Consider the following 72089-nt stretch of genomic DNA (forward strand, 5'->3'; position numbering starts at 1 on the left):
TAGGGAAATGAGGGAGGTTATTGCATATAAATAGTTTTTTGAAGCTCTCTATTAAGAAAAGCATTGTTGCAGTCAAACTGCTGGATTTTCCATGATTGAGAAATAGCAAGAGTGAGGATGATTTGAATTGTAGCTGGCTTGATCACAAGTCTAATAACCTAAGCATAGTCAATGCCTTCTCTTTGATGAAATTCTTTTGCCACAAGACTGGCTTTATACTTGTACAGTTTGATGGTGGCTCAACCATTGTCCATGTATGAGATGAAAAGCAGCTGGCTCCTTCTTCATTGCCTTTTCCAATGTGTTGTTGTGAGAGAACTTTTGGCATTGGAGGAAACTTCATTGATGAGAGCAAGAGGGTCTTTCACAGAGGTTCAAAATCCTTTAGGCTTAAGAGATCCAATTTTAGAGTGTTCAGTCATAGGGTGAACATTATTGGTCGTGGTGGTAGTGTCAATAGAAGGTAATTGAATTTTAATGCCATCATAATAGGAATAGGAGATGATGATGCACTTGAATTTGGGCTTGAGATTGCTTGAAAATTCTGATCAAATCTGTGAAAGCAAGAAACTGCAATATGTCAAAATCTTTCACACACTTGGTGTTGAGGACAACTTGTAGAATTTCAATTAGATCTGCCACCTCTAAAAGCTCTTTCTCAACCACTTCTTGCTACAAATCCTCTACCATTTCCTCTATTATTATATTGATAACTGATTTGAGTGAAATTGGATTGAATAACTCCAAGATCTGGTTTCTTGAAATTTTTTAGCATACTTCCATGAGAAATTAGTAATGCTTCTACATCTATCAGGCTCACAGAGTCTGACTTTGACATCATGGAAATATAGATTGCTTATTCTTCATTTAAACCCTCAATAATTGCTTCAAAGTGTTCATCAAGAGTCAAGGGATGTCCTACATTAGCCAAGGAATAAAAATTTTTCTAATTTTCTTAAGATACGCATTAGATGATGAACCTACTTTTTAATGCCTTTTCATTCTGTCATCAATTGCTTGATTTTGATCTTTAAGAATTAGGCAAAATATTCTTGGATTCTATCCCATATCTGGTAGGCAAACTTGTAGTGAATCATCTTTGTTTTAAAAGATTGATCCACAGATTGAAGAAGCCATGTAGTAAGAAGATTGTCATGTTATTTTCATTGCTTGTTGTTCCTGTGTGGATAGCCAATTCCAAGGTATAGCTAGTTGAGTTGCAAGTTCAAGCTCGCCTCTCCTCAAATCAAGTGGATTATACGTCGGCTTCCTCCAAGAACGGTGGCAGTGGGCACCTGCAAAGGCACTCAACGCTCAAGTCAGTAAGAGTGTGAGTAATAGGGATGATATTCAGAGTGAATAACGTACCCGTGACTTAGTGAGTCACTTATATTTATAAAGTTTTTGTATTTGAAACGGTTATCAGCATTTTCGTAATTGTTTTAAAGTGTTATCGCTGATCATGCGGTAATTGTGTTTTAGTGATTCGTTTGGGGTTTGTGTAGAGAGATTTGCAGAGAGATTTCTGTGCTGATTTGGGTTGGCACGTGGTTATTTGATTTTATCGGATAAGTCGGTTAGGAGAGCAAAATACGTACTCCACGTACTCCTGATGTAGGATGTGTTTATTTAGTTTTAAGCAGATTCTGATTTATAGGTTTACTTGAGCCGAGTTATAGCCAACGGATCATAGCCCCCAGACTTGACCTGTGATATTTTTGTGGTGATACGACAGGTTGAGCTTCTGAGTTTTTGTGGTGTTATAAATCGGAATAATAAATATAGCTTGAAATAGTGATTGTAATCATAGTTTGGAATGGTGATAGCAAATAATAGTAGCCCCCAAGCTCAACTTGTTGTATGTTGAAAAGTGATAGTCATGCTTGGAATTTTGGTGCAGGTGAATAGTAAGGTAAAAGAAATTTAAGAATGATTAAGAATAATGGTTAAATAATGAGGATAAGCCCCCAAGTTTAATCTGATGGCATGGAGAATAAAATATTTTTTTGAAAAAAGGTTCTCGGTATACATCGGCTTAATTTTGACTAATTTCAACTTATAAATGCAAATTTGTGGAGTTATTCCGACATATAAGTGTGTTGTTTGGATTGAATCGGACTTATAGATGAAAATATGATTGGATTTATTACGACATATAACTGTTACGGCATGTTTGAGTATAGTGAGGTTGACAGAGGTAGCATGATTTGCATGATAATTATTCTTATACCATTTGATGCTTTGGAATAGTTTGATCAAAAAAGTATTTTTGATTTATAGAAATATTGATGACAAAAGAGGTAAACATAGACCTGGTTTGACAAGTGTCAATAAATAATTATATAAGATAGGCTAAGTGACCGTTGTTGATAGGTCAAATGAATATCGTTGGTTGTTGCTGAGTTGTTTGAAAAATTGGTGAACCGATGTAATAGGTCGGTTTGGAATGGGGTGTCTTATAGATGTCGGTTTGTTTGAAAGATAAGCTTAGTAGCTTGTGCATTTGAAAATTGAAGTATAGTTCAATTTTGATTAGTTGATTAAGACGCATGTTGCAGTTTGAATATTGTTACTAATTGATCATTGGATCAATACTTGTTTTAATTCAGTAAGGAGATATGAATTTGAATAATGGATTTGGATACCTAAAGGTTGACTCAATGTCAATGGATTTGTTATTCGCTTTTGGAATTTGACCATCGGAGTTGTAAATTTGTTTTGGTATGAAAAAAATTGGTGATGTATAACTTGGTAACGTGAAGGCAATGCTTTATGGGGAATATATCATGGTCGAAAATTTGTATATGATTCTGAAGATTCGTGGCAGAGCGGTTTATGTTTATCGTGTATGAGATGACTTATAGATCAATTTAGGAATGATGAAAATGATAGAAAAAATTGAAAGTAAAAGAGTAAAGATATTTCATTAATGAAGAAATAACACATTACCATATTGTCGTCTTATAAGCTAGGCTGTGATACACCTGTTAGGCTAGTCTTTGTATATTGATTTTGTTGTCGAGTGGTCATTAGAAAGTGTAAATTGTCCGAATTATAACCCGCATGACAGTACTGTTGCTGCAGTTGTTTTGGTGAGATAATTAGTGTGGTTGTATTATCCTGTATATAAGACTTCGACGCAAAAATGTATAATAGAAAAAAAAATAGTACCAGATATACTTAAAGAAGGTCAATCAATATCGGTTGGGGAGGGGAACGAAGCATGCCTTATAAGGGTGTGGATACCTCTCCCTAGCATGACATGTTTTGACGAGTGAGTGTGGGGGGTTTTGACTATCATCCTTATCGTCAAAGGCAAAACCGTGAGGCCTTGTGTGCCAAAGCAGACAATATCATGCTAGCAGGTTGTTTGGACTATTATAGATGGTATTAAAGACGGAGCCCGGATCGATGTGCCAGCGAGGGCGCTGGGCTCCCTTAGGGGGGTGGATTGTAAGGTCCCACATCGGTTGGGGAAGGGAACGAAGCATGCCTTATAAGGGTGTGGATACCTCTCGTTAGCATGACGCGTTTTGACGAGTGAGTGTGGGGGCTTCGGCTATCGTCCCTATCGTCAAAGACAAAATCGTGAGACCTTATGTGCCAAAGCGGACAATATCGTGCTAGCGGGTGGTCTGGGCTGTTACAATATATAACTAAATATAGTTGTATATTTAGGTAAAATGGTTCAAGTATATAAGTTAGTGTATACCTTATAAGAGACTATGTCGTATTGAAGATTAAAATAAAAGAATATATAAGCGGTTATTCACCTCTCAATTGTCATTCAATTTAATTTTTGGATTTTTTTGTATTGTAAATTCATGTTTTGAATTTGTCAGTTAAGACTGTAACTTATTACGGGAGCAAAATAATTGAAGAAAATGAAAAAAAAATACTTAAATAAAATAACATGGATTAAATACGTTAGATAATGTTACCAGAGCATTTGTTTCCTCTATTGATGGGTTTAGAGTGACTATTACCACAGTCATTATTCCCAAAGTGTGGTACCAGGACTTCTTTGGTTTTTCTTATTACCTTGTTTTTGAGTTGACTTCAAATTTGTCTTTTTATGGTGGCCTCAACGTCTCATGATAGAGTAATATATAAGACCATTTCAATTTAGAAAAGAAGTTAAATGTGACAATGCAAATGCATATTTTGAGTTTATTGACTAAAGTTGAAGTTAAACTTCGTCAGTCTAAGAAACAAATAATTGAAGTTAATGAAGGAAAAATACAAATAGGACTATATGAGCATCGAGCAATCAAAATGTAACTGAAAAACAAAATAGTACTTACTAGCAATATCAACGTAAAAACAACTAGAGAAATTTGTGATAGATAAAAATAATTAAGAATAAATATATCTCATTGTGTCAATAAAAATAAGTAATTTTGCATTTATGCTGGTTTATCGAAAATTAATTAGAAAATGTTATAAGAAAGAAAAGAACAATTAGTATAAGAATAAATGTTGTGAATAGAGTAAAACAATGTGAGATAAAAAATAAGACAGAACTCGTATTCACAAATAATATATGAATTTCAAATGGGTTCGAAAGATTCGCTATTTAGGAGTAGAATAGATGGTAAGTCTTTTTGAACTAATTAATATCTTGAAAGTATGAAATTATTCATGTTCAAATTGTTTAGATCCTATAGAATTTTATTCTTGATCAAAGATAATGGAATTTTGTTTAAATAATGATTCGTTTGGGGTTTGTGTAGAGAGATTTGCGGAGAGGTTTCTGTGCTGATTTGAGTTGGCACGTGGTTATTTGATTTTATCGGATAAGTCGGTTAAGAGAACAAAACACGTATTCTACGTACTCCTGATGTAGAACGTGTTTATTTAGTTTTAAGCAGATTCTAATTTATAGGTTTACTTGAACCGAGTTATAGCCAACAAATCACTTGTAATTCTTTGAAATTGTGTTGGACAAATGATCTGCTTTAGAATTATACATGGATGGGACCAATTCTTTCTTGAGATGATTCTCAAGATCATTGGCTCCAATAGTGAATAAAGCAAGTTGTTTTCGGATAAAAAAATTTGCATCATCAAGCTTATTACCAATGGACATGAATTTCTAAGAATTGTTTGAGTAAAGAAGGGAGATTATTTGACATGGTAGGAATTTGAGAAGATGTAGTTTTTGATAAATTGATTTTTAGATTAGAGCCTTACTCTGATACCATATTAAGTACCAAAGATTAAAGATAAAAGAGATAAAAACTAGAGATTGATTATGCAGAGAAGAATTTGCTGTAGAGAGAATAAAAATGATATTACAAATTAGACAAACAATGAGTAAGAGAATTGATTATAGATACTTGAAATGTAATACATGATAATATATATAGTGACCAATTCTAACTGGACTTAATAACATAATTGATTAGCTAAATAAAATTATAATTACATCAATCTTAATTTTCTTTGCAGTATAAGTTAACTCTTGACTATTGGTGATCCAATATTGACCACCAAATAAAATAGCGTTTCAAGTAGTGACATATTCATAGTTTGAATTGTTTGAATTGTGACACGTGCCACTACTTAATTTGTTGGTCGATATTTAACTACTAGTAGCTATTCATATCACAGGTATCAGTAATTTTTAAAATAAATAGTTTTATGATATTATATCAAAATTTTTATAACTAAAATATTTAAAGTTAATCTAATATATTAGAAAAATAAAAAATATATTTGAAAATTTACACAAATCTACAAAAATAAGGCGATTGTGGAAGGAATATGTATAAGATATGAAGTATGCGTTGTATATATAATATTATTAGCAATATATCACATATACTCCATATATATACTTCATACATTATTTACCATTGGTATTGTAAGTAAGCCAATTAAAACGGCGTATGTAAATTGGACATTACGGTCATATTAAAAATCGGTAGCTACACCTACTGATCAAGCATGCGCCAAAACAATAATACATAGAATTAGTATTGACTACATCTAGCTTAAAAGAAATTAGTTAGTTGTTCCAGAAAGGCACAAGTGATACATATATATTACCTAACTATATATATTTGCATCATTGCATGAAAAGAAAAGAAAACAAAGAAAAAAGAATTGAACAAAACAAAACAAAAAGAACTCAACGCCTATCAATTATAGATATCTTGCCGAATTCTCGTGTTTACATATTAGATACATTTTAAATACGATACTTATTCGATACGCATGTCTTTTAAGTTTAATCATATTTTAATAAAAAATAAAAAATATTTGTTTGTTAAATATATTTGGATACACATAAATATCATTATATATCGGTATATATATTTAATCTTATTCTTAACATATATTCTTGAAATGAGTTTTGAAATAATATATATTATTATTGATTAAAATAAAAAATATTTTAAATATTTCATATAATTAGAAAAAACATTAATAATAATTAAAAAAAATAATTTATATTTTAATATTAATATTACTATAATTTATCTAAAAAATATTTTATATTATATATTTATATCGTGTCTGTCTCTTATAAAAATTTAAAGTATACAAATTTAAAGTTTATGTGTCAATATTCCTGTATCTCATATTATATCATGTTCTGTGTCTATATTTCATTTTCGTGCATCATAAAATTCAACACATTTCTAAACCTAATCAATTTCATTCCATTAGGTTCCTGAAATATCAAGATAACTAATACAAATCTTTGTCCACAAAATGCTTAATTTCACTTAAGAGAAAGCATAAAAATAATGTGACGTTATATATTGTGATGACTACTTAATTAGTAATTTGGAAATACTGATCTGACTAGTAGTTAGCACAGTACTGTATCCGTGCATGCAAAAAGTTCTCACCATGATACATTGAGACATAAGGCTACTCTAGTACAATTTTACGTCTATTATATATCTCTAATTTTAAAATTAAAATGTATTACATGTCATTTTTACATTGCAATCGAAATCAAATTTTTCTCTCCAAAATTAAGAATTTTTTTTCTCCTTACTAATTTTACAACCAAAATGTGTCACATGTCACTCTCTCATTGTAATTGAAATTAAATCATTCCCTCCAAAATTAAAGAATTCTTCCCTCCTCCTTACTAATTTTACAACCAAAATGTACCACATGTCACTCTCTCATTGTAATTAAAATCAAATCTTTTCCTCTAAAATTAAAGAGTTCTTCCCTCCTCCATCTTCCCTCTTCCTTTTTCTATTTCTCTCATTCCTTCAACCACTCTATCTATTTTATATATCTTTATCAATATCAATGATTAATTACTAATTTGACAATCAAAATATGCAATGTAAACTCCGTTAAATTAGTAAATAATTAGTCAATAAATTATTTTTTAATAAAAAAAATTAGAAATATGAATATTATATTAAATTAGGATAGAGCTCATCAAAACAAGAATTTTGACACTAATTTCAAAGAATTTGGCCCAAGATTAGACCGAACGGCTCGAACTGGTTGAACCGGACCCAAACTGGGCCCGTGGGCCCAACCGGCCCAGCACTTAAGTAAACCGAAGCCACTTCTCTTCCCCAATTAAGCAGAAGTGGCGCAGGGGAGGGGAAAAAAGAAAACGTTCCAAACCCTTATGGTAAACTCAAATCACCGTAATTCCTCCGTCCGAGCTCCGATCTCCATACTGTTTGTGGCCATACGACCACCGCGTCGAGCTCTACGTTTCTATCAGAACAATTTATTAGGTAACTTGCTTATTCACTCTCAGCCTCTTCTTCCCCAATTTTTGAAAATTAAGTGGAGGTATTGAATTTCTTTACTCTTTGATGTTTTAGGATCCAATTAGCTTGAGAAAAACGTTCACTCTTGCTTATACGAAGCTTGGGTAAGGTGAGGATACCATAAATCCTATTTAATTTACTAAATTTATGCCTTGGGTATTAAATTGGGTGTATATGTGTTATGAATGTGTATTAGGTTGTGAATAAATAATTGGAGCTTGAAATCGTGGATATTGAAACTTAGAGGAAGCTAAACACTAGTGTTTTGTTGAAGTTCTTGGGGCTGTGTTTGTTTTAATAAGTTGCCTTGATCACTACGAGGAAACCGGCCAAGGTATGGTTTAGGTTTCTTGCATTTAATATATAATGTTCTCTGAAAACTTAGGTTAGATGACCATAGGATAGGTTAGAATGTATGTGTATATAATTATTGCTTAACTAGTTGGTTTTGGTTTGGTGCTTGTTATCTAGTTGGTGAATTGATAAGTTTGTTGATTAATGATTTGAGGATGTAAATGTATGGTTGATGATGCTCGATGGTTAGTGGTGATTTGATGAATTTGTTGGTGATTTGAGGTATAATTATCATGGTGATTGTTGTGATGATGAGGAAGGGCATGTTGTGTTGAAACTGGCAGGTTTGGTAGTGAATAGAATGGAACTTTTGAATGAAAATGAGGTTGGGGGAGTTTTGCAAAAATTGGTTTTGGGCCGAACTTCGGCAGTTGATAACTTGGCTTCTGGACCCTCAATTTGTTTCCAACTTGTTTTAAATGAAAATTGGGTTCGTGAAGTTTATGCCGTTCAAAGAATGGATGAAAAATGATTTAAAATGATTAAGTTATGCTCGACAGAAGTTTTGGTTTGAAATAGGCAATTCTGCAGTTTTCAACTAAATCAGGTTTTCAGAAAACGTACGCCCACGCGTACACGTGACCCACGCGTACGCGTGGCATGAAATTTTTAACTGACGCGAGTAGCCTTATGCGTACGGGTAATGGACTAACATGCATGTCCACGTGTACGATGGCCCACGCGTACGCGTGACATGAAGTATTCACCTATACGTATGCATGATAAGGAAATGCGCACGCGAGATGCTCTTTTCATACTCCCACGCGTACGCGTGGCCCCTATTCCAGCAAACATGATTTTCTGAGTTTCAAACCCTATTTCAAACTTCTAAACCTCTATTTTCATTTCTTTGGTAAAAAATAATAGTATTAAACCTGATAGTCAGATGAAGTTAGGAAAAGAAGATAACTTGGAGGTGAAGTAAAGCTGAAAAAGTGATGAATTGAACATAAAAATTCTATGAATGATTATGTTTTATATTTGGCTTGAATAATCAAATGATCTGAGATACGTGATTCCCTGAGTAAATTACCATGGCTTACCACCACGTGTACCAGGTCAAAAACTCGATACTCTGTTGACCCTACGACGTAAAGGTGACCGGGCACTTATAAATTTCCCGGGAATGGTACCCCTATTAAATGATTATATATATATATATATATATATATATATATATGAGAAAAAGCTATGCGTAGACTCATGGGGATACTTGTCGGGTTGGCTTGATAACTAACAGATGAGACTCATCAGTCATAGGACAGGCATGAATCATGTGCAAATTACTTGAATTACTTGCTTGTGCATTAACTGGGTGTGCCTAAGTGTTTTTGCTATGTTAAATGTATATGTGTTACCTGCAGTATTTGTAACCTCCTTGTGCTTGCCTTATCTGCTTATTTGTCTATGATATGTTGTTGGAGATCGAGGTATGGAGGAAAGGTAGTAAGACTTAGATTTAGGATTAAGTTAAGATAGACTTAGTTACTCTTAGAAAACCACCTTTTATGGCTTCTGTTTAATACTTTAAGCTTTATAATCTGAGTGTCGGTGTTCTAGGATTGCCTCTGGCATTCCCAGGACCTTATATCTTATATGTGTGGTACCTTTACCATGCTGAGAATCTCTAGTTCTCACCCCATACTATGTTGTTATTTTTCAGATGTAGGTCGAGAGGCATCTCCTTAGGCATCTGAGCTCCTGAAGCAAAGTGGTTGTTGGGTAACTTTTTGGATTGTATAGTCATATATATATATATATATATATATATATATATATATATATATGTGTGTGTGTGTGTGTGCCTAGTATTCTCTCCACATGACTTGTTCCTTTTGATCCTCTTAGAGGCTTATATATGGAGAGACAGGATTTTGTTTATGTAAATTTGGGTTTTGGTTATGTATATATTCTCCGGCCAGCCTTGACTTCATGGGCTGAGTTAGGAGCTTGTTATTTTGTATCTTTGGCCCTCTACTCTTACTTTGGTTATCTTATGCTTGATAGTTAAAGTTTTCTTAGTATGCAAGTTAACTCATTTTCTGAACACTGCGCTTTAATTCACGATTTTTATTTTATATGTCCTTCAAGGCTCCTAGTTTATTATATTCTTCTGCTATTATATGTACACTTTTTATTTTAGAGGTCGTAGTACCCCTATCATCTCTGTTTTATGTCTTAAGCGTAAAGTTGAGTGTGGTAGGGTGTTACATTATGGTATCAGAGCAGTTTGTTCCTATAGAGCCTGAAAGACGGATTGACTATGCTTCTATGCATTCTCTGTATATGTGTCTATGTGCTATTAGGATGTCTGATTGATATATATGGCATAAACATTTGTGAGTATGCATTTGGAACTTAAAGCATTAGACCTGCGATATTGAGACTGATCAACTTAATATCACTTGTTTGGTGTGTATAGGGACCAGATGTCGACTCATGGACGCGGTCGCGGGCAAGGTAGAGGTAGGATAGGCACCGTTACTTCTGGCCTGGCAGGGAATGATCCAATAGACTTCATGGCTGCCCTTGGGAATATAGCTACAGCTCTGTAGGCGACAGCCAAGGCACAGGGTAATCAGATAAACCAGGGTAATCACGGAAATAATAATGACGAAGAAGGCCCTATGACACTTGCAACATTTCTGAAAGTTCACCCTCCAACCTTCAGGGGAACCTCGAATCCCACTGATACAGACAATTGAATTCAGGCTATGAAATGGGCACTGCAGGCTCAACAGGTTCCTGAAGAGCAATGGGTTGAGTTTGGAACTTATCAGTTGTAAGGCGAGGCTCAGTATTGGTGGCAGGGAACACGACGTATACTACAGCCAGATGGTGCTGTGGTTTCTTGGGAGGTCTTCCAAACAGAGTTCTATAAGAAATATTTTCCTAATTCGGTCAGAAACACCAAAGAACTTGAATTAATGCAATTAAAGCAAGGCTAAATGACTGTTACTGAATATTATAGTAGGTTTGAGGAGTTATGTCACTTTTCTCGTATCTGTCAAGGTGTGCCTGAAGATTTTGCTGAGTGGAAATGTATTAAATATGAGGGAGGTCTTCGGAGTGATATTCTGAGCTTCGTTTCCCAATGGAGATCAGAGTGTTTTCTGAATTGGTGAATAAGAGTAGGGTGGCTGAGGAATGTATAAGGAAGGCGACAGCAGAGAAAGGAAGTTTGAGGGTGCCTTTTCAAAGGACTTTAGGAAGAAATTTTGCTCTGAGAGATAGGAATTTCAAGCGTGGAGGCTTTGTTCCACAGCAGAATCAAGGCCAGGGCAATTACAGAAGGCCAAATACTAATGTTAATCAAGGAAGAAGGTTTGAGAAGTAGCCACAACAGGATTTGAGCTGTCAGAGGTGCGGGAAGTATCACCCTGGAGTTCCGTGCAGATCAGGTCTTGGAGTATGCTATTTTTGTGGATAGCCCGGGCACTTGGCCAGTAATTATTCAGAGAAGAAGAAGTATGAGACTGGTAGTGTACAGCAACCAGGGAGAGTGTACATCACTTCTACAGCAGGTACTGAGGGATCTAAGACACTGATTGGAGGTAACTGTGAAATGGCTGGTAAAATCTTAAATGCTTTATTTGATTAAGAAGAAACACATTCATTCATTGCATTTGAAAAGGCTAATGAATTAGGATTGAGAATGGTGGTTTTAGGTTATGATTTGAAAGTGCATAATGTTACTCATGAAGATATGGTGACTAGGTTAGGATGCCCACAAGTTCCATTTCGAGTACAACAACGTGAATTTGTGCATGATTTGATTTGTTTGCCGATGACTGGTTTTGATCTCATCTTGGGATTGGATTGGTTATCCAAGAATCATGTTTTGCTTGATTGTTCTGAGAAGTCAGTACATTTTATGCCGGAAGGTCAGAAGCGCCGGTTGTGGTGAATAATTACTATTTGAACTCTATGATAATAAATTGTTCTAGAACTGAATGTCAGGGTATTATGTTATTAACTGTGGAAGTATCAGGTGATGATCAGAGTTTAGAGTAGATTCCGGTTGTATGTGAATTTTCAGACGTGTTTCTGGATGATATTGATGAACTTTCACCTAACCGGGAGGTTGAATTCGCAATTGACATGGCCCCTCGAGCCGGTCCAATTTCAATTACTCCTTATAGGATGTCACCTTTAGAAATGGTTGAACTGAAAGCTTAGCTGGAAGATCTATTGGGTAAGCACCTTATTCGACCAAGTGTTTCGCCGTGGGGAGCGCCAGTGTTATTGGTAAAAAAGAAGGATGGATGTATGCGCTTGTGTGTTGATTACCGGCAACTGAATAAGGTTACTGTGAAGAATAAATATCCATTACCTAGAATCAATGACCTAATGGATCAGTTACAGGGTGCCGGTGTATTCTCTAAGATTGATTTGCGATCCGGGTACCATCAGATAAGGGTTAGAGGCGAAGATATTCCGAAAACTGCTTTTAGAACACGATATGGTCATTATGAATATACGGTGACGTCTTTTGGGTTAACCAATGCTCTGGCAGTATTCATGGATTACATGAACATGATTTTCCGGCCGTACCAGGACAAGTTTGTTATTGTCTTCATTGATGATATTCTTATTTACTCTAAGATTGAGGAGGAGCATGCTAATCACTTGCGAACTGTGCTGCAAATTTTGAAAGACAGGAAATTATATGCTAAGTTATCTAAATGTGAGTTCTGAAAGAGTGAGGTGAAATTTCTCGGTCATGTAGTGAGCAAGCAGGGAATAGCTGTGGATCCTGCTAAGGTAGAAGCAGTAATGAATTGGGAGCAACCAACTTCAGTGACAGAGATCGGGAGTTTCCTAGGTTTGGCGGGGTATTATCGGAGATTCATTAAGGGATTTTCACAGCTCGCCTTACCTTTAACTAAGTTGACTAGGAAGGATATGCCTTTTGTCTGGACTTCGGAGTGCGAGGAGAGTTTGCAAGCATTGAAGCAAAGGTTGACTACTGCTCCTATGTTGGTATTGCCTAAGCCAAGTGAACCATTTGAAGTATACTGTGATGCATCATTAAAGGGTTTGGGGTGCATTCTGATACAGCACCAAAATGTTGTAGCATACGCCTCACGGCAATTGAGGCCACATGAGATGAACTATCCGACTCATGACTTAGAACTTGCTACTGTTGTGTTTGCTCTGAAGATCTAGAGGCATTATCTCTATGGCATTAAGTTTCACGTTTTCTCAGACCATAAGAGTTTGAAGTATCTTTTTTAGCAGAAGGAGTTGAATATGCATCAGAGGAGGAGGATGGAGCTTCTGAAAGATTATGATTTCGAATTGAATTACCATCCAGGAAAAGCGAACGTTGTGGCGGACGCCTTGAGTAGGAAATCTTTATATGCAGCTTGGATGATGCTACAAGAAGAAGAGTTACTAAAGGCATTCCAAGGCTTGAAACTAGGAGTTAGGGAAGAATCTGGAATTCTGTGTTTGAGTTGCAAATTTCAAGTGATTTTAAATCAGAACTTCTAAAGGCTCATCAAGATGTTGAAGCGTTATGTAAAGTATTGCCGGCAATTGAACAGGGAAGACAATGGAGAGTGTCAGAAGGTAAGGATGGTTTATGGAGGTTCAAGAACCAAATTATTGTGCCAGATGTCAGAGATCTGCAGTAAGGTATCTTGAAGGAAGCTCATAAAAGTGGGTTTTCAATCCATCCAGGAAGCACCAAAATGTATCAAGATCTGAATCGATGTTCTGGTGGCCAGGAATGAAGAATGATGTGGCATTGCATCTATCTAAATGTTTAACATGTCAGAAAGTTAAAATTGAGCATCAAAGACCATCAAGAACCCTTCAACCTTTAGATATTCCACAATGGAAACAGGAAGGTATCGCAATGGATTTTGTGATAGGTTTGCCTAGGACTCGGACTTGTTATGACGCTATTTGGGTGGTTGTAGACCGACTAACAAAATCAGCTCACTTTCTCCCCATTCGGATAAGTTGTACAATGGAAGAATTGTCTCGAATGTACATCAAAGAGATTGTCAGATTGCACGGCGTGCCTTCTACCATTATATCCGACAGAGATCCTCATTTCATATCAAGATTCTGGGGAGCCTTTCAGTGTGCATTTGGGACTCAGTTAAGTTTGAGTACTGTATATCACCCTTAGACAGATGGTCAATCAGAGAGAACTATCCAGACCTTGGAGGATATGCTAAGAGCTTGTGTCTTAGACCAGCCGGCGAGCTGGGATCGGTATATACCACTAGTGGAGTTTGCTTATAATAATAGCTACCATGCGAGAATCGAAATGGCTCCGTATGAGGCTCTATATAGTAGAAAATGTCAATCCCCACTATGTTGGTATGAAACTGGAGAAAGAAGCTTATTAGGGCCTGAGGTGATAGCTGAAACTACTGATTAGATAAAAAAGATTTGTAGCCAAATGCTTATAGCCCAAAGCCATCAGAAGAGCTATGTTGACCAAAGGCGAAAGCCTTTGGAGTTTGAAGAAGGGGAGCATATTTTTCTGAAGGTTACACCAACCACTGGAGTGGGAAGAGCCATTAAGACTAAGAAACTGAATCCCGTTATATTGGACCGTTTGAGATCCTGAAAAGAATTGGGCTGGTGGCTTATAAAATCGCCTTACCACCATATCTTTCAAACTTGCACGACGTGTTTCATGTGTCACAGCTTCGGAAGTATACTCCTGACGCAAGTCATGTTCTGGAACCAGAACCGATTCAAGTGAGAGAAGATCTAACATACCTGGTGGAAAAGATTGCGTTAAAAGATTGTGTGGAAAAGAAGTATCACTGGTAAAAGTAGATTGGAGTTGAGCTGGTATTGAGGAACATACCTGGGAACTCGAATCAAATATGCGGAAGGACTACCCACATCTCTTTTCAGGTAACTAAATTTGAATTTTGAGGGCAAAATTCTTTGTTAGGTGGGTAGGATGTAAACCCCGTTAAATTAGTAAATAATTAGTCAATAAATTAGTTTTTATTACAAAAATTAGAAATGTGAATATTATATTAAATTAGGATAGAGCTTATCAAAACAAAATTTTGACACTAATTTCAAAGAATTGGCCCAAGATTGGACCGAACGGGCCAAACAGGTTGAACTGGGCCCAAACAGGGCCCGTGGGCCCAAGCAGCCCAACACTTAAGTAAACCGAAGCCACTTCTCTTCCCTAATTCAGCAGAAGTGGCTCTGAAAGCTATCAGGGGAGGGGAGAAAAGAAAACATTTCCAAACCCTTACGGTAAACTCAAATCACCGTAACTCCTCCGCCCGAGCTTCTATTGTCGCACCGTTTGCGGCCACGTGACCACCGATTCGAGCTCTACGTTTCTACCAGAATAATTTCATAGGTAACTCTCTTATTCACTCTCAGCCTCTTCTTCCCCAATTTTTGAAAATTAAGTGGAGGTATTGAATTTCTTTGCTCTTTGATGTTTTAGGATCCAATTAGCTTGAGAGAAATGTTCACTCTTGCTTATACGAAGCTTGGGTAAGGTGAGAAAATCATAAATCTTATTTAATTTATTGAATTTATGCCTTGGGTATTAAACTGGGTGTATATGTGTTATGAATGTGTATTAGGTTGTGAATAAATAATTGGAACTTGAAACTATGGATATTGGAACTTGGAGGAAGCTAAACACTAGTGTTTTGTTGAAGTTCTTGGGGATGTGTTTGTTTTAATAAGTTGCCTTGATCACTATGAGGAAACCGACCAAGGTATGGTTTAGGTTTCTTGCATTTAATAGATAATGTTCTATGAAAACTTAGGCTAGATGATCATAGGATAGGTTGAAATGTATGTGTATAAGATTATTTCTTAGTATCTTGTTAACTAGTTGGTTTTGTTTTGGGGTTTGTTATCTAGTTGGTGAATTGAAAAGTTTGTTGATTAATGATTTGAGGATGTAAATGTATGGTTGATGATGCTTGATGGTTAGTGGTGATTTGATGAATTTGTTGGTGATTTGAAGTATGATTATTGTGGTGATTATTGTGATGATGAGGAAGGGCATATTGTGTTGAAAATAGCAGGTTTGGTAGTGAATAGAATGGAACTTTTGAATGAAAATGAGGTTTGGGGAGTTTTGCAACACTTGGTTTTGGGCCGAACTTCGGCGGGTGATAATTTGGCTTCTAGACCCTCAATTTGTTTCTAACTTGTTTTAAATGAAAATTGGGTTCGTGAAATTTATGCCGTTCAAAGAACAGATGAAAAACGATTTAAAATGATTAAGTTATGCTCGACGGAAGTTTTGGTTTGAAATAGGCAATTTTGCAGTTTTCAACTGAATCAGGTTTTTGGAAAACGTACGCCCACGCGTACGCGTGACCCACGCGTACGCGTGGCATAAAATTTTTAACTGTGCGTACGCGAGTAGCCTTATCGTACACATAATGGACTAACATGCATGTCCACGCATACGCATGGCCCACGCGTACGCGTGACATGAAGTATTCACCTATGCGTAGGCATGACAAGGGGATGCGTGCGTGAGCTGCTCTTTTCACAGTCCCACACGTACACGTGGTCCCTATTCTACCAAACATGATTTTTTGAGTTTTAAACCCTATTTCAAACTTCTAAACCTCTATTTTCATTCCTTTGGTTATAAATAATAGTATTAAACGTGAGAGTCAGATGAAGTTAGGAAAAGAGGATAACTTGGAGGTGAAGTAAAGCTGAAAAAGTGATGAATTGAACATAAAAATGCTATGAATGATTATGTATGATATTTGGCTTGAGTAATCAAATGATCTGAGATACGAGATTCCCTGGGTAAAGTACCGTGGATTACCACCACGTGTACCAGGTCGAAAACTCAATACTCTGTTGACCCTACGACGTAAGGGTGACTGGACACTTATAAATTCTCGGGAATGGTACCCCCATTGAGCGATTTGATATATATATATATATATATATATATATATATATATATATATATATATATATATATATGGGAAAAAGCTATGCATAGACTCATGGGGATGCGCATTGAGGGACAGTCCAAAGGTTTAGCAAACCGGACTTGTTGGGTTAGCTTGATAACCGACAGATGAGACTCTTCAGCCATAGGACAGGCATGCATCATGTGTATATTACTTGAATTACTTGTTTGTTCATTAACTGGGTATGCCTAAATGTATTTGTTATGTTAAATGTATATTTGTTACCTGCAGTATTTGTAACCTCCTTGTGCTTGCCTTATCTACTTATTTGTCTGTGGTATGTTGTTGGAGATAGAGGTATGGAGGAAAGGCAGTAAGACTTAGATTCAAGATTAAGTTAAGATAGGGTTAGTTAATCTTAGAAAACCACCTTTTATGACTTCTGTTTAATACTTTAAACTTTATAATATGAGTGTCGGTGTTCTAGGATTGCCTCTGGCATTCCCAGGACCTTATATTTTATATGTGTGGCATTCCCAAAGGTTCTCACTCCATACTATGTTGTTGTTTTTCAAATGCAGGTCGAGAGGCACCTCCTTAGGCGTCTGAACTCCTGAAGTGAAGTAGTTGTTGGGTTACTTTTTGGATTGTATAGTCATATATAAATGTGTGCTTAGTATTCTCTCCGCATGACTTGCTCCTTTTGATCCTCTTAGAGGCTTATGGAGAGACATGATTTTGTTTATGTAAATTTGGATTTTTGATATATATATATATATATATCGCGAGCTGAGTTAGGAGCTTGTTATTTTGTATCTTTGGCCCTCTACTCCTACTTTTGTTATCTTATGCTTGATAGTTAAAGTTTTCTTAGTACGCAAGTTAACTCGTTTTCTGAACATTGCGCTTTAATTCGCGATTTTTATTTTATCTATTCTTCAAGGCTCCTAGATTATTATATTCTTCTGCTATTATATATACACTTTTTATTTTAGAGGTCGTAGTACCACATCATCTCTGTTTTACGGCTTAAGCGTAAAGCTGAGTGTGGTAGGGTGTTACATGCAACATGACATTCTATAATTGCATTAAATTGAAATTGAAATATTAAAATTGAAATTGAAATATACCTATATTATGTATCATATATTACTATATAATTTAATAATCATATGTGTCACATGATACTCTCTTATTAAAATTGAGAGAAAATATTTTTTTTTCAAAATTAATAAACTTCCTTCCTAAATTCTCTCATCTACCTCTCTCAATTTTTTCTATTTCTCTCTACTATTTTTACTCTATATATAATTTATATTTATATTAGTAATTTGACAAATCAAAATATGTCATCCGATATTTTTTTACAATTAAAATAAAAATTTTTCTTCAAAAATTAACAAACTCTTACTCTCACTCTCATTCTTTATCTTTATCTTTCTCTCTTTTTTCTCTCATTTTTCTATTTTTCTATATTTTTCTTCTACAGAAAACAAAATTAATAAAATAATATAATTTAAATAAAAATATTATTATTATTATTGTTATTATATACATAATTTTTTAGTTTTTTATTTAGTTTTAAATTTTCACCGCTTATCTTTTTAATCTATATTTTCATTTCTCTTCTTTCAAATATTCTTTACATATAATTTTGAGAGAATACTAATGTTATAATTAAAAGTTAGAATCAAGATTCAATTATTTAAAAAAAATTAATTTTGAGTTAATTTTATAACTATCAGTATAATTTTTTTATGCTAATATCTAATTATATTTTTTTATACATAGAGAAAAAATATTACTTTTAAATAGCAAGTATAAAAATTAATTATTTCTATTTTTCAACAGACTTAACAGTTAACACCTAATTAAATATAAAAGTATACACGTTAAATTATTTTAAATTTTAGATAACGAATGTTAAAATTAATTATTAAAAAAAATTACTTTTTCATATAAAAATAATAACTAAAATCTTATTATTTAATTTTTTATCTACAGATACTTTGGTCTTCTTAGCCAAAAACTTTTATTAACCTACGACTTTTTTTTTTATAAAAGTAATTTGATTTTATAAATCTTCTGTGCTATGCATAATCTATACTGTCAAAACAAAGTAGACTATAATTTTAAAAAATGTATATTCCCGTAATATTATTACAGATAAAAATACTAATAGAATTTCTAATTCTGAGATAGATAAATCCATGTACTACTGAGAATGAATTATGTAAAGAAATGTTATAACTATTGTAAATAAAAAATATTAAAATTGACTAATATTAACTAACTAAAAATTAGTTCCTATGCTTTCTCTTATTTATACACTATAAAATTTTGCTTGTTTTCCTTCTTCAAATGTGATTAACTTTTGAAATTATTAGCAACAATATATCTTCCATCAATAAATGTTATGTATATAACTTGAAAAGATTTTAACACTCTTAATTAATAGCTCTAATAATATTATAAAATTTTGAAAACTAAAAATTCTTAATTATTATCTATAATATCATAAACTTTTGAAATTAAATGGTTAGTTCACTTGTTCACTCAAATAAGTATTAGCGAGTCAAATTCTGTCTTATATGTATGTGTAGCAACTTATTAACCAAGTGCGCAAATTAGTCATAATCTTGACCTGTCGAATAGAGAGATATCGTGAAAAATCAAAATATATATTGTAAATTTAAAAAAAAATTATATGCATAACTAAATGTGTTTTAAGGATACATTTTAAGAACACTATAAAAAAGAATATTTTAAAAATTATTGAAAAATAACTTTTTCAACTTTCAATGTATTAAATACATAAAAAAATATATTTTTTTTATTATAGTTAAAATATGTGCTTAGGATATAGGATAATTAAATTCTTAATTTATTTATCATTTTGTAGAAGTTGAAGGTTAGAAAGAAATACAGATGATCCTATCTATCTTGTGTTTTGATGCTATTAAGTGATACAAAATTTTTCTTTTATTAATAGTAAAATATATCTTTTAAAATTTTAGTGTTTTTTTTTAATAACAGTAAAAGCATTTTATTTTTAAAAAGTTATTACAATTCTCATCTATTTTAAAATTTTTTTTAACATAATAAATAAATAAATAATACTTTAATATTATTATATTAGAATGTAATTAATAAATAAAAATATTTTTATATGAAATATCATAACATCAAATTATTTTTACTTTTTTAAAATATTATTTTTGAAAGATTACTTAAAAAAATCTTTTTAAAAGCCCTTCCAAGAAGTAGAACGATATGTGTAATAAAAATGCAATAATAGTAACAATTAATTGTTTTCCTTTTATGACTTTTTTTTATATCAAGCATATAAAAGAATATATAAAGTTATAAATAATAAATTACAAAATGATGGAAGAGACTATAATTCAGGGGCTCGTCATGCATGTAACAAGTGTTGAGTAGGAAGGATTTTAATTCCAATCCTTTGGAGTTCACGTACGTGTGTTTATTAACACCAGCAAAAAAAAAAAAATTATAATGCTACACAATTATTACTATTATAATGCTACAAAAATATATGCTGTATATATTAGCATTGTAAATAAAAAAAATTATAAGGGTTAAGTATGGTTTTGGTCCCAAAAGTTTTTCGCCAGAATCGAAATCGTCCCTCTTCTAATTTTCGATTTAAAATCGTCCTTAACTTTTTTTTGGTATTAAAATCGTCCTTAAATAAAATTTTTAATTTAATTCCTAAACTACCCCTATTTTAATAAAAAAATAAAATTTTAGAGGGGAAGGAAACGCGCTGGGGTGGGAGGGGGGGGGAAGGAAACGCATTGGGGGTGGGTGAGTGGGTGGGGGGAAAGGAAACGCGGGAGGGAGGGAAGGAGTCCATCGCCATAGCCGCCGCCACCATCGTCGGTCCGCCCACAAGCCGCCGCCGGAACCACAACCAGAGGAAGACGTCGCCGCCTTCCCTTCATGTATCTGATTTGGCTTTGTGCTTGAATTTATTGATTTGGCTTTGTGTTGATTTGTTGCTTTCTGTTTCTGCTTGTGTTAAATTTGTGTTGATTTGTGTTGATTTGTTTGATTTTCTGCTTCTTTGTTAATGCTGTTATTCTTGGAGGTGGAGGTGGAGGTGGAGGTGGGGGTGGGGGGTGGGGGGTGGGGGGTGGGGGAGACGGGGAGGGGGAGGGGGAAGGGGGACAGCGGCGACATTGGTGGTGGTGTTGGTGGTGGTGGTGGTGGTGGTGGTGGAGGAGGTTGTGGCGGTGGTGCTAGTGTTTGTGGTGGTGGTGGAGGTAATTGTGTTGATAGTGGTAAGGGTATTTTTGTCCAAAAAAAAGGACGATTTTAATACGAAAAAAAAACGTTAAGGACGATTTTAAATCGAAAATTAGAAGAGAGACGATTTCGATTCTGGCGAAAAACTTTTGGAACCAAAACTATACTTAACCCAAATTATAATTATACAAAAAACATATAAACCAATAAAAAAATACCGCTCAAATATTTTTATACTATTATTTTAAATAATAAAATAGTTAAATTATATAAAAACAACTCAATGTAATAACTAATAACTCTAAGGGCAAATCAGTATATTAACTAATAAATCTAAATAAAATCTTATCATGTATTTATAGACTACTAGGAGGAGAGTGACGATACCGTGTATCAAGAATGACAATCCTCAACCATGAATACAGAGTACAAGAACGATCTCAGACTTTATTTTAAAGAGTCTTTCTACTACATTTCTTTTTATGGTTGGTTTTCCACTTTCATCTGTATTGGGCTCTCTGCCATTCCATTATATATGTTGTTCAACAAACTTTAATTTCAAACAACAACTGTTGTGATTAGGCAATTCAAGTTTAGGCTACCAATCTTGATTCGGGATTTCAATTGATAAGTGATTTGTCATTTTATAGTTCGATTTTTATTGTGCATTATGAGTTATAACTTGACTTTATTTACTTTCATTCTAAGTTTGTAACGGACGATCTTAATAATCATTATTCTGACTTAACGGTAATATTAGAGAGACAAAAAAAAAAAACAGTCAAAATTTGCCTTATTTATTATTTATTAATTGTCGCAATAATTAATAAATGCTAAATAAGATAAGTTATGGCTATTTTTGGTTAATTTTCTTTGGTTACCAAATATTTCAGTGACTTAATGGCCAACGATCATAACATCAAATCTATGCCTATAAAGACACCAATTTCTATATCTCAGGGAGAACGGACATGATAAGTTTTATTTTATGTCTAACATTCTATATTCATAGACTTATTATATACCTCTTAAATACTTATTGACTTGAGCGTCGGAATGCCTTTTTTAAGTACCCACTCTCCGTATTCTTTTTGCCGAAGTATACTTCCTTTGGAGATGAAGAGACAAGTTCGATTTCCCCTAAGACGAGATATATCTCAAAAATTCATCCACACAAGAACAATTGACGCCCACCGTAGGGACGGTAAACTAATTTCCTGCTCCACCAAATAGATTCAAAGAATTTGAATATATTCAAATACTTGAATCAATTTTTAAATAACATTTATATATTTTAGCAATTTATGTATTGTAATTTTTTTTTTATTTCTCAACCTCTATTCAAAACTCAGCTTCACAAGGCCATATAACATTCATTTAGGATTTTACAAATAATTCATTTAGAATAATGAAAAGACTATTGACACTCATCTTTAATTTGTTATATTTTCTATCAATAATTCAAAGTCTAAAAATATACACTTTAAACTCCTAAAAATTTAAATAAATCAATATATGTCAACTACAAAAATTCTTTAATTTCATGCTCTTTAATTACTTGAATGCTCTATCTTTTTTATTCTTTTCCAAAAGCAGAAAGAGTACAAAACCTGTTATATAGTCACTTATAATTACTTTGTTTTCAACTCTTAGATCATCTACTACACAGTAGCTTCATCTCTTACATTTTCTTATATATTGTCAGGAGAGTGTTGAAAAAACCTCTCTCTATATATCATTGCCATTTTAAATCCAAACGTACCATGATTCATTCTTTGCATTAGCTATTCTTATCCATGTGCCACACTTGTCGAACATGTTTTGCTCTCTATATTCCAATTGCACATTTTTGAAACTTCATTTTGTTGTTGGATATCTCTAAAGTCAAGGTCTACAAATCTATAAAAATTTTTCAAAAGTCATTCTTAAAGTTTGATAAACTACAACATCAAATCAAAAGCATGAATATTACTTGCTAATTATTTCTTTAGCACCTTTTTAATTTCAATTTATACACTACAAGAAAACAGCTCTATTGCCACGTTTTTAAAGTGTGGCGAAAAGCTGAAAAAAGCGTGGCGATAGCTTTTCGCCACGCTTTTTGAGCTACCGCCACGCTTTTGAAAGGGTGGCCTATCAAAGGGTGGCGGTTGCTCTATTGCCACGCTTTTGGTGACCTATCGCCACGCTTTATTTTTTGCCACGCTTTTGCAGATTGCCCCGCTTAAAAAACGTGGCCATATGCAAGAGATACGGCCACGCTTTTAAAGCGTGGCCATATGCAAGAGATACGGCCACGCTTTTAAAGCGTGGCCATAGCGGGAGATACGGCCACGCTTTTAAAGCGTGGCGATAAAGAGATACGGCCACGCTTTAAAAGCATGGCGATAGCCTTGTCAAATTTAAAAAAAAATATTTTTTTTTATTTTCAATCCTTTTTTATTACCAAACCTATAAATATAGTATGCAATTTTTATTACAAGATAAATTAAACAGTAATTAGTGACTATTTTTGGTATAATTGTTTTATACATTAATCCTTATACAAAACTTTCCAGGTTTTTTCAGTAACAAAAAACCCTTCAACCTCCTATACAGCCAAAATTCACTAACTAAGCAAAACGCATGTATAATTACAAAAGCAATGGAAAATTAATAGCAGGTCTGGGGTCTCAAAGATCACGTCAGGGTCCCTCATTTTCTGTATTTTATATTTTTCTTACAACCTTGTGCCCAACAAGTACATATCCCCTTCTCAGAATGATTCCCAGCAATGTTTGGTGGAGCTGAAAAAAATAACACCAACATCAACAAAATGATTTCATTTTCTTTTCACAGAACATAATAATGAAAATGCTGACAATCACCGACCAAAGACATAACAATGAAGAAACAAGGAATAACCCCATTGGCAAGCAAGCTCAGTGCTTTTTTTTTCTTTTGCAAAAAAGAAACCAAAAAAAGGCAAAAGGAACCATTGAATTACCATGCAAAAGGGAGAAAGGAATCTAACCAATTGGCAATGCAGGATGTAATGCAAGTAGGTAGAGATCAAATTTCAGGAAACAATTTAAGCAGAAATTAGGTATACTCGTCATGTTAATACGAGAAGGTTCCAAAACTCGAACGGACATAATCAAAATTACCTCTTGAATGGTTTTCTTTAGATCAAAAGCATCTTTCACTCGAGCATCCAGGAAGGCCATTGTATCATGGAAGTCTAACAAGAAACAAACGAAAGATGTATTAAGAAATGTCTTCACTTGTTACAACACCACATCAGAGCCACAAACAGCTTGTTATCCATCTAAATATAAGATACTATATTGATGGAGTGAGGTGGGGTGGGGCATAAAAGAATAAATTCCATTGTCATGAGAAAATTGGCTACTATGACAGGCTCAGTTCAAGAAAATAAGGAGAGTTTGAGAGAATGGACAATTGAACCCAGTTAATATTTTCTGGCTATTCACATACTGAAAAAGAAAGAAGGAGCAAAGGGGGGAATCAAATGGAACTGAATGATCGATGAAAGATATCACAATCGACAGAGTGATTACCATAAAAAGAAAAGCACAAAAAAACACAATAATGGATGGAAAGCTTAAATCAACCAAAAAATACGAGAAAATTTATATGCTCAGAATGAAGGGGCAGAAAAACAAACCAGGAGATGTATCTGTCAGCATATAAATCTCGGTTGTCGAGTATATTCCTGCCAGGACAGTGCGCTTGGCATACCAATCAATATCAGAAGCATTGTCACCTGCAGCATGCCAAATCTCATCCACTACCATTGCCCTCTGCTTAAAACTAGTTGGAACATTCACTGGTTGAGCCTGTAATGCAATATATATATATATATTAAAAAAAAACTCAAAAGCTGCATGCAAGATATATATCCAATGCCTAATAATACTTCATAGTCAATTAGGTATACTCGTCACAATTTAGTCCAGAAATCATCACATGCCGCAGCCCCTTTTTTCTTTTATCGAGCAATATACCTAATCTAATATATTCAAAAGTGTCCTAAGGTTTACTATTATGCATTTTACCATTAATAATAAAAGAGGGGGTGGAGGTTACCTAATTGATCAACAACTTGGCCATAAGCCATAAAACAAAAAGAAACTTAAGAAAGTCTTCAGTCTTCACCCTTTACTGCTATGTACTTTTACTAGTTGTTGTGAAATATACTAAAGTTATTGTGAAATTACAACAAATATGCAAAAGTGAGTCGGTGATATGAATAAGCATGCTATATACTGAAGAAACAAGCAATTCTAACACATCATTGGCATTGCAAAAGGGTACTATCATACTATTTAAACACAATGCAGCTCAAGCACGAAAAAAATATTAAATACCTTCTGTTCTGGTGGACCAACATTGGTTGTCCTTGTATTCAGTATATCCTCAATGCCCTGTGAGTTACTACCTTCATCCATACTTCTTGAATTTTTATACCTCCCACTACTCCATTTGGCTCCTCTGTTTGTCCTTGAAAACTTTGAATTGAAAGGTCGCTGAGTTTGGGCAACTGAAAAATGTCGCTTTCAAAGCAAACAAAACATCATTCGATGTACTTCGAATTTCAGATCCAAAAACAGCAGAGTCCCATTGTTTCAACCATAAGAGTACCTGTCTCAGACAATAAACAAATCAATTAATGGGTACAAAAGCAAATTGTTAAAAAAATTAAAGAAAAAAGTAGAAAAAAATGTTTATATCTTCCAACTATAACTCTTGTAAGTAATTTTTTCCAGAGCTTAATTTTATACTAGAGATGTACCTCACGATTTGTTTGTTCATCACTAAGAAGCTCAGTAAATGATTTTGGTGCATATTTTTCTACCCAAAGTTGCTCATACACCATTTGTGTTATAGGAAAATCTAGATAGCTTTGGCCCTCCAAACTAGCTTCCATGGTCTTTTAAAAAAGAATAATCATTAGGAAACCTTAAATCTATGATAAACAAATTTGATTTTTCTTCAAGTATACCTATCATAATGTAAAATCCTGAAAATTTTATAAGGTTTAGCCACTTCAATATCAGAAGATGTGAATTTAAGTCCAAACCTTGGCAAATTTGTCTCGAGTTTGAGTCACTATAAACCAAATTTTCAATTTTTTTATTAAAAATATTGGTTTTCTAACATTTTTGTCTAAACAAAAAGATAAAAGAGTAAGAATGAAAACAGAACCGTACCTCGTCAAAGACACCGGCGGGACTGTCCTCATAGCTAGCTAGAAAGAAGCCACCCAAAGTGTTTCTGTGTCAAGTAATATTAATGCAACCTCTGTTTAATTTCAAAGTTTAACATAATTTACAAGTCCTATCAAAATTCAAAAGATTTTAGAATGATTTTACCAGTCTTGAAAATTAAGCAAACAAAAATATCCCTGAGTTCACGTCAGCAACAGTTAGTCTTCTAAACTGACGACATTTCTTGGATTCAATATTTACAAATTGCCTAAAGACTCAAACCCATAAAAGAATTGCTGCATTTATAATCTAAAGATAGAAATTACAATATTGGACCTACCCAAAAGCTTCAGCCAATTTGAATTCTCTTGGAATGTATCTTCTAGCTTTCTCTGCCTTCACAAGATGGAGTTAATACAAGGCACTGATAAACAAAGAAACAGAACAGTTAATGAAAGAAACAATTCCCAATTCCCACAAATTAAAGTTGAACATACATAAACAACACTTAGAGAAAGATTCATTGTTACAATTTTGCAGACTTGATGAATTACCTTCCTCTAAATACCCATGGACGCTTACCATAGAACCATACCCAGATGAAGAAGATGATTTTGCTTCTACAGCTTCCATAAACTGTGAATAAAAACAGAATGCCAATAATCATTCATATATAAATGCATGTAATTAGAGAGCAAGAAGAACTTAATTATTGCCTTTAAAGCTGTTTCAGCTGTATCCAAAATCATGACACGTCACTGTATCAAAAATCAAAAGATGTTTCTTTTTCCTTGGCATTTCAATTCCAAAAACTACTTCAGTTAATTTGATTTGAGGAATATTCATAACACATCACTGTATCAACTTAAGTATAAACTTACAAAACTAACCAAACTAACTGAACACTAGCTTGCTTTAACAGTATTGCTTATTTGTATGATAAGATTCACTCAATCTAATCTAACATAAACCCTAAGATGAGCAGAGAAAACATTATTTCACACTGAATCAGCAATTAATGTTTAAAACATGAAGAACAAGATCAGAGTATGGTACCGAAACATTACCCCAAGCCACAGTGCATTCCTCGCTAGTTGCACTAGCTTGATTTAGCTTGGCACTCGATACCTAAAACCAACAAACAAAAATATTTTAAAAGTGAAAGATCATAAATCGAAGTAGTTGAAGTGAGAGAAGAAACTTACAGAGATCCATGATGTGGTTCCTGCAGATGGCACAGTCATCCACAATAATATTTGCAACCAATAACAGAAGCGCTTGATATTAATAACTTCAAAGTGCGAGATAATCGTACTAAAAAATAGGAATAAGTTAGGGTTTAAGGAAAAAGAACCCTAAGCCAATAGAGCAACAGCGTTCCACTTCTTGATCTCGAAGAGCTTGGGCTTCTTGGTGGAAGGGCCAGCGGCGCTGCTGGAGGGCTGGCCGGCGGGAACCATAGGAACATCGGAATCAAGTGTCGCATTAATCTCTTCCTTTCTCTGGCGGAGGGAGCACCGACGGAGGGGTTGTGAGAGAGGTTGACTAACGAGTGTTATTGGAAGCGAGAGTGAGAGCGCCAGCGAAGAACGACCACTACTCCTGCGTGAGAAGGATGGAGAAGGAGGAGAAGAGCGCGGTCGCTGGGACTCGCGAAGGCGCCATGAAAGCGACAACGAACCCACCACCGCTGCTGCCGTCCTGCGTGTCAGTGTGAGAAGGATGGAGGAGGAGTACATTAGGGTTAGGGAGAGAGGGGAGCGCCGCTGCTGCGTGAATAAGGGTTAGGGGAATGGGGAATAAGGGTTTTGTTAGAAACGAAAAGTTAGAATTTTTTTTGGGAACTTTTTGGCCACGCTTTTAAAGCGTGCCAAAAAAGTTATAAGAAACGGCCACGCTTTTAAAACGTCACTATAACAAAATCCTATCGCCACACTTTTAAAGCGTGCCTGTTTTTCTCTATGGCCATGCTTTTTAAGCGTGGCAAAAAAAGTGGCCAAATCTCTATTCCATAGCCACCCTCAATAAAGCGTGGCCATTGACCACTTTTGGCCACGCTTTTAAAGCGTGGCAGAAAAAAACGTGGCCGTTTCTCTAATCAATTGCCACTCTTTCAAAAGCGTGGCCATTGACCTCTTTTCGCCACGCTTTTGAAGCGTAGAGAAAAAAAACGTGGCCAAATCTTTATTCAATCGCCACCCTCACAAAAGCGTGGCCATTGACCACTTTTGGCCACGCTTTTAAAGCGTGGCAAAAAAAAAGCGTGGCCATAGACCTTTTTTCTTGTAGTGATATATGAATTCATTCATCACATATGAACAAATTCCAAACATATAATTTTTATATAGAATTATAATTTCTATACGGTCATGCTAATTTTTTTTTCATGAATTATATTATTATTTAATCTTTTTATATTAACATCTATACAATTAGATGAGTCCAAGTCTCGAATGAAATTGAATTCTTTCAAAACTCAATGAAATTGCTCAACAATACTATATGAAATTGAATTCAATCTCTATTATTTATTTTATTAATACTTCATTCGTTTTTCCTACGGCACTTATAAATTTGAATATATTTTTGCATGAACTTAACACTACAAGAAAATAAGCTTTCTGCCACGCTTTTAAAGCGTGCTGAAAAGTGCTTAAAAGCGTACCGATAGTTTTTCGCCACGCTTTTTGAGCTATCGGTACGCTTTTGAAAGGGTCACATCCACGAGCGTGCCGATTGCTCTATCGACACGCTTCTGTGGATCTATCGGCACGCTTTCTTTTTTGCCATGCTTATATCTCTTGCCACGCTTAAAAGCGTGGCCATAGGCGTTAACCTATAGCTACGCTTAAAAAGCGTACTGAAAAGTTCACATATTGGTATGCTTTTAAAGCATGCCGATAGGATAAGATATGGCTACACTTTTTAAACGTGCTAATAGGGTAATGTATGGATATGCTTGGTAAGCGTGGCTATTGATGACTACAGAAAGATACGGGTACGCTTATGAAGCGTGCCAATAGATGAGGATACGGGTACACTTTTAAAGCGTGCCAATTAACAGGTTATGACCATATTTCTTAAGCGTGCCTGTTGAGGCCAATAGTAAGATATAGCCACGCTTTTTAAGCGTGGCCATAAATTCGGTTATAATTTTTTTTCATAAATTTTGTGCAAAATTCATATATAATTTTAAAATCATAGACCAATTTTACATTGTACATATCAACCAATCGAACACATATATAAACTTTTCCATAAAAGAAAAAAGCTTATATATAAACTTGTCACCACAAAAGTAGACTTTGATCACAAAGTACCAAAAATCAAAGTCAAAAAGAAAATAAGAATTACAATTCCAAGTGTCACATATCTATTTCCTTATACTAAGTTACAAAATATCAAATTTCATGAGTAGTATGTTCATATATTAAGAGCTCCATTGTTTTCACTATTGCCCTGTAGAATTTTAAATAATCTGAAGTTAGTGCATGTTATAAAGGCTATTTTAATTAAGTCTAACAAATCTAATTCCAAATCTAAATTGATTAAAAATAAAAATAGCAAGGCCACTTTAATTAGGTCCCGCAATAATGAAAAAGAAAAAAACATTTTAGCAAGCACATAATTGAAACATATATAAAAGCAACTACTTAAGCCACCTAATTCTATTTTTTAGGGTTTGAAAAATGACAAATACCTTAAAATGCTATATAGACTTATAGCCTTGATAGAACAAATAACTATTTAACAAATAACAATATGGATAATGGATATGGTTCGGGAAAGCATTTGCTGGAATAGAAAACACAGCAATTTTAGCTTTAAACAAGTCTAAATAGTTTAATAATAATAATAATAATAATAATAATAATAATAATAATAATAATAATAGCAATCATGTTACCTAGCCTTCAAATTTTCAATTCAATTGCTTCCTCCACGCTACTGCTCACCTTAGATCACTCCAACACACTTCCTGTTCTTGCTTTAATTCGCTTCAGATTCGTCTACCACCACTTTTCTCTTCAATTGGAAAAGCAAGCTCAGCCTTCATACATAAGATCATTCACAATAATTAATAATATTATACATCATATACCTACTAAGGTGAATTTATTCATTTCTTTTATTTTTTTTAAATGACCCTCTCCAATTGTTTACAGTTTTTTTTTCCATAAGAGTTGTCTCACTGACACAAAAATGTAATTAATAAGGTGTATATTGTTCATATGATTATAGACGACCACAGTTAAATAATGATAAAAATATTTTTTAAATTAAAGTAATATTTTTTTAAATTAAAAATATAATTAAATAATAAAAAACGTTACTTTAATTTTACCAGTAAAATATTGTTAAAATTATAATCATACACTAATTAATTTGATAATAATTAGCTGGCTTATTCCATAGCTTGAACCGTATAATTATACTGCTAGACACAATAATATGAATAGTGATTAGTAGATAAGGTAAAAGAATGAAATGCGAATTGTCTGAATCTTTTTGTTAGTGATGATGTTTACTAGTATGATGTGTGACATAGTTAATAAGATGAAAGTTGAAGATGGAGTATGGAGGATATTTGGCAATGCAAGCAGTTTGCACATGTAGAAGAGGCATAAACAGGGTTGAAGAATGTAAGGTCAATTTAGGAAGCTAATGAGAGAAGAGTAGAAGACAATTAAAGAGGCCCTCTCCTCTACACTCTTGCGCGTCATCTTTCTTGCTCTCAACGCTGGAGCACGCTCAACACGAATCAGTATTTTTGAGCTCGCTGTCCATCCAAAGTAGCATCTCCAATAGCAGCGGCGTTACTCTCTGCAACAGCATCTCTCAGCTCTCTATCCATTCTCCTTCGTTTCTAGTGATGCGTTATGCTTCTGCAAGATTAATGTGAAGGTTAATGAGTTTTGATTTTTGTTCATTTATTGCTTTCTACAACTCTTACCTTCTTGCTATCCATCATTCTCTATCCATTCAAAACATGCAAGGAGAAGTTCATAACGGCACCCAAAAATATTACTCAATGTTTTCTGTCTATTCATGAAAAAACTTTAAGCACTCTATAATAAAATTTCTTTTGATTTTGATTTTGATTCATCATATCTTGTTTATGAAACTTAGGTACTTTTAATTTATAAATCTTTGAAAAAATTCATTAAGTTATTATCTCAGTTGTTAGTAGAGCTTTGTTGTGGTAGAGCTTTGGAAATTGAAGCTGAAGTTTAACATGATAAGACACAGCAACACTATTTTCATGAGTAGATTACCCACCACCTGTTTGAGAAATTACCGCAATGCCATGAGCAAATGCAAAAGAACATGTCCCTCTAACAACCCTTAACTCTTCTCTTCTTCTACCTTTATTATTACTTTTCTGGGGTGATACTTTTCTTTAGCCTGAATACTTAAGCTTCGTGTCAAAGATTAAAAACATGACATTGAATGCAGATGAATCATAATAGTAATATTGCTAGAACTTTTAATTTATAAATCTTTAAAAAATTCATTAAGTTATTATCTCAGTTGTTAGTACAGCTTTGTTGTGGTAGAACTTTGATAATGGCTACTGCACAATTGATTACTAGGTTTTTTATGTGTTTGTGTTAATAATATGTTTCTTAATAATATGCAGTGATTATTTGAAATGAAAAATGATCCAGATATTAAGATGCCGCGAAGAAGTACAAAAACAAAGAAATCTGAAACATGAACTAGAAGGAAAATGCAGCAGAAAACTCTTGAAGAACTAGAATCTCGGGTATGCACCAATTTAAAAAGAGATTTTGCACACTTTACTCAGGACACTTTGCACCCATCTGAATGAAATTTTGCACATATAAATCAGACAGCTTGCACCCACTTTAATGAGAATTTGCACACCTTATTCAGCACAGTCTGCACTCAATGTAATGAATTTTTTGCACACATGAATCGCACAGTTTGCACCTACTTTAATTGGATTTTGCACACATCAATTTGACAATTTGCACCCACTTTAGTCAAGTTTTGCACACCTTACTTGCACAGTTTGCACCCATCTATATCTAAATGCGAGTATTACTTTATTATGATTATGATAATTTATTATTATTGTTATTTCTTATTATATTCCAAACAAACCATGGTTAAAATTGGGTGAAGATTTTTTTACTTTATGTTTGCAGAAATTGATAGAATGTCGTTGTTCTCCCGTTTCGATTTTCACAACAATAAATTCTCTTACAAAAGAGCAAAAACTTGAAGTTGATAAAATGGGGTTCTCATCCATGAAGGCTATTCAAGATTGGAAAATTGATAGGCAGTTATTCCTCGCACTTGCTAAAGCATATAACACAACAACAAGCAAACTGGAATTAGTGGTGGGGGATATCGATGTGACAACAGACAAAATTGGGTTAGCTCTAGGATTACCTTCAATTGGTAAAAGTTTTCCAGAAGAAGAAGATTGGACTTCAGAGCAAGAAAGATTAGTTGCCTCGTTCAAGTTTGTGACAAGCCCATGGTTACAAGAAGTATTACATTCAAGAGAATGTAATGTTTCAACATCCAAAGGGAGAGATTACTTTAGGAGAGCATTTACAATGTTCATTATTAGCTCATTTTTGGCACCAACAAGTAGCGCTGTCACATCCCCAAAGCACTTACGTGCCATTGTTGATGTAGAGAATATCACAAGATACAATATGGCAAGATTTGTGCATGATGAGCTTATGAAAGGGGTTCAAAAATTCAAGAAAAAAATACATTAAGTATTGATGGTTGTCTTTATGTTTTGATGGTAATCAGTGTAATGTACTTATCTTTTTTTTTTCCTTTTTTGATTTCTTTTTTGATGATAATCATTACATTTATTATTTTTCTTGTAGATTATCTATTACCACAAAGACACATTCGGAGATAAGGAAAATTATATGGGGCCTCCACCACCATGGATTGCTTATTGGGATAAAGAAAAACTTGCAAAGAAGTTGATACAGGAGTCATCAAAGCAAAGGCCAACGGTTTGTTTTATTTATTTTATCTTGTTAATTCAATATAGCTTCTTTTTTTTTAAATTGATGATTGCTTATAATATCCAGAATTCTTTCGATTAATGCACCCACTTAATGCACATTTCTAAGTTGAATTCTTTTCACTTCTAGTTATCAGCTACGTTTTGTTTATCCAAGAGGAAATATATTAATTAGGTTTGATCCTTTATGTGTTCTTGTATGATGTGTGATGTGTGTGCTGTTTGAGATACATACAATTGTGCTAAATTCCTAATTGTTGAAATTCTGCTATCTAAATAGAATGCTCAAATGGCATATTTATAGTTATGATAGTGCCTCAATTTTATTCTAAGTCTTATATTTGCATGTTGTGTTTTAGAAGTTATTAAAATGACATTCCAAGGTTGTTGAGTGCAGATGTGGACTCTGCTCCAATGCTGCTAATTACATCAGTGCGATTTTGATTTTCTTTTTTTATGTTTTATGTAATTGCCTTATAATGTAATGCAAGAGCTTTTTTTTTCTTTTAAGTGTCTTGTGAGTATAATTGTGCTGTTTTGTGGTGTGCTTATTAGTGAATTAGTATGTAGTTATTTGCTCTAAAGATTGAATGCAATGTGATAAAAGAAAAATAGTGGCAAGTTTGGTGCGAACTACAGAGAATACAATTACAATGGTAAATAACAAAGTTGAAACTAAACTGACTATTCCGTTGCATACATATCTACTTACTTTCTAGTGAACTTAACCTTTTTGGTGAGGTCTACATGCGGATGAGGCATGTCATGAGCCTTTTCTTTTTGTAATTTAATTATCACAGCACCAGTTTGGCTTGTTGTGAGTATTTTTGTCTCATCTTTGTTGAGATTATAGGATTTGCTTGTGAGATCAAAAGAGAAGCACTAGGAAAAATACATATATACTGACATAACTTTAAGATATACTCCTAATTAAGATGCATATGCCATATACTAAGGCTTTCAAAACTAGAAAGAACTTAGTTCAATTAATTTAATTTATGTACAATTTAATTTTTGCCTTTCTGTACAATTTAATTTAATTTATATGAATTGTTTCAGTTTGATGCTGTGTTTCTTTTTTGGATTTTTTTTGTTTTGCATAATATGATGAGTGTATAATATAATCTGGTCAAAGGCAACAAATTCAATATAGCTTCTTTTTTTTTTATCTTGACACATTCTTCTATTTTCTTACAAAACCTTTATTTGTGTGACTATTATTGTAGGGTATTGTTACCCCTTTTAGTTAAGCAAGGTGTTGTTGATGCTAAATTTGCAAAGAACACAATAAGAGCACCAACTAATTTGGCTAAGAAAAGGGGGGCAAAGGAGCTTAATAAAGATAACACAATGAAGGAAAAGAAAGAAAGGTAAAAAAAATAAAGTTTTGGGATGTTATAAATGAAAGGACTGAAGCCTATGCGTATTACAAACAGTCTTTATCACTAATTAAATTTCTTGTTTATAGATTTGATGAACAAAATAATGACAACAAAATGTCAAAGGAAGATGACAATGTATCAGATGAGAAAAAAGATAAAGAAAGGTAAAAATTAGTTTTGATTTATCTTTTGTGATAAAAGAGAATGTAAAGTAAAATATAGTGTGTGCTTTTTTATAGTGATGCAAAGCAAGATGAGGAGAAGGAGGTCAAAACAAGGTAAAAATAGTGTATGTGCTTTTTTATAGTTATAATTTTTTTATTTGTTGTTCTACAAATCTTTAATTATTGTTTGTATTGATTTAATAGGGAAGACAAAAAAGATGAAAACAACATGAGATTGCCAATGAGATTGCCAATGCGATCGCCTTGAAATAGGGGTATAAATTATAGTTCTTAGTGTTTGTTGTTTTGATTTTTTTATGTTGTTTTGGCTATGCATTATGTGAATATCTATGAGATTTTTGTTATGTAATTTTGCATACATAAATCAGACAATTTGCACCCACTTTAATGAGATTTGCCACACCTTACTCAGCATACTATGCACTCATCTGAATGATTTTTTGCATACATAAATCTGATAATTTGCACCCGATTTAATGAGATTTTGCACACATGAATCAGCACAGTTTGTACCCAATGTAATATTTTTTGCACACATGAATCTGATATTTTGCATCCGATTTAATGAGATTTTGCACACCTCACTCAGCACATTTTGCACCCAATGTAATGAATTTTTGCACACATAAATCTGATGTTTTGCACCCGATTTAATGAGATTTTGCACACATGAATAAGATATTTTGTACCCACCTTAATGAGATTTTGCACATCTCACTCAGCACATTTTGCACCCAATGTAATGATTTTTTGCACACATGAATCTGATTTTTTGCACTTATCATAGTTTGCACTCACATTCCTATTATTTAGATTCCACTTTCTCTCTATTTTAAATCTCATTTTTGTGTATATGTTCTGTTTTATGCTTTAGATGATGTAGTAAAACCTGAATGGAGAGAAATAGTGCAAAGTGCAGTCCAAGCATTCTTAGAAATAGAAGACTGTGATATTTATACACCTTCTCTAATCAAGAAGACACAAGAAGGTGTGCGACCATTAATTCCATCATTCTCCCTAATGATAGATGAGGAAACAAAATAAGGGAAGAAAAAAAGGTGATAGATGAAAAAAACAAAATAGGGGGAGAAGAAAAGGTGACAAAGGACAATAAGTTAACAGAAGTAGATAAGGATAAGATATACTTTTGGGCAACAGATGATAGGTTGAACAAGGATGAGACTTTGTGCATCTTAAAAGACATACCTAGAGCAATGCTTTTTAGGGAGGATATCATGTCAATGTTGCCAAGACATTAGATAAACAATATGGTTAGATTTCTTGACTGTGACATGTTTTTATTTTTGTTTTTTTTTAATATTTTTATGTGTATTATGTTTTGGAACTACCATTACATTGTAAAATGCAGGTTATGAATTATATGGTCTTTTTTTTCAACAAATTAAGGCCACCTAGCTTTGATGTCTATTGCATAAATGCTTTTGTTTTGGTGTGTATACAAAGTTACAAACTACTTTTTCAGTTTTATGATTGGAGAGTTTAAACTTTATAATCTAACTATTTCTTCATATATAGGAAGAGATGTTCTTACATTGGGACACTTGGTCAAAAGAAAGAAAAAAAGTTATGTACTTCTTCCCGATGATTTTGGAAAAAATGGTGACAGCTTCTTTGAGCAAAATGAAATTCCAAAACATAGATGGGTGAGTAAAACTAAAACTATTCTCTATGTATTTGTGTTAATTTTTTTGTTTGTGCCAGAACTATATTTGCTATGTACTTATTTTCTCGGTGTCATGCTATTTGTGGATTAATTTCATTCCTTCCCTGTCATTATTGTTTTCATGGGATACCTTTTGCTAACTGTAGTTTAATCTTTTCCTGAACATAGTTCATCAAAATTACCAAAACACTATAAAATAACTCAAAATATGTGTAGCAGAATTATGATCCTATCCTTGAGTTTATATAATTAAATTAAATGAAGAAATAAATTCGGATAGGTTTCATCGATTGGTAGTTCAGATTACTTGGATTATGTTTCAGTGAGATGAAACCAAAACTACCCATTTATTTGTGGGGGGACACCCTTTGTGGGTAAAAGTACAACCTAACGAGACAAACTGAAAATTCTCTACCATAGTTGAATCCCTTAAGATTATAGTACTAGACCCAAAATGTTTACCTTTATTTAATTCTGGGTGTGTCTATTTCTTGTGCTCTGCACTTTCTTCAGAACCCTGTTTCTATCCACATATCCTGTCACTATTACCTTGTGTTAATTTTTTTTGAATGCTATTAAATATTTATAATGGAACAGAAATGAAACAAAAATGCTATCCTTTGTTTTTGGACTAATAACAATAATTGGCCATATAAAGTTATAGACATGAATATATTACTTAATTGATATGAAGAATCTATACTTGATATATGGGCATCGGAGCTTCTCTTTGTTTATACATTAAAGTTAGTGATGCCTTCTTTTGTCTCATTTGAATCTGCTGACCCTGATCATGAGAAGTATTTCTGTATCCTTTGCTACTTATGGTTTTGGACAATTTCATCATTACTTTGTTAAATTATAAATCGATTTGTTGGTCAAGACTTTCACTTCTAATAAGAAAATATGATATAATACAATTATTGGTGCCGTGCTGTTATGACCATCATTGCTGGCTATATGCTTATGACATCTATGAAAAGAGACTTTTTGCCTTGGATTCCTTGTATAAAGAGGCCAAAGAAGATATGGTGCAGTTAGACGTATATGCGGTATAATTTTGTTTTGCTCACATGATATTATATTATGTGGTTTAATAGTTTTACTTATTAACAATGAACCTTTTTCCAGAGCAAATTGATTCAACAAATGGTTTCGATAGCTGTGCCAAACTATGAGCTACCAAAGAATGACTCGATCCCAATTTATTTGAATCTCCCTAGACAATCAAATAAGTAAGCATAATATTAATTATGTTATATTATAAATAATATAAAATGTACATGATAAGACTAACCGAATTCTAATTCAATTGTTTTTTCAGCTATGATTGTGGATTGTTTGTAATAAAATGGGTAGAAATGTGGCATCTTAGTAGTATCGAGATTAATGTGTCCAACATGCCAGAATGGGAGGAAGTAAATATTTTTTTGTATAGTTTTTATTTTTGCTTTTGATGTTATGTCTTTTTATACTTTTTTATTATTATTATTATTATTATTATTATTATTATTATTATTATTATTATTATTATTATTATTATAACTGGTCCTTGTTGTAATTTATATAGAAAAGAATCTTGGAAGATGAAAACTGCAATTTGTCCAATTGGGTAAGTTAGCAAGCTATAGATCTGATACTAGTTAATATAGTTATATATACACATTAATTATTATTACTGATAAATGGAATAACAGGAGTAGCAAGCTGCTGTATTGGAGTTTGAAAGCAGTGATGGGTCATCATCATCATCATCATCAATTGCCATTCTACGATGATGAGGAGTTTGCACACATGAAACTAATCAATTTTATTAATTTTTTTCCAAAATAATAATTGTCTCATGAATCATCAGCTAATTGAACTCTTTAATGTATTGCCAAATAAAATTCTTTTTGGTTCGACATTATTTTTCTATCAATTGACATTTGAGAATTGGTATGAATGGATTGAGTTCAATAAGGACATGAATCCTCCCATTGATCCTCCCATTGAATCAGATTCAAATCCCTCATTAACATGGTAGTTAGCATCTTGAAGCTGAAATAATTTAAAAAAAAAAACAAATATATTAGATCACATGTATAAAATTCATATGGTTATAAATCACAAAAATCACAAACTATTGGATCAACCTTTTGGTGGAAAGGGAGACTTTGACTATCTCCAATATGTTGATTATCCTTTATATACAATAGAAAAAGCTATCACTCAAGTGTAAGTAATAACAGCATGGCCAGTGGCGGAACTTGAAACAAAATTTTGGGGGGCCAAATAGAAAATAATTGTCAAAATATTTTTTTATATGGACCTCATTTAAGATAAGCTCGTCTAATCTCATCTCTTTGATTTGGGTGATACTGCCAAATTTAAAGCCCTTTTTCAAGATCTCGTTCCAAAAAGTTAAAGTTAAAGTCATTAGATATAACTTTTTAAACTTTTGAAGGTTATATCTCACTTTCTTCGTGATTCATTAAAGTAGAAGAACTATCTACATGTGTTGATATTGTAAAAGTTATATGTTCTCCTTCTTAAATATTAGCCTTCCTCTTAAAAAATGTATCAATTCTTTGATTTTTCATTATTATTTTATATAAAAATTTGAATATATATCCTGTAAAATATATAACGAAGAAGTTAGAAGGACAAATATTAAAATTTATAATATTTATTGAATTTTTTTTATCAATTTATACAAATACAATAATATTAATACTTATTGAATATTCTATTATTTTTTATCATATAAAAAATTAAATTAAATAAATAGTAAAATATAAAATAATATTAAATTAAATAAATAAAAGATATCTAATTTTTTATATTTGAACCTAAAGATAGAGAGAGTGTTGTTTATTGAACTTATTAGATACTTTAAATCATAGTAAAGTATTTAAGTCAAGTGAACTATTTTTTATCTTTTGAAAAAATACTACTAAGTTTTTTATAAAAAGTTTGGGGGGGCCATGGCCACCCCTTGTCTGAACTAAGCTCCACCACTGAGCATGGCTATAAAGTACAACTGATTATCCTTTATATATACCTTAAGGAAGTAGTTTCTACATCTAAAGTTTATTTAAATAATTGTAAAAAAAAGCATGGGTAACAAAAATAAAATAATGTTTTACCTCTTTTTTGGTTATCTCACTTTTCCTCTTCTTTGCCTCGGTCTTCTTTTTTATTATCTTGTCTTTTTCATATCCTAGCCTATTTGTTGGACGACCCTTAGTAGACACATAAGGAGGGCTTTTAATATCTTGAATGCTTATTATACGGTCTCCTACAAAAATGGACAATGCATCTTTACCACCATCTTTACCACCATCTTCTACTGTAAGCATAAATTATCTAACTCATTGGCATTAGATGATGAGTTAGCAACATACTTTTGACACTCCGCCATAGCCATATCAAGATAACGATGTAAGATATCACTTGTTTCCTTTGTTTGGGATGCAAATTGAGCAACACTATTTGAATGGGAGCATAAATCATCAAACCTCTCTGTTTTTGGATTCAACAAACTTGGATCATGGCTGCTCTTAATATCATTATGTCTTCGCTTCACAAGTTTGCTCCAACGGTCCAAAATATATCTTCTTGGAATTTTTCTCATGTGTTCATGCCCTAGGACAACCAATATATGACGGCATAATATGCTTCTTGATTTAAACATTTGACACTTGCATGTAATATCCTTCGTTTCCGCATTGTAGTTAACTTCATAAACCCTCTCTTTAGAAGTAGATACATCCTCCAAAATAGAATAGACTTTAGATGTAGAAACTGCTTTCATAAGGTGCAAAATACAATTTGCTTTCTTTCTAAATTGTTTTTGTACTTCCTTAAACTTTGCATTAGTATAGGCACCTTGAAATTGCTTTTCTATTAAGGAATTAGTGGCACAAGGTATTATTGATTTATTGTCTTCAACATCAACCTCCCTTTCTTGTTGCTCCTTCCATCCAAGGCAATTGTTATATTGTTTGACAAATTGAATCAACAAGCTCTTGTTATTTAAAAATTTGTCAAAATATGAATGCATGCTCTCACTTCGTTGTGTGGATCTCATACAAACCCAAAAAAAGTTGTCAAAAAAAAAATTGGAACCCATCGATGTCTTTCTTCATAGATATCTATGTATCATAGTAAACAAATATACATAAAAAATTTTTTTGTAAGCAAACTTAACAAAAGTAGATGCAAATGTTGTCATAAACATGTTAATAATACATTGAAGCTTAAAAAATATTAGAATAAGAAAATTGTACTAGAGGCATATTCAAACACATGTTAGAATTCTAGCAAATAGAATATGATAGCCACTTGATACTTTTTAAATACTAATATGCTAATATGTGCAAAATATAAAAATTCATGTTTAGAGAAGTACCTGATAGCCACTTGTTATCTTCTAGACCATATTCAATCAGAAAATCTTCCCATTGATTTGAAAATCATCTTCTGAAATAGACTCCCAAACAATATTATTTAAATCACTTTGTAACTCTTCATATCTCTTGTGTCTTTTGAATTTTTCTGGAATCTTTTTTGTAATGTGCCAAATGCATAACCTATGACATGTCTTTGGCATCACATTCTCAATTCCAGCTCGTATTCCGAGGCATTGGTCTGTTATAATGCCTTTAGGAGCCTTTCCATGCATACATGTAAGCCAAGCATTAAATAACCAAGTAAACGAGCCTGAATTTTCCTTAGTCAACAAACCACACCCAAGAAACACTGAGTTACCATGGTGATTAACCCCCACAAAGGAACCAAATGGCATATCGTAACGATTGGTTTTATAAGTAGTATCAAATGAAACTACATCACCAAAGTACTCATATGCTGCTCTACTTCGAGCATCAGCCCAAAATATAGTTTTGAGACGCTTGTTTTGATCAAGTTCAACATCAAAATAAAAATCAGAGTTCATATCCTTCATCCGTGTAAAATCCTTCAACATCTCCCTAGCATCCATTTCTTTCGTAACATTGCGTACCTTTCTGATGAGATAGTTCCTAACATCTTTTTCCATTAAGTTTATCTTAGAGAAACCCCCCGCTTCACCCACCAATACTTGATATGTTTTGCTTGGTCTCACACCTACTTCATCATTCCTCTCAATGACTCGACACACATACTCATCTCTCTATTACGTGTCAACAGTTTTGCCATCTCTGGATCACGAGGATGTGAATGATCCAAACATACCTTCGATATAATCCAAAGACCCTCCTTATTCAACCTAATAGAAATCCTTGCGGGGCAATTGTAGTTGGTTCTAGGGTTGGTCTTTTCTATTGGTGAAACTATAGACTTGTGTTTTCCCTCCCTATTGCAAGTGATCATTTGATTCTTAGGAACCTTATCTTTACCAACTCTTCGGATAAACCTTATCTTAGTAACAAAACCAACGCGCTTGGCATAATTTTGATAAAATCGATTTGCATCTTCAATGGTTCCAAAACACATGCCAACCTTGGGCACATCTTGTAAAAAAGTTAGCATACATCAGATAGTAAATCAAAATCTCATTAAAGTAGGTGCAAACTATGTTAAGTCATGTATGCAAAATCTCATTAAACTGGGTGCAAACTTTGATGAGTAAGGTGTGCAAAATCTCATTAAAGTGGGTCCAAATTGTCTGATTCATATGTGCAAAAAATCATTACATTGGATGCAAACTATGCTGAGTAAAATGTGCAAAATCTTATTAAAGTAGGTGCAAAATGTCTGAATCATGTGTGCAAAATTACAAAGATAGTCCCCTTTTTAATGTTCATACAATATTATAATGTTCTCTAACTGCTAACTAGTTTGTAAAGTTAGAATACAACTTCTTGTAAAAAAAATAGCATACCTTTTTGAATCCCATAACTACTCATCATGAGTCATAAGATCATAAGAAATATGTCATACTACTAAGTACTAAATATTAATCTCTTTCTTTCTCTCTTTCTCTATATATATATATCTCTCCAAATATTTGTTTGTTCATCCCTCTATTGATTGCACTTTTTTACTTTAGTTACTTTTAGGCTTTTATGGAACTAAATGTACAAAAGAGAATGCAAAACAAGACCCTACAACAACAGACCGCATTTGAATGCATCACAAACCCAACCAAAACAAAACAACTACATAAAACACAACACTACCTATTAACTAGCTTAGCCTCACTTTTCTAACCCTTGGAAATTATGTAGCTCAAACCCCAAGAAAATCATAGAACATGTTTACTGTTATAGAACAATTACAAATTTGATGCTTCTACTTCTACTTCAGGTTCTTAGCAGCTAAGGTTAGATCAGTTTCATTGAGCATGCATCTTGTCTTATTATCTATTTTCCTTTCTTATTTATTTCTATACTTATTTCATATAAATTAATAAATTATTATTTTGTTAGGAGGCCAAACTAGGTGAAATATAAAAAGACAACAACAGTACATAACTTAAATTACACTGAAAAATCAAAACAACAAACAAGAAACACTAATATTTTTTATATTTTCTGTCTTAGTCATTTCATCAAACAGTTGGTTTGCATTAATTTTAGATTGTTGCATTATGAAAATCAAAATCGAATAAGGTATAATTTGGATTCTGTACATTCAATTTAAACTCTATTATGAAAAACAACATGCTTTGCGAGCTCAGAAATTCATAATCATAATCATCATTGTGTTCATTGACGCGCTATGAAAATCATTACAAAAATCATGAAATTAGAAGAGGGAGAAATTGCTTACTGCAATATTCTGTTCTTCTGACACTGATTCCATCATTGACATGGAGCGAGAGAGTGAAATTCTGAGTTGTTCTGCAGTTGAGAAGGAATGAGCGATAAAGAAGAAAATTTTTATCCAAGAGTAAAAGGTGAAGCTTCAAGCTTTGTCAACGAAACTGAGATCCTAGAAGAGCGTATCAGGCTAGTTCCTTGGAGAGGAGCGTGAGAGAAAGCCGTTTGTGATAGTGCGTGAGAGAAAGCCGTTTGTGATAGCGCGTGAGACAGTCCTGGTATAAAAACGCATGTTGGCTGAATGATGGTTAGATCTTGTTATATTTGCTGATCCCTGAGAGTTTCTGTATTTTAAATATTTGGAACAAAATTAAAAGATTTTTTATTTTTTTTTCTAAAATTTAGTGATAAAAAGTATATATATATATATGGAATGAAAAATAGCACTTTTATTTTAATAATGCTTTTTTTATTATAAATCCATATAAATATATAATGTAAAAAAATTATATATATATGAAGTGAAATAAATAAAAGAAGAGTGATATTCAAATTTCACACAGAGAGAGATACATTTGCATGACTATAATCCAAGGAATTCAATTATATTAGTTAGATCTGAGGCTATAAAAGACTACAAAAAGGAAGGAGAGAAAAGAAAACTATATGTTGGTAATTCAATCATCAATGAAATCTAACAATCACTAACTATCAAGTACAGGTAATATATGCTCAGGCTTAGCCCAGGAGTTGATGTCAAATTTAAAAGTGAAGAAGAATAAATATGCTTCTTTAAGGAGTTGATGTCACCTTGTCCTATCAGCAAGTTGCATCCCATAACACGAACAGTACAGAAAGAAAAAAAACAAAATCATGCGCAGACAAGTATCAAAGCAGTATTTTTTTGAATCTAAGAGAATGCAATCCATAGAACCATGTAGTAGTAGAAAAATGCCAGGGCCAACAACATATACAAAGTAGCTAATAAGATCCATGTCATAAAGAGTAAACAAAGTTTTTAATGTTGGCCGTTGACAACCTAATACAATAATAAGTCAATAAATATCAACCATTATCATTTCACCATATGATTATGTTAGTAGTATTGTCATGCTGAATCAATTTGGTGTAAAGCTCATGTTGAACATTACAAAGGCTGATATAGCAACCGTATCAAAGAGGCTAAGAATTTAAAGCTCAGGCTTTTGTTAAGATTATACCTTAATCTTCAAACTGCTGGATGGTCCGTAATTTTGTTATCCAGAGAGTCTGAAACACAACAAAATAACACCATTAATCATCTTGTCTCAGCAGGGTTTAGAGGTTGGTCTGCCTTGTTAATGACATACGCTTGTTTCAACTTGGGGCTTAAGCTGCCTCAGTACCCCTGGCATAATGAACACAAATCAGCATGATATCAATATGCCATTATTCTTGAATTAGTTTCATTGAGGAGTTATCATGCATCTGAAATTGGAGTTATCAAAATTTTGACACTTAAGTAGTGATATTTTTCCCAAACGGTTTTCATTGGTTGTAGCACATAAAGTTTTCTTCAATGTTCTTAGATCTACTACATTTTCTACTGCTGAGATTAAAAAAGCATGTGGAAATGATTTCAGGTCCTTGCTGCTATTGTTATTGCTTTGTATGGAATGTTATTCTCTCATTTAAGGCGCACAAAGTTATTCAAAAGTAGGTAAGCTTCATGTTCAGTGAATGCAGGGGACCTAAATTTAACTAGCCTCATTATTTAAGGAATTCTAATGTATATGAGATGAAGCACCAAGCAAAAGATTTTGACCTGTGAAATTCTTGTTAGAAATAAATTACACACAGTGACAGTTCCAAATTTCTTTTTTTTTTTCAGATTACACACAGTAACAGCTTTCAAATTCAACTTTCTTTTTTTCTTTTTCATAAACAATCTTACTCAAACCATCTACTACAATTTTTAAGAACACTTGTACATTTAAAAATCATGCAATCGCAATCACTGTTCCAATTCCGAAGTTAGGGAAGAAAGACTTACCAGTGTTTACGGTGCCGATTGAGGGAGAGACATGAAAGGTTGAGGGTTCCGAATCCAACGAGGGTTTGCGAGAAAGAGAGAGAACGCTGAGGGAGTAGGATTTAGAATCAGAAAGGTAATGAATGATCTATTTTTGACTAAACATCAAAAAGGCACAAAACATGAATCAATAAAGTGTAGATACATACAACCTTAGTAGAACTTCTTGTAGCACATGATGAGCAGCCAGAACAAGTCACCCATAGAAGGTCACTTCCAGTATCAACTTGCACCCAGTAATCAGTACCAGGAGTGCCGAGCTTGATTTTCGTGTAATAAATCCTAAAATCAAAACAAGAACAAAACAGAGAGAGGGTGAACGATTGAGAGGGTTGGGTTGATGGTGCGAGGGGTGGGTCCGAGGGTTGAGAAACAGCTAGGTGGCAATAGAGAGAGGCCGGGTGCGAGGGTTAGAGGAAGGGCTGTGTGACGGTCATTGAGGAAGATGACGATGAAGGCTGTGCGACGATCATTGAGGGCTGTGTGACGCTCATTGATGAAGATGATGAAGGCGATGCGACGCTTATTGACGAAGATGATGAAGGCTGTGGGATGATGAAGGCGGTGCGACGAACATCGATGAACAGGCGACGACGCGGCTTCACTTTTAGGGTTAAAAGGGAATTTGAAAACTAAGTTAAAATATGCTGTTGTTATCACTTTAGGGTTAAAACTGAAAACTTAGGAAAAAAAAGTAAATGTGGACAAAATGGGTGGGAAACTAAATTTTTGGGGAGGAAATTCTATCGGCACACTTTTGCAGGGTGCTAAAATAAACACAAGATATGGGCACGCTTTAAAAAGGTGTCTATTAGAAGCCAAATTAGCCACGCTTTTTAAGCGTGTCGGTTTTTCTCTATGGCCACGCTTTTCAAGCGTGGCAAAAAAAAGCCTAGCCAAATTTTAAATCAGTGGCTACCCTCGAAAAAGTGTGTCAATATCCCTCTATCGCCATGCTTTTCAAGTGTGGCATAAAAAAGCATGGTCAAATCACAAATCAGTGACTACTCTCGCAAAAGCGTGGCCATTGACTACTTTTCGCGATACTTTTAAAGCGTGCCAAGAAAAAAGTGTGCCGACAGGCCTTTTTTCTTGTGTAAATCCAAAATTGAATTGTCCAAAAATTCTAATAGCTTTATATCATTTAATTGATTTATTAATTATATATTCTTTATTTTTTAGCCATATATAACTGCTACATTATTCATTTCATTAAATTTTATGTTGATATTTGTTTAATGCAAAAAATAGTTACAAACATGTAAATTCACTACTTTATCACAAAGAATATATCTCATAGCTAAACAAAATTTATTATATTATTAAATGACTAATTATTTTATTACTTTATCAACAAGTTAAAACAAATTCTACGAAACAAAGTTATAATATTAACAAATAAAATTAAGTAATTCACATTTGGCATGTATGACATTCATATGTCATTTTCTTCTCTACAATTATCAACTTTAATTTCAAGGTATATTTTTCTACTTTGAACTCCTTTACTTTTACAATATATATTATTCAATATATGTTGTAATTTTATACATATTTATTTTCTCAATTTATCTTATTCATGTCATATGACCTTCATTATAACTTGTAAATATTCAATAACTAATTGCTTTGAGCGAGAAATTTATCAATAAGTTATTGTGGGTCGAAAAAATTTCCAAGACAATTGATCATTATATCCTCAGATGATACAATTGATTCCATCAACGGATACAATCAAATGCTATATCCATACTAGAAAAATTGTTCTCAAGTGAAAAAGTATCCCTCACATGCATAATTGTCTTCATCGAATAACTCTTATCATTAAATTATATCATTATTCACTTTAAGGTGTATTTTTCTACAATTACTTCTTTTCTACAATGATCAACTTTAAGGTATATTTTTCTATTTTAAACTCTTTTACTTTCAGTCACAAAAAAAAAACTATTTTAGTTTCACATGATATATTATTCCATATATGCTGTAATTTTTTACATATTTATTACATCAATTTTTAATATCATATTTAATTCAATAATGTGATATATAACTTAATTAATGTCAAGACAAATTACTACTTTTACCTTTTTCACATTATTTTTTATATTTGTTGTGCTCTATTTTACAAGATTTTTACAATTATGAAATTATCACTCATTTTCTTTTGACTTTAACTTTATGCAAAACTATAAAGTTCTTCCATTTGATTCATAAGGTCACTTGCACACAATAGAACATTATGATGATTTTAATTTTGTGTTTCACTAGTTTGTTTGCTTTATTTTCGTTCTTTGTGTAGAAGAACGACATCACCATTATTGTTATATTACCTTATTATTATTGATGAGTGATGAGCAGATATTTTATACGCTTTTTGGGATATTTTCATATAGTTTTAGTAGGATTTAGCTACTTTTTAGTATAGTTTTATTAGTTTTTATGCAAAAATCACATTTCTGGACTTTACTATGAGTTTGTGTATTTTTCTGTGATTTCAGGTATTTTCTGGCTAAAATTGAGGGATCTGAGCAAAAATCTGATTCAGAGGCTGAAAAAAAACTGCAGATGCTTTGGATTCTGACCCTGCTTCACGCAAAATGGATTTTTTCAAGATACAAAAACCCAATTGGCGCGCTCTCAATTGCGTTGGAAAGTACACATCCAGGGATTTCCAGCAATATATAATAGTCCATACTTTGCCCGAGTTTTGACGACGCAAACTAGCGTTTAAACGCCAACTTCCTGCCCTATTCTGAAGTTAAAAGCCAGAAACAGGTTACAAACCAGAGTTAAACGCCACAAACAAGCTGCAACCTGGCATTTAACTCCAAGAGAAGCCTCTACACGTGTAAAGCTCAATGCTCAGCCCAAACACACACTAAGTGGGCCTCAGAAGTGGATTTCTGCACTATCTATCTTAGTTTACTCATTTTCTGTAAACCCTAGCTACTAGTTTAGTATAAATACTACTTTTAGAGACTTACTATGTATCTCATGACATTTTTACACGTTTCATATTGTATTTCTAACGGCATGAGTCTCTAAACACCATGGTTGGGGGTGAGGAGCTCTGCTGTGTTTCGATGAATTAATGCAATTACTACAGTTTTCCATTCAATCACGCTTGTCTCTATTCTAAGATATTCACTCACACTTCATCCTGATGAATGTGATGATCTGTGACACTCATCACCATTCTCAACTTATGAACGCGTGCCTGACAACCACTTCTGTTCTACCTTAGATTGAGTGTATATCTCTTAGCCTCTTGGTTCATGATCAGAGTCTTCGTGGTATAGGCTAGGACTATTGGCAGTCATTCCTAAGATCCGAAAAGTCTAAACCTTGTCTGTGGTATTCCATGTAGGATCTGGGATGGGATGCCTGTGACGAGCTTCAAACTCACGAGTGCTGGGTGTAGTGACAGATGCAAAAGGATCAATGGATCTTATTCCAACATGAGTGAGAACCGATAGATGATTAGCCGTGTGGTGACAGCGCATTTGGACCATTTTCACTGAGAGGACGGATGGTAGCCATTGACAACAGTGATCCACCAACATACAGCTTGCCATGGAAGGAGCCTTACGTGCATGAAGAAGAAGACAGTAGGAAAGCAGAAATTCAGAAGACAGAGTATCTCCAAACCTCAACCTGTTCTCCATCAATACACAACAAGTATTATTTATTTTATGTTAATTATTCTTCATAAACCCAACCATTTTTGTTATTAATTTCCTGACTAAGAATTACAAAATAACCATAGCTTGCTTCAAGTCGACAATCTCCGTGGGATCGACCCTTACTCACGTAAGGTATTACTTGGACGACCCAGTGCACTTGCTGGTTAGTGGTACGAGTTGTGAAAAGTTGAGATTACAATCGTGCGTACTAAGTTTTTGGCGCCGTTGCCGGGGATTGTTCGAGTTTAGACAACTGACGGTTTATTTTGTTGCTTAGATTAGGAAAATTTTTTCTTTTTGTTTAAAGTCTTCCATTTGAGTTCAGTTTCAAATTTTAAGTTTGGTGTTTCCTTTTTGAGGAAGTTTCAATATTTAAAATTTTGAAATCATATCTTTTTCAAAACTTACTAACCACTTTCTCTCTCTTCATTTTTCAAAAAATTTCACCCATTTTTCATTTATTTTATTCTATTTTATTTTAATTTTGAAAAATAAAATAAAATTTTTATCCACATCAATTCCCTTTTTCCACCATGGACCAAAGTGGAATTGAACAGTCCAGAAGGACTCTGGGGTCATATGTTAACCCCATTACTGCTGCATATGAGAGTAGCATCTGTATACCTCCCATCAAAGCAAGCAGTTTTAAGCTAAATCCTCAGCTCATTGTCATGGTGCAGCAAAATTGCCAGTATTCCGGTCTTCCACAGGAAGAACCTACTGAGTTTCTGGCACAGTTCTTACAAATTGCTGACACAGTACGTGACAAGGAAGTAGATCAGGATGTCTACAGATTATTACTGTTTCCATTTGCTGTAAAAGATCAAGCTAAGAGGTGGTTAAATAACCAACCTACAGCAAGTATAAGAACATGAAAATAGTTATCAGACAAATTCCTGAATCAATATTTTCCTCCAAAAAGGATGACACAGCTAAGGCTGGACATCCAAGGCTTTAAACAAGAGGATGATGAATCCCTTTATAACGCCTGGGAGAGGTACAGAGGGATGCTAAGGAAATGCCCCTCTGAAATGTTTTCAGAGTGGGTGCAGTTAGACATCTTCTACTACGGACTTACAGAAAAAGCTCAAATATCTCTAGACCACTCAGCTGGTGGATCTATACACATGAGAAAGACTGTTGAAGAGGCTCAAGAGCTTATTGATATAGTTGCTAGAAATCAGCATCTGTACATAAGTAATGAGTCCTCCATGAAAGAAGAAGCTAAGGAAATGTCAACTGACTTTAGTCCTCAGGAACAAGTTGCTGAACTCAATCAGCAATTATCTTCTATAACAAGGCAGTTAGCATAATTTAAGGAGATGCTACAAGAGACCAGAATTGCTAACAAGGATATGAAATCACAATTGAATCAGACAAAATAGCAGTTATCAAAACAGATAACAAAGGAGTGCCAAGCAGTTCAATTACGAAGTGGAAAAATGCTAAACACTTCAACTCAAAGCAGCAGAAAGCCAAGAAAAGAACAGCTAACAGAGGAGGAGCAACCTGCTACCCAAAATTCCTCTGAGGACAGTAAGAGCCCAGAGAGGAATAGGTCTAGCGATCAAATGCCAGAAACAGGTGAAAAACTGGCGTTAGACTCCAAATCCACATCCAATTATGGCGTTCAAATGCCAGAAAAGGGTAGGAATTTGGCGTTAAACGCCCAATCCATGTCCAGTTCTGGCGTTCAAACGCCAGTGAGGAATCAGACACCTGCAAGTGTTGATACTAACTCCCTCAAGAAGGCTTCTCAACCTGCCTCTGTAGGAAATAAACCTGCAACAACTAAGGTTGAAGAATATAAAGCCAAAATACCTTATCCTCAGAAACTCCGCCAAGCGGAACAGGATAAAGAATTCGCCCGCTTTGCAGACTATCTTAGGACTCTTAAAATGAAGATTCCGTTTGCAGAGGCACTTGAGCAAATATCCTCTTATGCTAAGTTCATGAAAGAGATCTTAAGTCATAAGAAGGACTGGAGAGAAACAGAAAAAGTTTTTCTCACTGAAGAATGCAGTGTAGTCATCCTAACAAGCTTACCAGAGAAGCTTAAGGATCTCGGAAGCTTTATGATACCATGCACATTAGAGGGTACTTGTACCAAGACAGCTCTATGTGACCTTGGGGCAAGTATCAATCTAATCCCTGCATCCACTATCAGAAAGCTTGGCTTGGCTGAAGAGGTCAAACCAACCCGGATATGTCTTCAACTTGCTGATGGCTCCATTAAATACCCATCAGGCATAATTGAGGACATGATTGTCAAGGTTGGGCCATTCGCCTTTCCCACTGACTTTGTATTGCTGGAAATGGAGGAGCACAAAAGTGCAACTCTCATTCTAGGAAGACCTTTCCTAGCAACTGGACGAACCCTCATTGATGTCCAAAAAGGGGAGGTGACCTTAAGAGTCAATGATGACGAGTTCAAGCTGAATGCGGTTGAGGCAATGAGGCATCCAGACACATCAAATGACTACATGCGTGTTGATATTATTGACTCCCTGGTAGAGGAGATCAACATGGATGAGAGTCTCGAATCAGAGCTAGAAGATATCTTTAAAGATGTTCAGCCTGATCTGGAGGAATTAGAGGAAATAAAAGAGCCTCTGAAAATTCCTCAGGAAGAGGAGAAACCTCCTAAATCCGAGCTCAAACCACTACCATCATCCCTGAAATACGTATTTCTGGGAGAAGGTGACACTTTTCCGGTGATTATAAGCTCTGCTTTAAATCCACAGGAAGAGAAAGCACTACTTCAAGTGCTAAGGACGCACAAGGCAGCTCTTGGGTGGTCCATAAGTGATCTTAAGGGCATCAGCCCAGCAAGATACATGCACAAGATCCTATTGGAGGATGATGCTAAGCCAGTGGTTCAACCACAGAGGCGGCTAAATCCAGCCATGAAGGAGGTGGTACAGAAAGAGGTCACCAAGTTATTGGAGACTGGGATTATTTATCCCATTTCTGATAGCCCCTGGGTGAGCCCTGTCCAAGTTATCCCCAAGAAGGGAGGCATGACAGTGGTTCATAACGAAAAAAATGAACTGGTTCCTACAAAAACAGTTACAGGGTGGCGTATGTGTATTGATTACAGAAGACTCAATACAACCACCAGGAAGGATCACTTTTCTTTACCATTCATAGACCAGATGCTAGAAAAACTAGCAGGTCATGAATACTACTGCTTTTTGGATGGATATTCAGGCTATAACCAAATTGCAGTAGATCCTTAGGACCAAGAGAAAACAACATTCACATGTCCTTCTGGAGTGTTTGCCTACAGAAGGATGCCTTTTGGTCTGTGTAATGCACCTGCAACCTTTCAGAGGTGCATGCTCTCTATCTTCTCTGATATGGTAGAAAAATTTCTGGAAGTCTTCATGGATGACTTCTCAGTATTTGGAGATTCATTCAGCTCCTGCCTTGACCATTTATCACTTGTTTTGAAAAGATGCCAAGAGACTAACCTAGTTTTAAACTAGGAAAAATGTCACTTTATGGTGACTGAAGGAATTGTCCTTGGGCATAAAATTTCAAACAAAGGAATAGAGGTAGATCAAGCTAAAGTGGAAGTAATTGAAAAATTACCACCACCTACCAATGTTAAGGCAATCAGAAGCTTTCTGGGGCATGCAGGATTCTATAGGAGGTTTATAAAGGATTTTTCAAAAATTGCAAAACCTCTGAGCAATCTGCTAGCTGCTGATATGCCATTTGTGTTTGACACAAAGTGTCTGCAAGCGTTTGAAACTCTGAAAGCTAAGCTGGTCACAGCACCAGTTATTTCTGCACCAGACTGGACACTACCATTCGAACTAATGTGTGATGCCAGTGACCATGCCATTGGTGCAGTACTGGGACAGAGGCATAACAAGCTTCTGTATGTCATTTATTATGCTAGCCGTGTTTTAAATGATGCTCAGAAAAATTACACAACCACAGAAAAAGAATTGCTTACAGTGGTTTATGCCATTGACAAGTTTAGATCATATTTAGTAGGATCAAAAGTGATTGTGTACACTGACCATGCTGCTCTTAAATATCTACTCACAAAGTAGGATTCAAAACCCAGGCTCATAAGATGGGTGTTGCTTCTGCAAGAGTTTGATATAGAAATAAGAGACAAAAAAGGGACAGAGAACTAAGTGGCTGATCATCTGTCCCGGATAGAACCAGTAGAAGGGGCGTCCTTTCCCTCTATTGAGATCTCTGAAACCTTTTCGGATGAGCAATTGTTTGCCATTCAGGAAACACCATGGTTTGCAGACATTGCAAACTATAAAGCTGCAAGATTCCTACCCACGGAGTACAGCAGGCAACAAACGAAAAAATTAATTACTAATGCAAAGTACTACCTGTGGGATGAACCATATCTCTTTAAGAGATGTGCAGACGGAATAGTCCGTAGGTGTGTGCCTAGAGAAGAAGCACAGAAGATCCTATGGCATTGTCATGGATCACAATATGGAGGACATTTTGGAGGTGAGCGAACAGCCACAAAAGTCCTCTAATGTGGCTTCTACTGGCCCACTCTCTATAAAGACTCCCGAGAGTTTGTGCGTAACTGTGACAGCTGCCAGAGAGCTGGTAATCTGCCTTATAGTTACGCCATGCCTCAGCAAGGGATCTTAGAGATTGAGTTGTTTGACGTATGGGGTATTGACTTCATGGGGCCTTTCCCACCATCATACTCAAACACTTATATTCTGGTGGCAGTCGACTATGTATCCAAATGGGTAGAGGCCATTGCAACACCCACCAATGATACTAAGACAGTGCTGAAGTTCCTCCAGAAACATATCTTCAGCAAGTTTGGTGTCCCTAGAGCACTAATCAGTGATGGGGCACTCACTTCTGCAACAAACAGCTTTACTCTGCTATGGTTCGATATAGAATTAGCCACAAGGTGGAAACTCCATATCATCCACAGGCAAATGGGCAAGCTGAAGTCTCTAATAGAGAACTAAAAAGAATCCTGGAACGGACTGTAAGTACCCGTAGAAAGGATTGGGCAAGAAGCTTGGATGACGCTCTGTGGGCATACAGAACAGCATTCAAGACTCCTATAGGGACCTTTCCATACCAGCTTGTGTATGGTAAGGCCTGTCATCTGCCCGTGGAACTGGAGCATAAGGCCTACTGGGCAACCAGATTCCTAAACTTTGATGCCAAATTAGCTGGAGAAAAAAGATTGCTCCAGCTGAATGAGCTAGAGGAATTCAGACTCACTGCTTTCAAAAATGCCAAGCTTTACAAAGAGAAAGCAAAAAGGTGGCATGGCAGAAAGCTGTCATCTAGAGTCTTTGAACCAGGACAGAAGGTTCTGCTGTTTAACTCTAGGCTCAGATTATTTCCCGGGAAACTGAAATCCCGGTGGAGGGGACCATATGTGATTACAAGTGTGTCACCATATGGCTATGTGGAGCTTCAAGACATTGATTCTAATAAGAAGTTCATTATTAATGGACAGAGAATCAAGCATTATCTTGAAGGCATTGTTGAGCAAGAATGCTCAAAGCTGAGGTTAGATTAAAAGCTCAGCAAGGTCCAGCTAAAGACAATAAAGAAACGCTTGCTGGGAGGCAACCCAGTCATTAGCCAGAGGGGCGTTAAACGCCCAAAACATGCAGCAGTTGGGAGTTTAACGCCAGGATTGTGGAGGGGAGGAAGTTTTGTTTTCCAAATCTATTTTTTTCAAATTTTCATGATTTCATCCATAATTTCTTGCATAAACATGTTACAAACTCTCATGTTTTAATTTCAAATTCAAAAAAATCTTAATCCTAAAAATCTTCATTTTTCTTCAACCCCTCTTAAAAATCTTTTTCAAAATCCATATATCTCTTAATTCCTTTTCAATTTTTTTTCAAAAAATCATCTATCTTTTTAAATTCTTTTCAAATCTTTTTCAAACTATCATATTATCTTTTCAAAATTAAATCTATCTTTTTCAAATCCCCCTCTTATCTTTTCAAATTTAAAATTTCATCTTTTGCATATCATAATTATCTTTTTACAAATCATATCTTCTATCATATCTTTTTCAAAATTTTCAAACCCACCCCTCCTTTATAAATTCAAACTCGGCCTCCTCCTTTCCTCCACAATTCGAACTTGCCTCTCCTTCTATTCCTCTCCTTTCCTTTCTTTTGCTTGAGGACAAGCAAACCTCTAAGTTTGGTGTGCTTTGCATGATCACTGAGCTAAGACTCACTAAGATCATGGCTCCTAAAGGAAAACAAACCACTTCAAGAGGCAAGAAAGAGAATATTCCAAAACCACTTTGGAATCAGGAGAAGTTCTTAACAAAAGAACATGCAGACCATTATTACAGAATAATGGGTCTAAGATCAGTGATCCCGGAAGTTAAATTCAATCTGAAAGAAGACGAATATCCGGAGATCCAAGAGCAAATTCGAAAAAAGGGGCTGGGAAATCCTAGCTAATCCTGAGACAAAGGTGGGAAGAAACATGGTTCAAGAATTCTATGCAAATGTGTGGCAAACAGATAGGCAGAGAAGGGCTGGAATCGCCTTTTACACCTTTCAAACCATGGTCAGAGGGAAAGCTATTTACTTCCACATTGACAAAATAAGAGAGATCTTCAAGCCACAGCAACTACAAGATGATCCGGATTCCTTTAGTAAGAGAATGGTGAGATCAGATAAGTGCTTGGACCAAGTTCTGAAGGACATATGCATCCCTAGAACCAAGTGGACAACCAACACAAAGGGTGTCCCAAATCAACTCAAGAGAGGGGATCTCAAACCAGTCGCTAGGGGCTGGCTGGACTTCATTGGGCGTTACATATTGCCCACCAGTAACCGCTCTGAGGTTACCCTCAAAAGAGCAATTATGATCCATTGTATTATGCAGGGAAACGAAGTGGAGATTCAAGATCTGATTTCGTGTGAGCTCTACACAATTACAAACAAGAACTCCAAGGAAGCCAAATTGGCTTACCCAAGCTTAATATCTCTGCTATGCAAGAATGCTGGGGTAAAGATGGGAGTGGATGAGTATATCTCAGTCGAGCACCCAATCACAAAAAAATCAATGGAAGGACAACAGGTGCAAGACAACTCCATCAAAAGGAGGGCACAGGAGTTCCTCCAAGAAATCCCTCAGATTGACTACTGGACCCGCCTAGAAGCCTCTGTCACCAAGCTGCAAGAAGCTATGGATCAACTAAAAGAAGAACAGCAAGTTCAAAATAGCATGCTCTGCAAACTGTTGAGGGAACAAGAGGAGCAAGGGCGTGAGCTACAGGAGCTGAAGCACTAGAAGCTGTCTCTTGAAGGGCCAAGCACCCCACAGACTAAAGGAGCATCCATCTCCCAAAATAAAGGTTGTTGAGTCCTAATCTTAGTCTTAACTCTGTGATAACTTTTACTATTAGAAATCTACTTTAGAAGTCATATGAGTAGTAGCAATTAGTATCTTTATCTTTTATTTTTCTATCCCCAAATAAGTTATAATTTATCTTTCTTATCATCATTGAACATGAATAAAATAGCAGATTTTTAGAATAAGGAGGCAATTTTATTTTCGAGTTTTTAAGAAGAAAAATTCAAATTATTTATATGTGGTGGCAATATTTTTTGTTCTCTGAATGAATGCTTGAACAGTGCATATGTCTTTTGAATTTGATGTTTATGAATGTTAAAACTGTTGGCTCTTGAAGAATGATGAAAAAGAGAAATGTTATTGATAATTTGAAAAATCATGAAATTAATTCTTGAAGCAAGAAAAAACAGCAAAAAAAAGCCAGTAACCCTTTAAACCAAAAGGAAAGGGTAATAAAAAGGATCCAAGGCTTTGAGCATTAATGGATAGGAGGGCCCAAAGGAATAAAATCCCGGCCTAAGCGGCTAAACCAAGCTGTCCCTAACCATGTGCTTGTAGCATGAAAGTGTCAAGTGAAAAGCTTGAGACTGAGCGGTTAAAGTCGTGGTCCAAAGCAAAAAGAGTGTGCTTAAGAACCCTGAACACCTCTAATTGGGGACTCTAGCAAAGCTGAGTCACAATCTGAAAAGGTTCACCCAGTTATGTGTCTGTGGCATTTATGTATCCGGTAGTAATACTGGAAAACAAAGTGCTTAGGGCCACGACCAAGACTCATAAAGTAGCTGTGTTCAAGAATCAACATACTAAACAAGGAGAATCAATAACACTATTTGAATTCTGAATTTCTATAGATGCCAATCATTCTGAACTTCAAAGGATGAATGGAGATGCCAAAACTGTTCAGAAGCAAAAAGCTACTAGTCCTGCACATCTAATGAGAATTTGAGCTTCATGTAAAACTCTGAGGTGTTATTGCCTCTTGACCTTCTTACTATCCTGTTTTATTTATCTAGTTGCTTGAGGACAAGCAACAGTTTAAGTTTGGTGTTGTGATGAGCGGATATTTTATACGCTTTTTGGGGTATTTTCATATAGTTTTAGTGGGATTTAGCTACTTTTTAGTATAGTTTTATTAGTTTTTATGCAAAAATTACATTTCTAGACTTTACTATGAGTTTGTGTGTTTTTCTATGATTTTAGATATTTTCTGGCTAAAATTGAGGGATCTGAGCAAAAATCTGATTCAGAGGCTGAAAAAGGACTGCAGATGCTGTTGGATTCTGACCTTGCTTCACGCGAAATGGATTTTTTCAAGCTACAGAAACCCAATTTGCGCGCTCTCAATTGCTTTGGAAAGTATACATCCAGGACTTTCCAGCAATATATAATAGTCCATACCTTTCCCGAGTTTTGACGATGCAAACTGGCGTTTAAACGCCAACTTCCTGTCCTATTCTGAAGTTAAACGCCAGAAATAGGTTACAAACCAAAGTTAAACGCCACAAACAAGCTGCAACCTGACATTTAACTCCAAGAGAAGCCTCTACACGTGTAAAGCTCAATGCTCAGCCCAAACACACACTAAGTGGGTCCCAGAAGTGGATTTCTGCACTATCCATCTTAGTTTACTCATTTTCTGTAAACCCTAGCTACTAGTTTAGTATAAATACTACTTTTAGAGACTTACTATGTATCTCATGACATTTTTACATGTTTCATATTGTATTTCTGACGACATGAGTCTCTAAACCCCATGGTTGGGGGTGAGAATCTCTGCTGTGTTTCGATGAATTAATGCAATTACTACAGTTTTCCATTCAATCATGCTTGTCTCTATTCTAAGATATTCACTCGCACTTCATCCTAATGAATGTGATGATCCGTGACACTCATCACCATTCTCAACCTATGAAGGCGTGCCTGAAAACCACTTTTGTTCTACCTTAGATTGAGTGTATATCTCTTAGCCTATTGGTTCATGATCAGAGTCTTCGTGGTATAGGCTAGGACTATTGGCGGTCATTCCTAAGATCCGAAAAGTCTAAACCTTGTTTGTGATATTCCGAGTAGGATCTGGGATGGGATGACTGTGACGAGCTTCAAACTCACGAGTGCTGGGCGTAGTGACAGATTCAAAAGGATCAATGGATCCTATTCCAACATGAGTGAGAACCGACAGATGATTAGCCGTGCGGTGACAGAGCATTTGGACTATTTTCACTGAGAGGATGGATGGTAGCCATTGACAACAGTGATCCACCAACATACAGCTTGCCATGGAAGGAGCCGTGCGGTGACAGCGCATTTGGACCATTTTCACTGAGAGGACGGATGGTAGCCATTGACAATGGTGATCCACCAACATACATCTTGCCATGGAAGGAGCCTTGCGTGCGTGAAGAAGAAGACAGTAGGAAAGCAGAAATTCAGAAGACAGAGCATCTCCAAAACCTCAACCTGCTCTTCATCACTGCACAACAAGTATTATTTATTTTATGTTAATTACTCTTCATAAACCCAACCATTTTTGTTATTAATTTCCTGACTAAGAATTACAAAATAACCATAGCTTGCTTCAAGTCGACAATCTCCGTGGGATCGACCCTTACTCACGTAAGGTATTACTTGGACGGCACAGTGCACTTGCTGGTTAGTGGTACGAGTTGTGAAAAGTGTGATTTACAATTCGTGCACCAATGAGCGGATATTTTATACGCTTTTTGGCATCATTTTCATATAGTTTTTAGTATGTTTTGTTTAGTTTTTATTAAGTTTTCATAGTTTTTTGTGTTAAATTCACATTTTTGGATTCTACTTTGAGTTTATGTGTTTTTATACAATTTCAGGTGATTTCTGGCTGAAATTGAGGAGCTGGAGCAAAAGTCTGATTCAGAGACAGAGAAAGCACTGCAGATGCTGTCCGGATCTGACCTCCTTACACTCGGAAGAACCTTTCTGGAGCTACAGAAGTTCAAATGGAGCGTTCTCAACGGCTATGGAAAGCTGACTTCTATAGCTTTCTAGCAACGCATAATATTCCATACTTTGCTTTAGATTAGAAGGTGCAAAACTGGCGTCCAACGCCAGCTTCCTGCCCCCTTCTAGGCGTCCAGTGCCCAAAGAGTAGAGACCAGCGTCCAAACGCCCAAAGGGAGCCTCCTAGCAAGCGTTCAATACCCTAGAAACCTCCTAGGACGTAGATCTCATCAAATCTCAGCCCAAACACTCACCAAGTGGGCTCCAGAAGTAGATTTTAGCAGTAAAAAGACTGTTTTACCCTTACTAGTAATTTGTTTAGTATTTAAGGGATTAGATTTATGTTATAGAGATCATCACGCATACTTTACACATTATTTTCATTTTTCACTTTGTACTTCTTTTCAGTATGAGTTTCTAAACCTCCTAGGTTGAGGGGAGGAGCCTTGCTGAGTTATATGAATTAAAAAAAGTATTACTGTTTCTTCTTCGATCCGTGTTTGATTTATTTCTAAGATGTATAGTCATTCTTAAACATGGTGAATAAGATGACCAGTGACAATCAGCTCTGTTCATCATACTAGGACCGCGTGAATCGCCGGCTTGATTATACATCTCTCAGACGGTTAATCCATGACTTCGTTAGAGACTTCTCGAGACACCAGTTCAGCCAATTTTCGAGGAGATTAGGGTCTCTGTGGTATAGGCTAGAACCCAAAGAAGTAGCATTCTCTGATCTGGAAGATTCGACCTTGTCTGTGGCGTTTTGAGTAGGATTGCCAAGAGAATGAACTGCTAGAGCTTCACCCTCCGTCAAATTGGATGACCACAGCCAATGGCATTTGATCTGTAGTAGAAGAGATTGATGACCATGACCCATGACATTGATCACATACAGCCTTCCATAGAAGAAATCACTCATAAGCAAAGAAGACAGTAATACCATAGTTAATTCAGAAAGACAAAGCAACTCCAATTCTCAACTATATTCCTATTACTGATTCCATCCCAACTCAGAAATACAAATTACGAATAGTTACCCCTTCTGATTCGCCTGGCTAAGACCTGCAAGATAACCATTGCTTGCTTCAAACCACAATCCTCATGGGATCTACCCTGACTCCCTCAGGTATTACTTGGACGACTTACTGCACTTACTGGTACAGCTGTACGAAGTGTGGGAATTCGTGTACCAAGTTTTTGGCGTCGTTGATGGGGATTGTTTGAGTTTGGACAAGCCAACAGATTATCTTGTTCCCTAGATCAGGTAATTTATTTTATTTTATTGAGTCTTTTATTTTTATTTTCTTCTTCTCTATTTTTCGAAAAAAGTTAAAAGTTTTTTCAAAAATATTTTTCTTTTCTTTGTTTAATCTTTGTTCTTAGTTTGAGTCTTTTTGTTTTTGTTCTTGGTAATTTTCGTTCTCTTTGAGTCTTTCTTTCTAATTTTTTTTAAGATAGTTTCTTTGTTTGAGTCTTTGTTTGTGTTCTTGCTGAGTCAATTTTCGAAAATCTTTAGTCTTTCTTTCAAAAAAATTTCAAAAATAGTTTCTTTGGTTAAATCTTGTGTCAAATCTTTAAGTTTGGTGTCTTCTTGTTTATTTTCTTTAATTTTTCGAAAATTTGTGTTTAGTTTTCTAAAAATTCTAAGTTTGGTGTTCTTTGTGTGTTCTTGTGTTCTTTGAATTTCTTGAGTCTTGTTCTTTGTGTTCTTGTTAGTCTTCAAAGTGTTCTTGTGTTTTCTTTTGGTTTTGATCTTAAAATTTTTAAGTTTGGTGTCCCATTGTGTTTTTCCCTCAAATTTTTGAAAACTTGGGGTGCTAGATCTAAAAATTTTAAGTTTTGTGTCTTTTACTTGTTTTTCTCTTTCCTCATTAAATTCAAAAATAAAAAATTATCTTTTCTATTTCTATTTTTCATTAAATTTCAAAAATTCTAACTAAAAATTCGGATTTCAATTTTAAATTTTTTATCTTATTTTATCTTAGTTTTCAAATTTCAAAAATCAAATCTTTTCAAAATTAAAAATCATATATTTTTCAAAAATCATATCTTTTTTAAAAATCTTATCTTATCTTTCTTCAAAATTCAAAAATTTTATCTTATCTTTTTCAAATTTCAAATTTAAGAATTCAAATTTCAAATTTCAAAATTTAAACTTTTTCAAAATCAAAATTCAAAACTTATCTTTTTCAAATCTTTTTCAAATCTTTTCAAACTCTTATCTTATCTTTTCTAATTTCAATTTTTAAAATCAAATCTTTTTCAAATCTTTTTAATTTCTTATCTTATCTTTTCTTATCTTTTCTAATTTCAAATTCTTAAATTCAAATCTTTTCTAATCTCTTATCTTATTTTAAACTCAAATCTTTTCTTAATTAATTACTCATCTTCTCTCTCCTCTTTTTCAAAACTTCCTAACTAACTCTTCTCTCTGTCTTAATTTTTGAAAATTCTTTCTTCTTCTCTCTCTTCTATTTTCGAAAATCAATAACTAATTTTCAATTCTTTTTAAATTATTAACCTTAATTTTCAAAATTAATTAACAAATAAAATAAAAATAAAATTATTTTAATTCTTATTTATCTTTTTCTATTTCTAATTCTTCTTCTATTACTTCTATTTATTCGATTACTATTTCTCTCATCTTCCATCTTCACTTTTCTATCTTCTTCTTCTTTCTTCACATCTCATTGGGAACCTTCTATACTCAAATCAGATATAGAAGCTTCCTTTTTTTTCTTTTCTTCTTTTCTTGTTTATGACCATGAACAGGGATAAAGAACCCCTCTTGACTCCTAATCCTGAACCTGAGAAAACTCTAAGGAGGTGTTTACAACAAGCTAAAGCACAACACTCCGGAAGAGACCTTTCAGAAAACTTTGAATAAGAAAGAGAAGACATGGCCGAACCTCAAGAGGAAGCAAGAAAGGTTCTTGGTGACTACACCATGCCACCTCTGACTTATATGACAGAAGTATCTCTGTACCTGCCATTGGAGCTAACAATTTTGAGTTTAAGACTCAGTTAGTCTCTCTTCTACAACAGAATTGCAAGTTTCATGGACTTCCAATGGAAGATCCACATTAGTTTTTAGCTGAGTTCTTGCTAATCAGTGATATTGTAAAGACTAATGGAGTAAATCCTGAAGTCTACAAGCTTATTCTCTTTCCCTTTGCTATAAGAGACAGAGCTAAGACATGGTTGGAGTCCCAACCAAAAGAGATTCTAAACTCTTGGAAAAAGATGGTTAATACTTTTTCTTGCAAAATTCTTTCCCCGTCAGAGAATGAGCAAAAGTAGAGTGGATATTCAAACTTTCAAACAAAGATAAGGTCAATCCCTCTATGAAGCTTGGGAAAGATACAAGCAGTTGATCAGGAGATGTCTTCCTAACATGCTCTCAGAATAGTCTATCATAGGCGTATTCTATGATGACTTGTCTGAGATATCCAAAATTTTATTGGACAACTTTGCAGGTGGATCACTCCACTTAAAGAAAACACCTGCAGAAGTAAGACAGCTCATTGAGATGGTTGCAAACAACCAATTCATGTACACTTCTGAATGAAATCCTGTGAATCATGAAATCTCTCAGAAAAAAAGATTTCTTGAAGTTGATACTCTAAATGTCATATTGGCTCAGAACAAGATCTTGATTCAACAGGTCAACATGATCTCTCAGCATTTAACTGGAATGCAAACTGCAGCTAGCAGTACTCAGGAAGCTTCTTCTGAAGTTGAAGCTTATGATCCTAATCAACCCACCATGGAGGAGGTGAATTACATGGGAGAACCCTATGGAAACACCTACAATCTTTCATGGAGCAATCATCCTAACCTCTCATGGAAGGATCAACAGAAACCTCAGCAAGGTTTCAATAACAATCAAGGAGGTAGGAACCAGAATAGGTTCAACAATAAACCACCATTTCCATCTTCTCAAGGGAATATGGAAACTTCTAAGAAGAGTCTCTCTGACTTAGTCACTCTGGTTTCCAACCTCTCTAAGACTATTCATAGTTTCATGAATGAAACAAGGTCCTCCATTAGAAATCTGGAGGTACAAGTTGGTCAACTGAGCAAGAAAATCCCTGAGACTCCTCCTAACACTCTTCCAAGCAACACTGAGGTAAACCCAAGAGAAGAATGCAAGGCCATCACCATGGAGGTAGAGGCCGAAATCTGAGAAGATAGGGAAGGCATTGAACGCCAGTGAGGAAGCCCTCACTGGGGTTCAACGCCCACAATGGCAGCAAGTCTGGCATTGAACGCCAGTGACAAACCCCTTACTAGGCGTTCAACGCCCATCCTGGCAGCAGAGCTGGCGTTGAACGCTAGCCAGGGAGCACTGGTTGGGTGTTCAACGCCTAAACATATAGGATTTCTGGCGTTGAACGCCAGTGAGGAATCCCTCACTGGGCGTTCAACGCCCAACCAGCCAGAGAAGCTGGCATTGAATGCCAGTAAGGATATCCCTGCTGGGCGTTCAATGCCCAAAATGACAAGAGGACTGGCGTTTAATGCTAGTAAGGGTGCACAACATGGGCGTTCAATGCCGAAAGAGCTAATAGAAGTGGCGTTGAATGCCAATAAAAGCACACCTTCTGAGTGCTCAATTCCCACTCAAAAAACCTATCCTAGAACCAAAGGAAGCCAAGGCTCACATAAAGATCATAGAGGTTCCTTTGCATGCACTTCTACAGTGCATAAGTTCTGAGGAATAGTCATCCTCTGATGAGGATGAAGACACTAAGGTAGAGCATGTTGCTCGGTACCTAGGAGCTCTTATAAAGCTGAATGCCAAGTTATTTGGTAAAAAGCCACTGGAGGAAGAACCTCCACTGCTTACCAAAGAACTCCATGCTTTGGTTCAACAGAAGCTACCTCAGAAGCTTTCAGATCCTGGACGCTTTCTGATCCCTTGCACCATAGGCACCATGACCTTTGAGAAGGCTCTATGTGACCTAGGGTCAAGCATCAACCTCATGCCACTCTCTGTAATGAAGAAGCTAGGAATTCTTGAGGTACAAGCTGCAAACATCTCATTAGAGATGGCAGACAAGACAATGAAGAAGCCATATGGCTTGGTAGAGGATGTCTTGGTAAAGGTTGAAAACTACTACATCCCTACAAACTTTATAGTCTTGGATGTTGGAAAGGATGAGGATGACTCTGTCATCCTTGGAAGACCTTTCCTAGCCACTGCCAATGCTGTCATTGATGTGGCTAAGGGAGAACTGACTCTACAACTAGGGAAGGATCACATCTTGTTCAAGATGCCTCATCCCAATTCTCCCTCAAATAAAAAAGAGATAACTGTGTAACACCTAGTATTCCAACCCTCTCTTTCTGTGCAGAGCATTACAGAGCTCCCAGACATCAATTCTAAGTTTGGTGTTGGGCAGCCATCAATAAGCTCTAAGCACAAAGGTACTAGGAAGAAAGTACCTAAAGGTTAGAAGGACAAGAAAGTCTCAACTGAAGGCCTCTCACCTGGCATGAGAGTTGTCTTCACCAAGAAGCCAATCTTACCACACACAATGAGTCGTATCCCATCTTTAGAGCATGTGGAGCTCATTCATAAGAAGACAGGAAGAAAGTTCACTGTCAGGGGCAAAAATCTGATCCCATACTCACCTCCGTAAGGAGCTGACCGTCAAGTTAGTGACGTTAAAGAAGCATTTGTTGGGAGGCAACCCAACCTTAGTTAATTATTTTCTTTCATTTTCTTTTAGTTAATTTTAAAGTCATGATCATATGCAGCAGTCAAAACAGAGACAGAATTCACAACAGTGAAAACAGAACACTCTGGATGGAGTGTTATTAAAAGTTGAATGCCACTCAGGGAGTAGTCCCTGGGCGTCCAATGCCCCTAATGGGCAGAATTGCTGGCATTGAACGCCAGCCAGGGAGCAGCCCCTGGGTGTTCAAACGCCAGTGCAGAAAGCAGGAAATCTGAATTTCCTAACCTCTCAGGACCAGTGGGTCCTATAGCATCTTCACCTACCCCACTTACTTACACACTTCCCCATACATACATCCCTATAAACCCTAGCCCAATCACATCCATACCACTTCCCCACAACCATCATAACTCCCACCAACACCCACCCACTTCAAAATCAAATTTCCCACCCAAAATCCTACCCATGACCGAACCCAACCCTACCCACTCCCTATAAATACCCCTCTTCATATCCCTTCATACACACACCTCTCATACACTTATAAAACCCACTGGCCGGGCCCTATCTCTTCCTCTATCTCCTTTTATTTTCTTCTTCTTCTACTCAATTCTTCGCTTTTCTTTATTTTTGCTCGAGGACGAGCAAAGTTTTAAGTTTGTTGTTGGAAAAGCATAGCTTTTTTTCTTTCCATTACCATTCATGGCACCCAAGGTTGGAGAATCCTCTAGAAAGAGGAAAGGAAAGGCAGTAGCCACCTCCTGTGAATCTTGGGAGATGGAGAGATTCATCACCAAAGCCCACCAAGTCCACTTCTATAAAGTAGTCGCAGAGAAGAAAGTGATCCCTGAGGTCCCTTTCAAGCTCAAAAAGAATGAGTATCCAAAAATCTGAAGAAAGATCCGGAGAAGAGGTTGGGAAGTCCTAACCAATCCCATTCATGATGTTGGGATTCTAATGGTGCAAGAGTTCTATGCTAATGCATGGGTTACTAAAAACCATAACACTAGTGTAAAAATCCAAGGAATTAGAGCACCATGGTCCGAAGGAGAATCTTAGATTTCAGCCCGGAAAGTGTGAGGTTGGCGTTCAACTTGCCTCTAATGCAAGAAGATCCTCATCCTTACACTAGGAGAGTTAACTTTGATAAAAGATTGGATCAAGTGCTCTCACATATCTGTGTGAAAGGATCACAGTGGAAAAAGGATTCCCAAGGCAATTTCATTCAACTAAGAAGGGTTGACCTTAAGCCCATAGCTAGAGGATGGTTGAAATTCATCTAAAGATCTATCATTCCCACTAGCAATCGGTCAGAAGTTACTGTTGACAAAGCCATCATGATCCATTGCATCATGATTGGAAGTGAGGTAGAAGTACAAGAAGTAATTCCTCAAGAGATGTACAAGATAGCTGAGAAGCCTTCCACCAATGCAAGGTTGGCATTCCCACACCTCATCTGTCATCTATGCAATTCAGCTGAAATTGTCATAGAAGGAGATATCTCCATTGGGGAGGACATGCCCATCACTAAGAAGAGGATGGAGCAAACTAGAGAGCATGCACAAGAGCTTGTGCAGCCACCTCAGTATGAGATCCCTGAGATGCCTCAAGGGATGTATTTTCCTCCTCAAAGCTATTGGGATCAATGGCAAACTTCTCTTGGAGAGCTAAGCACTAACATGGAGCAATTGAGGGTGGAGCATCAAGAGCACTCCATCACCCTCAATGAAATAAGAGAAGACCAAAAAGCCATTAGAGACGATCAAAGGGCTATGAGGAAAGAACAAGAAAGGAAAAGGAGTGACATTGAAGAGATCAAGCATCACAGTGGATCTTCAAGGAGGAGCACTAGCCGCCACCATTAAAGGTGGATTCGTTCTCTTTATCTCCTTTCCTGTTGTATTTTTCTGTTTTCTATTATGTTTTATCTATTCTCTTGTTCTAGTTGCATGATCATTTGCATGGGTGCCTTAAAGTTGTAAAATGTTCCACATATCTCTCACCTTACTTAAAAGAAAATTTTATTTGAAAAGAATTGAGAGATACATGAATTTCAAGTTTATAATAAGAATAGTTTAATTGTAAGAACCTGAGTTTTTCATGCAAAATCATTTTTATAAAAATAATAATTTTAGTTCCTGGAATAGATTCAAAATTTAGAAGTTTTAATTTGAAATTATAAAGGTGAAATTTGGTTTCAATGAATTTTTCTGAGTCAGAAAATGTATTTTCTGAGAAAAACCGCGAAATGGCAAACGAACTGGTCGAACCGGTTTAAGTCTGTCCAGTACTGTGTTTTAGAAAAATAAGATTTTGGAAGATCGATTTATTGTTTTGAAAGGATAAAAATACTTTAGAATCGAAAACCGGACACTAATCTTAAAGATTTTGGCCCAAAGTGAACCAAACGGGCCAAAAATGCTAACGAGTTGGACCGGGCCTAAGTTGGGCCCAAGGTCCAACATATATAAGCTCATTAAATGAGCTTTGAGCTCATTTCTTCCCCAAAAGAAAAGAGGGGCGCGGTTATGAGAGAAGAGAGGAAGGAGGGAGTGGTTACTATGCACCTCCACCTTCCGGGAGCCATATCTTGAGCTACAGAGCTCCGATTGACGAGCCATTTGTGGCCATGTGAAGCTCTCGACGAGCTCTTCTTTTCTATCTAAAGAAACTGGTAAGAAATTACTGTTCACTCTCTAGTTTTGTGCCCTAAGTTCTGCGTATTTTTGAGGTTTAGTTTTTGAGAAAATTTTGTGATTTTGGTTGTTTAGGTGATCTCTAGTAGCGGATAAATGTTGGATTATACCCCTAATCTCGTTGGATAAGGTAAAGTTTCACTAAACCCTTGTATTTAGTTGTTTTGTGTATCTTAGGTTTTGATTTTGGTGATATATGTGTTGTTAGTTTGAGCTTTGGTGTTTGTTGAAGTTGGTTGAGGCTTTGGATCAAGTTTGGTGGCTTGGTTTTGGTGTTTGGTAATCGGTCAAGGTATGGTTTCGGTTTCCTTTATGTAATATGTAATGTTTATGGACACTTAGGCTAGTTGACCTTAAGATAGATTGAAATGTGTGATTGTATGGTTAATTGTTCATAAATGTATGCTTGATGATGGTTTGGGTGTTGGATGAATGGGTTTGAATATGATGATACATTTATCGTTTGATGATAATTATTGATGAGTTATGTTGGTGGGTGTTGAGATTGGAAGATGGGTATTGATGGTGATTTTTTTATTGTTGGTTGTTATTGATTATGGTGTTTAATGATGATGGTTGGAAATTATTGATGTTAATGATGTATTATGATGTTGATGAGAAAAGTGGTGATTGTGTTGTTAATGGGAATTGATAGATGTTGTATTGGTGTTGTGTGAAAGGAATTGGAATAATAATGATAATGATTATATGATTTGATGATGATTGTTGGCATTTTAATGATTATGAAGGTTGATAATGAATGTGAGACTTATTGTTCTTGATGAGGGTTTGTTGATATGGTTGATGATTGATGTTGAATATTAATGTTGTTGGTAATTGGAGATGACTGTTTAAGGAGTTGATAAATTGAGATAGTAAATGTTGATATTGTTATGGTTGTTGAGAGTTGTTGGTGTTGTTGATGATTATTAATGATGTTGTTATATGATGTGGGAATTGAGAAATGATGTTTTTGAGGATTGTTAATGATTGATGGGGTTTATTGATGTTGATAGAGTATGGTGGGATGATAGTTTGTGATATAAATTGTTGAGATTTGAGATTACAAGAAGAAATTGGTTTATGGAATTGATGATCTTTATGTGTTACTAAGTTATGAATTGAAGGAAAGGTATATGAGTATGGTTTAGGTACCTTGGGACTATTTTGAATGTGGGATAAGTGATTCTGGATTGAGAGTTGGTTAAAAAGTGAGGATTTGAGGTTTTGAGGCTTTTGGTAAAAATAGATTTTTGGTAAACTTTTTCTGATCATAACTCTTGCCTCGGTTTTCAAAATTTGTTGGATTTGGTTTAGAATTAAAGATTATTGAAAACCCTTCGATTTGATATAAAGTTTGTAAAATTTGGAATTTTGTAGAGGAAGTTATGATCATTCAAAGATTGGGCTTATTTTTGGGTATTGAGACATGGAAAGGTCTTAGGAGAATTTATTTGAGTTTTACTTTGAAAAGTTAGTAAACGGAGGTTTAGGTTTTTGGGGTATTGCGGATGAGTTAGTTGAGAGAGAAGGAAGAGTAGTGCATATGGTGATTGTCGAGAATGACTTGGGGAATTGATGAACTATTGAGTTGGAATGGAAAATGTGAATTGAGGATGGTTGAGATGAGTCGAGGACTCGAAGAGAAATGATCTTGATGAATATTGAGAATTAATAATTGAAAGTGAATTCAGATGAGAAATGGTGATAACTGGTGATGATTTATGGTCGATGACCAGTGTTTGAGATGAGTCAAGGACTCGGAGTTGTAATGATGAGTTTATTAGATTATATGAGAGTGTGCGGGGCCTATATCCCTGCCGTAGCAGATTTCTCTGCTACATGACTCGTTGAATGTTGAGAGTGTTCAGGGCCTATATCCCTGGTGTGGCAGATTTTTCTGCTGCATGATTTGTTGTGGTTTTTTCCTTCTCTGCTGCATGAAGTGTGCGGGGCCTATATCCCTGGCGTAGTAGACTCCCTACTACATGAGTGTGCAGGGCATTATATCCCTGGCGTAGCAGAAGAGCTGCTGCATGGGTGTGCAGGGCACTATATCCCTGGCGTAGCAGAAGAGCTACTGCATGGGTGTGCAGGGCACTATATCCCTGGCGTGGCAGAAAAGGCTACATCCGGAAGGATGTGTCGGGTTGGCATTTATGGACCGACAAGTGATATCACGAGCCAATAGGATAGGCATTCATCATATGCATCTCTTATGTGCTTGCTTGCTTTGACTATTTGGGTTTGCCTAATTGTATAAAATGCCTACTTGCTTTTTGAATTACTTGCTATATATGAATATTCCCTGTGTATTACTTGCTTGCATTATCTGTGATTGTCTGGTGCTGAGGAGGTTAGGAAGGCGGTGGCGATGGGATCACACGGAGGTTAGGTTGGCGAAGGCTGTGGGATACAACGGTGTGGTTAGTAATAGTTAGTATCCCCCTAAGTTTAGATAACCCTGGTTTATGGTTTAAGTTTCTTACTTATTTATTTTATTTCGCTAAGCTTGAATATCTGTTTGGTGTGGAGTTCTAGGATTGCCTTCGGCGTCCCGGAGCCTTACATCTTACATTATTGGGTACTGTTACCATACTGAGAACCTCCAGTTCTCATTCTATACGTTGTTGTTTTTCAGATGCAGGTCGTAATTCACCTCGGTGAAATTGCGGACATGGTGACAGAGCAGAGTATGGTTCTTTCCTTGTATGTTTCTGTTTTACCCTCGTCATAGTATTCTCTCACCTTTTGTATAATTATCTTTATGGCCTTAGAGGCTTATTTGAGAGATAGGTTGTATAAGCTGTTTTAATTATAAAACTCTGTATCTGTCTATTTGTAACTAGTCGGCTTAAACTCTGCAAGCTACAGCTAGTTCTCTATGATTAGTATATTCTTATATTTGTATATGAATTATTCTCTTATACCTATATCTTGTATCGTATGCGTTAGCTTCGTGTGAACGTTTCACGCTTTTAAAATTCTGTCTTTGAGCTTAATCCTTCATCAGGCTTCTAGTATATATTATTCCCTTCTATATATAAATATGTATAAGCCATAGGATTGCCATAACCTCTGTTAACCTTTGCTTTATGGCTAGAGGTAAGGCTTAGGGTAATTAGGGTGTTACATTAATTATGTTGATGTGGTGGCATTGCTTTTGTTTTCTGAATGTATGATTAAACAGTGCATATTTGAAGTTAGAATTTTAGAATGTTGGCTTTTGAGAGAATAAGCAAAAAGGAAAAGTATTATTGGTAATTTGAAAAATCCAAAAATTGATTCTTGAAGCAAGAAAAAGCCGCAAAAAGAAAAAGCATGTTGCAAAAGAAAAAAAACAATATATGCATGCGAAAGAGAAAGAAAAAATGGCAAAAAAGAAAAAAAATAAGCAGAAAAAGCCAATAACCCTTTAAACCGAAAGGCAAGGGAAAAAGGATCCAAGGCTTTGAGTATCAATGGATAGGAGGGCCTAAAGGAATAAAATCCTGGCCTAAGCGGTTCAACCAAGCTGTCCCTAACCATGTGCTTGTGGCGTGAAGGTGTCAAGTGAAAAGCCTTGAGAATGAGCAGTTAAAGTCGTGATCCAAAGAAAAAAGAGTGTGCTTAAGAACTCTAGACACCTCTATCTGGGGATTCTAGCAAAGCTGAATCACAATCCAAAAGGGTTCTCCCAGTTAAAGTGTCTGTGGCATTTATGTATCCGGTGGTAATACTGGAAAACAAAGTGTTTAAGGCCACGGCCAAGACTCTAAAAAGCTATGTTCAACAATAAAAAAGAACTTAACTAGGAGAGTCAATAATATCATCTGGATTATAAGTTCCTAAAGATGCCAACATCTCTGAATTTCAATGGATAGTGAGATGCCAAGACTATTCAGAAGCAAAAAGCTACTAAGTTCCGCTCATCTAATTGAAACTGAGCTTCATTTGAAACTTTGAAATTTATTGTATCTTAATTTTCTTTTTCTATCCTATTGTGTTTTTAGTTGCTTGGGGACAAGCAACGGTTTAAGTTTGGTGTTGTGATGAGTGAATGTTTTATACGCTTTTTGGCATCCTTTTCATATAGTTTTTAGTATGTTTTGTTTAGTTTTTATTGAGTTTTT

The 72089-nt window shown here is 35.1% G+C and overlaps 1 protein-coding gene and 1 long non-coding RNA gene across 2 annotated transcripts; both read right to left on the reverse strand.

Annotated features, from left to right (window-relative positions):
• Positions 1–23974: 23974 nt before the first annotated feature.
• LOC112778717 (uncharacterized) lies at positions 23975–25998 on the reverse strand. Its single transcript, XM_072228510.1, has 3 exons — positions 25651–25998; positions 24948–25119; positions 23975–24066 (listed from the first exon to the last, which is right to left on the reverse strand). Exons 1-3 carry the CDS (start codon positions 25729–25731, stop codon positions 23975–23977), a joined length of 345 nt encoding a protein of 114 aa, XP_072084611.1. The 5' UTR covers positions 25732–25998.
• Positions 25999–26089: 91 nt separating this feature from the next.
• Positions 26090–27119, reverse strand: LOC112778263 (uncharacterized). Its single transcript, XR_003190555.2, has 3 exons — positions 27045–27119; positions 26831–26914; positions 26090–26213 (listed from the first exon to the last, which is right to left on the reverse strand). It is a non-coding gene; the product is annotated as an uncharacterized lncRNA (long non-coding RNA).
• Positions 27120–72089: the final 44970 nt, after the last annotated feature.

This window comes from Arachis hypogaea, chromosome 19 (genome assembly GCF_003086295.3).
Source record: "Arachis hypogaea cultivar Tifrunner chromosome 19, arahy.Tifrunner.gnm2.J5K5, whole genome shotgun sequence".
NCBI classification, from domain to species: Eukaryota; Viridiplantae; Streptophyta; class Magnoliopsida; order Fabales; family Fabaceae; genus Arachis; species Arachis hypogaea.

What these genes read in the sequence shown, in the direction of transcription:
- LOC112778717 (XM_072228510.1), bottom strand. Translation starts at nt 25,731, where the DNA reads ATGGATGAAGGTAGTAACTCACAGGGCATTGAGGATATACTGAATACA. An exon ending in TTGGTCCACCAGAACAGAAG is followed by an intron (nt 25,120 to 25,650) that starts GTATTTAATATT and finishes ATTGCATTACAG; the next exon opens with GCTCAACCAGTGAATGTTCC. An exon ending in GCTGACAGATACATCTCCTG is followed by an intron (nt 24,067 to 24,947) that starts GTTTGTTTTTCT and finishes TATTTTTTTCAG; the next exon opens with CTCCACCAAACATTGCTGGG.